Source organism: Callorhinus ursinus, unplaced genomic scaffold (assembly GCF_003265705.2).
Source record: "Callorhinus ursinus isolate GAN/ISIS: 27379988/994484 unplaced genomic scaffold, GSC_fseal_2.0 scaffold8, whole genome shotgun sequence".
NCBI classification, from domain to species: Eukaryota; Metazoa; Chordata; class Mammalia; order Carnivora; family Otariidae; genus Callorhinus; species Callorhinus ursinus.
The window spans coordinates 11747155-11819243 of NW_027397070.1; the positions used below are offsets into that span (position 1 = coordinate 11747155).

Consider the following 72089-nt stretch of genomic DNA (forward strand, 5'->3'; position numbering starts at 1 on the left):
AAGAGAAAATGACATGGAGGGGAACTAGCAGTCTGTACCATGTCAGACAACTATAATAGTGTGGCAGATGGTTCTTGTGAAGGTGGGTATGGTAAGGAGCAGTCCTGGGCAAGTCTGAAGGGATAGGAAGAACATGTCCCAGAGCTTAAGAGTTCTAAGATGGAGCATTGCCACGTGCTGACAAGGTCCAGATGTGGCACAGGGTGAGTGACTAGAGTAGTAAAAGGAATAATTAGACCTGAGACAGTCAAAGATTTTCAGGGTAGGATGTTGAGTGATTGTTGACTTGGGTTTCGAACCTCACTGGAATAATGCTATGCGTTCGGGGGGAAAGAAAGATCGCGTGGAAGGCTGGGGAGTTGACCAGACATCATAGAGGTAAGGAAAGAGTCAAAGACCTTTCTGAATTTTCATTCTTGGGAAAAGGTCAAATGAAAGTCCTACCCACAAAAATAAAATGTTGGGATGAGGTAGGTCCCTTTCTATATATTACATGAGGTTAAAGTGAGACACCTAAGTAAAACTATGCTATTGAGAGATTAAAAAAAAAAAAAAAAAAAAACAGGTTTACCCTGAGTCTAGAAAGCTGAGTTACAAACAATGCCTATCTCTGAAAGTAACAACATCAATCATAAACATTGTGCATAAGAGGGGACAGTGGTAGGTGGTCCAGTTTGAATCTATTTGGGAATTGCCAGAAATGTAGCCGATTTGCCTAAATCACTGAAGTACCTTCTGAGGGGAAAAAATCATGCTGTGTTTTTGCTAAACTTTGCATAAATCCATATATGTCTGATGAGCTGGTGGAAGAACCAAACTGAAATTTATGTGGTAGGAGCCTGAGGATCTTCCTCCATGGAACCTGGCACCATGAGCTAATACAATAAAGAAGTTTTGGTTATTAGAGGCTGGGATGATGCTGAAGACAATAGGGTCAGCAGTTTGGATTTAGTGATTAAGATAGTGGACTGGAGGGATGCTTGGGTGGCTCAGTCAGTTAAATGTCTGCTTTCGGCTCAGGTCATGATCCCAGGGTCCTGGGATGGAGTCCCACATCGGGCTCCTTGCTCAGTGGGGAGCCTGCTTCTCCCTCTGCCTGCAGCTCCCCCTGCTTGTGCTCTCTCTCTTTCTCTCTCTCTCTTTCTGTCAAAATAAATAAATAAAATCTTTAAAAAAAAAAAAAAAGATAGTGGACCGGGGGTCAGACTGGCAGTACTAACTAACTAGGTAAACTTGGGCAAGGAAATTAACTTCTGAAGCCTTGATTTCCTCCTCTGCAAAATGTAAATAATAATAGAATCTAGAATTAAAAGGAATAATTATTAAAGGGCTTATCGCACAGCGAAGCATATATTAAATGCTCAATAACTGTTAACTATAACAACAATTTCGACACTCCCAAGCCCACCCCCCGTGGATGCACACCTGGGTCCCAAGGGATACAAGTAGCATAAAAAGGAAAAAGCTCTGGTGGTATGTTGGGGCTAGTCGTGCTCTGCAACCCCTCTAGCTGAGAGCAACATCAAGCTCCAAGTTCAGAGGGCATCCTCATGGATGCCGCACAGCTCTGGTCTGTGAAAAGCCTAAGGCATCACAGACAGTATATCAGGACTCAGGACTCAGCCGCCGCACTGGGACCCAGCAGGAGACAGCAGGACCCAAAAGGCAGGTACCCTGTGGAGGTGGCGAGGCGGCAGCAACACCAAGCTGGAGAGGGTTCATTTGTGTGCATTTAGGAGAAACCTCCTGGAGACTTCCAAAAATGTTTTACAGGGTGAAGCCCTGCTAGAGTGGGTGGGAGAAGAACCAATGTCATCTGGGTCACTGTGATGGATGTGATCCCATTTATACTAATAGGCAGGTATCTTGGGTCACGTGTGAGATGTTGCCTAAGGACCAATCATAATCATGCTGCAGCAATCAACATTATCTTTGATGATAAGAGGCCTCACATTTAATATGACAGCCAAAACATGCTGCCTCATTTTCATATAAGGAATCTTCATTTTCCTGGGCCCACGAAATGTTTATCACACAGTAGTTTTATTTAGGCAATAAATCTGTGCAAAACACAAAAACAAGTAGGAGTTCAGGTGCGAATTGAACTTCAGATGCACATGAGTTGAAATCAAGTACTACCAAGCAAAAGTCAGTGGAAAAAATATATAAAAAGGTATCATCATGGCAGGGCTGGGTATTGGGATAAAAGATCACTTCCTGCCCCAGCTACTTTCACGTGTTAATATTAAATCTGGTATTATCCATGATTCAGTACTTTGGAGGGCATGTCAGGAAGCTTCCGCTTTGGACAAGCCACAAGCACAAAGAGCTTAGCTCTAAGGGTTCCTCAAACTCCTAAGTGATAACTTCTTTAAATGAGGGCATCCAGACTATTGCATCCTCATTTCTACTGATGACTAAGATATCCTTCGATCCTGGAACCTATAGAAAAGTAAGTGTTGGTTTCTCCTTGCCCAGAGTTTCGGTCAGTTATGCTTGAAGGAGGAAAGAGTCTGAAGTATTCCAGAGGGTCACCAATAACAGTCATTTCTTTTTTCTCTCAAAGTCATTAAAAGGGAAACCAAATGTCTTGGCTAAGGCAAGAGCTGACCCTTTCCTAAATTTATAGAAGAAAACTCCTCTTGGCCAATCCAGAGCTCCTTGAATCAAAGGGAAGTGCAAGGCCACGGCTTTTGTAGATAACAAATTGGTTCAGTCAAGGAAAGACTGTAGATCTGACAAGGAAAAAATGGCATGCTCAAGAGAAGATGAATTTTTACCATATTTCATGATAGAAGGCCACAATGAAAGAAAAATGACTTCATCAATCCCATTCTGGGAGCCCTGGCGAGGCTAAGGATAAAAGGAGAAAGCCTCTGGAACTGGCTTGCTGTCATCGAAGTTCCATTCATCATTTCAGGGCAGCTTCAGAGGGGCAGACACGATCACAGCTGACAGTGGATAAATCACAATTATCAACACCTTATTAGCTATTGCCCTAGAGTTAAAGAGGGTCATTTGCTTCTATCAGATAGCAATCGATTGCTTTGTATGGGCTACAACTTATAAGGCCAAGGTCAAGGTATGGTGATGGAAATTCGGTTAGATATCATAAATCTTCCAGCGCCAATCCTTCCTATCTGAACGAGAGTGCTATAAACTATTAACTCCGAAGACAGGTTGGTGGGAAATATAACAGAATCCAGAATCATAGCAAACTTTCTGATGGATAATATAGTATATCAGAAAAACCTAGATTGAACTTGCTTCACTTGATTAAAAAAGAGGAAGAAGAAAATTGAATTCACCCTGCCTTGATGCACATGGCTAATTCTTCAGACCAGCAAGTACTCAGCAAAAGGGGTGAAAAGACATTTTATGGAGGAAAGATACTCTTATTTCTCCTCTTCTTCTCTTGCTCTGACCCAAGAGAACCCATACCCTGAATGAATGGCAGATACCATGAGGTTGACACTGACCAAAGTGAGCGGATAATTCTGTTATAGTGTCTTTTTGTCTCTATAACTAATCACCAAGAAGCAAAAAAAAAAAAAAAAAAAAAAAATTAAACAGAAACAAAATGCAACTATCAGCTGCCCAAATAAAAAATGTGTTGTAACTTTTTTAGAATTGTCAGGAAATATTACCAATTCATAAACCTAAGGTAAGGGGCATATAGTGTTACTTGTGCCATTCTTTCAACTTTCTTGGCTCAAAATATTCCAATTAAGAAGTTGGAAAAAGATCTTGTCATAGTTGGTACTAAAGTAAAAGTAGCCATGGTTTAACTCATAAAAATAACTTTGGGTACTCATCTTTCTGGTTTTTCTTATAGTTACTTGCATTTTTACTGTCATCATAAATGTATCTATTTTTATGTGTACTAAAGTTTTTATACCTAGCATTGTACCAACTAGAAACAATCTGTAAAGTCAGCATTTTCATACTGATCACAACAAATAATCAATGAACCTACCCACGTCCTTGGTTTGGCAACTTCAAAAAACTCTGAAGAAGACAAAAAGGCAAAAAATAATGTTATCTCTGATAATGGTCTTTAACATAGGTGAATTGAGGAAAAAAATGAATCCATTTTCTAAGCTTTACAAAGCATAAAGTTTTATTAAATCCATGAGAAATGACAAATATTTCTCAAATGAGTCTTATTCACAAATGTCATAAATTAGAGATTGTTCTTAAAAATTAACGGGCAATGAAAATGAATCTGATAAATTCTCCAAGCCTAGAAAGGGACACAAGAAAATGTAAGTCCAAAATGGTCTCTGGATTCCTAGCTAGTTGAACAAACCTTGACAGCAAATCAAGTTTTTCTTAAATCAAAACTGAAATTTTCTATAGATTTCGAAGCATAAAGCTTCAGAAACAGATGTCCATGAAAACTTTCAAAGGTCCAAAATTTATGACTTTGCAGTCTCCCACTGCTTTCTCCCACTCTTGTTGGACACTGTTTTTTCCCCAAATGCTAGCTTTATCATGTTATTACATCTCCAAGTCTCACTAGCCTACATATATTCCTAATTACTCAGTGACAATTTATGTTTGCTCTAGTAATCTTTCAGTTGTAAGTATATATATATATATATATATATTTTTTTTTTTAACCAGGATCTTGTATTAAAAAATACTGTGATCCTCCACACCATGTCAAATTTAAAATAAAACAGGACTCTGGTTGCACTACTAATTGTAATAAGTTCTAGAAGATTTGGGGAAAGTATAAAAGCTTCCTAGATTTAATTATATTTTTACATTATTTATGCTGAGGGTTTAGTGAAAACACATAAATATAAGGGAAATTGTCCTGGAAATGTTTCTTCTGCCAGCTAAACTTTTTTTTTTTAAGATTTTATTTATCTATTTACTTACTTATTTATCAGAGAGAGCACACAAGCAGGGGAAGCTGCAGGCAGAGGGAGAAGCAGGCTCCCCACTGAGCAGGGAGCCTGAGGCGGGACTCGATCCCAGGACCCTGGGATCAAGACCTGAGCCGAAGGCAGACGCTTAATTGACTGAGCCACCCAGGCTTCCCTACCAGCTAAACTTTAATGGTAAATAACACAGTGAGCTTTTACTTTCCAGGCTCCTAACTAAAAGACTGATGTTTCAGGAAAGACTCTTTTAAAAATTAGTATGAGAGACAGACAGCAGGAATGGAGAGCAAAAGGCAAGTCCCCAGCAACCCAAAAAGGTAGGCAGCTGATCTGTAAAGCAAGAGCTATCCAATCACTATTTTGTACACCTGAAACTAATACAATGGTATATGTCAATTATATCTCAATAAAACTGGAGGGGGGAGAAAAGCAAACGTTACAGATACGCAGTATAGAAAGGGAAAATCACCGAGAACCTCACCCTCAGAGACTGACCACTGCCCACCACTTGGCACTTCTTCCTCCTGTTGTTTTCTTCCACATATATACTAACATACATATATAATGAGGTTGCAAAGTTTAATTTGCTACAGTGTATATTTGCAGAGAAAATGCATTTGTGTTACAGTTCTCTTCTTAGGCCTTAACTGCCTACACACTAGTAGATTAAACAAATATTTTACTGAACATCTACTGCAACTTAAACTCAGTCAGATCCAGTATTTTAAGCAGTCTTTTCAGTCTTCTGTCTGGATAAGGATGCTCAGAATCTCAGAAGGCTTCCTCCCTCTGAAATACGCTAATCATCCTCGGGGAGTATTGGAGCAAAGGGAGTCGCGGCCTTGAGCTGATCCTTGGGTTTACAAGCCTCATGTGCCCTGAGCTCCGGGGTGAATCTCTGTGTCTGCTGGATGGCCCAATGTAACTCGTCTGCTGTCCCCCCTGAAGACTCCATCCATGGTCTGTTCTTTTGGCTCACTCAATGTTCTCAAGGATTATTGGCCAACTCCTTGTTGATTCGACCTCCTCTCAGCTTCTGCTGTCTCAGTAGGCCCCTCCAATTTCTCACTGTGACCCCCACGAGGTCCCAGCTTGGAGGGGCCATTCCATAGCCCCCTCCCTAACATACAGACATAACTCCCCCTGCCTTAGGAGGTCCCCTCTGACTCCCCAGTCTGTCTCTCGGCAGTTTCTGGGTCCCATCTAAACCCCAAGAGAACTAGAGCAGCCCAGGGAGACTCAAACTCAAGGCCTCCCTCTGCAGCTCATCACCAAGTATCCTTGGCGGTGACCATGTCCCTAGTTGGCAATGCACAGCCTGAGAGGCGGTCTTCTCCCAGAGCCCCCCGCCTTCAATCTAACATAACTCCAGGTCAAAGCCTCTGAACCACTTCATTCTCTACCCTTCTCTCTCTACGATCCAAGGCTCTCAAGCCCTACCGTTGTGCTGCAGAAACTTCTTTTGCACGTCTAGACTTTTGCTCTAATGTCCAGATGCAGGGTTTTTTTTTTTTAATGGGATGGTTCTATAAATCTATTTTGCAACTTTTTATGTGTTTTTTTTTCTATTTCACAATATATTATGGACATCTTTTCAAGTCCTTTCAGAGAAAGTTAGCTCATTCTTTCCAATAATTGTGTGGCATTTCATTGCATAGATGTACCATAATTTACCTACCAACCCCTACTAATGAACATTTGTGATATTTCCAATTTTTCACGACTAAAAACAATGCTGTAATTCTTATACACTGCTATTAGGAGTATACATTAGCATAGTAGAATGAATAAACAAATTGTGTTTACTCACAAAATGGAATACTACACACAGCAATGAAAATGAATGAATTACATGTAAGAACAGGATTAATTATGCAAACATAGAAGAAGCAATATACAAAAGAATACATAAGCATTTTCCATTTATATAAATTTTAAAAATAGGTGAAATTATATTATTTTATGGATGTGAGCACAGATGGTAAAAATCTAAAGAAAAGGAAGAAAATTATTATCCAAAAGTCAAGATCGTGGTTACTTATAGAGCTATGCTGTCCATTATAAATATAACATGAGCCACAAAAATAAACCATACATGTAATTTTAAATTTTCTAGTAGTCATATGAAATGAAGGGGGGGAAGCAGGTAAAATTAATATATATTTTATTTAACCCGATATATTCAAAATAGTCATTTCAATATGTAATCAATATTGAAAATCATTAATGAAGTGCTTTACATTCTTTTTCTTATACTAACTCTTCATAATCCAGTGTGAATCTTACACTTACAGCACATCTGAATTCCAACTAGCCACATTTCAAGTGCTTATTTGCCCTATGTGGCCAGAGGCTACCACATTGGACAGCCCAATTCTAGCAGACATGAGAGTCAGGAAGGAGGTTAGCTCTACAGGAGAAAAGTAAGGCTGTAACTGGGAAGGACGTGTGGGAAATTTTGGGAAACTGATATTGTTATCTTCCTTGAGAGAAGTGTTGATTATGTATTTGCACTATAATAATTTATTAAATAATATATGTGAATTTTGTGAACTTTTTTGAATGCATTTTGTTTTATCAAAAAAAAAGTTTTAAAAATACTGAATGCATATTCCTGTACATGTATCATTATAAACTTGAGCAAGTCTTTTGGAAGGATAGATTTATAGAAGTGTAATAACTATTGGGGGCGCCTGGGTGGCTCAGTCGGTTAGGCATCCAACTCTTGATTTCGGCTCAGGTCATGATCTCAGGGTCATGAGATCAAGCCCCGAGTCAGCTCTGCACTCAGCATGGAGCCTGTTTAAGATTCTCTCTTTCCCTCTCCCTCTACCCTGCCTTCTCTCTCTCAAAAAAAATTAATAATCAAAAATAAAAATAAAAAAAGTGTAACTACTGGATCAAATGATGCAAACATTAAAATATTTAATACAATTACTTTCCACATGCTTATACTAATTCTCACTCAGACCAGTAACAATGAAAGAAAACTCCCATTTCTCTAATTACTTAGCAACACTTCAATTTTAAGACATTTTTGACAGTTAGGTGTAAGAAGATATTGGAAGAGTTAGAATCACTCAATGACTATTTCAAGAAATTACAAATTATATTCCATTCAGGACAAGCTCTCTTTCAGCATACATAGGCACTAACAATCAGGTTGTTGGTCCTTCCGGTGCTTCTGAAAGGGATGGGGCGCCTGCATCCCAGGGCGGCCGTGGCTCTACACCAGCAATTCACCCTGAGCTACATAAAATCTGAAAGAGCCTTCCCTTGATAGTGCATACACCAACCTTCATTGGGACTGAACATTTTATTTTTTTGTTAAAGATTTTTATTTATTTATTTGAGAGAGAGCACAAGCAGGGGGCAGAGGCAGAGGAAGCAGCAGACTCCCCGCTGAGCCGGGAGCCTGACGTGGGGCTCAATCCCAGGACCCTGTGATCATGATCTGAGCTAAATGCAGACACTTAACTGACTGAGCCACCCAGGCGCCCCCGGACTGAACATTTTAGACTTGGACACTTCATTTCAGGGCTGTTCATGCTGTCAAGTGTTAGCTTGAGTGGTGGCCAAATGCAAAAACCTCAAAGCCAACGATGACCTTGATTCCACAGAATTTTTTTTATAAATGCTGAAAATTTTTAATACTTCTGTCATTTCACAAAACATCTTTTGTTGACATTCTACAAATGATACCATCCAATAATGTTCCAATACTTTCTTCTTGTGAAGATAGTTTATATATCTTTTTGACTTCTGTAATATTTGTTATGTCAGGAAGGTTTTTTTTAGAGAAACTTGATGACCTTCAACCTGAGATATTAGGTCTTCTTGATTTATTTGTTTTTCTCCCTCTTCAGGGAGAATTGAAGTGTCATTTGCTGAGATACCAAATTTTTTCAAAGCTTCTGAAATACTGTTATTTGGGGAAAGGTTGAAAATAATTTCAGTTGATAGAGTTCTTGTCTTCATTTTTCCCAGTTTGTAGAGATGAACTGCTTTGTTTGCTGCCACCAGTATCTGAAATGGATCAACAATCACCTTAGGGTTTATTAATGAACCCTCAATAGCACCTTCCATGGCCTTTTTTCTCAAGTCTCCAGCATTTTTTACATCTTTAAATAACAGAAGGGTCACCCGTTAAGAGTCCATTCACCAGGGCGCCCGGGGTCCAAGTCCCTCTGAGACGCACTCCTCGGACCCCTCACGACGTCAGGCGATTCCACAGAATTTTTAAAAAATCTTTCCATCCTGGCACTAGCCCAACCTTTCTCCTCTAGAGCATCATCACAGTCCCCTTTCCTTTTATGTGACAATCTAAACTGTTTAAAAATATGTTTGGAACTCCCCTAATAAAACTGTCTTCAGAGATGGATTATCAGCCATACAAGAAAAATGAGATTTATTACTCTATAATCACAAAATACTATTTGTCAGATTCCTCTCTCTCTACACCTCCTTCTCTTTCTTCCAACCCTTTGCTCTTCCTTCTCTCTCCCTTTTATTTCCCAATATTGCTCAGCTTAGTTCTGATCTCTCCTTCCTTGCTCTTCAACTTGAGCCCACAACCTAAGGATCCCAAGAGGTCACAGTCCACAGGCAAGATGCCCCAGGATCAAAAGGTGGGCAGCAGAGAAGGAACAAATCCCGGAGATAAAATGAGACCTTAACCACAGAAGGACACACCCAGGAGCTGTAGCAAGCAGATCTAGGGAGGAGGGCTCCCAAGTTCAGTGCTTATTTGCTGGCAGGAATCAATAACAGGATCACAAACAACTTGGCACCGTAAGTGAAATGGTCAGATATTAAGTCAGGCTTGCTTGTACTTTTCTCCTAATTAATAAAAGAAGACTGTCAGGGCGCCTGGGTGGCTCAGTCATTAAGCATCTGCCTTCAGCTCAGGTCATGGTCCTGGGGTCCTGGGATCGAGTCCCACATCGGGCTCCCTGCTCCGCAGGAAGCCTGCTTCTCCCTCTCCCACTCCCCCTGCTGTGTTCCTTCTCTCGCCGTGTCTCTCTCTGTCACATAAATAAATAAAATCTTAAAAAAGAAAAAAGAAAAGAAACAAAGACTGTCTGGTATTATAGAGCTATTAACTACAGAACCGCATAACTGACGAGTAGGGATTTTCAGGCTCCGTGCCAGATCTGAATCAGAACCATCAAGGATGATCATCCTGGTGCGGAACCCCTTGGCGGGGGAGGCACACAGAGTTTCTAGCCTAATAGCCCTAGCAGAAACACACACACACAGACACACACACACCCATCACTTATTAGTGTGTGACCTCGCTTTCCTTATCTGTAAGATAGAGATGATGCCTACCACACAGTATGAGTTTAAGGATTCTGCGTGTAAAGCACTTGCACATAATAGATTCTCAACAATAAGTACTGATGATAATAGCATGATGATTTTAACAAAATGTGATAAGTGCCATCCAATTTTACTGACATTCTGTCCAGCAAATTTCTCTCATTATTATAGTTAGGGGAAAAAATAAAGGTACTTCTATTTTTAATGGGTCTTGCTTTTTCAAAAGCAAGTCTTTAAGTATCCATTATAGAATCTGCTACTAAAATTTTAAAGAGGAGGGGGAATGTGGTTCCACTTCATAGAATAGGAACAAGGGGGAAAAAGAAATTTTCCCATCTTTAAAACGGAAGTTTCTTCATCCCAGTTATATTCACAGATATTGAAATAGAAAAGAACAAGACAGACACAAGACCTACTCTCACACTTTTTATAGACTAGTAGGAAAGAGACAACTTATAACAGAAATCACTGAAGTGTGCTAAGTGACCCTGCGTCCCAGGGGCCCTTCCTGGAGTGTCTGGAGTGTCATAGAGCTTTCCTGAGGAAGAGATGTCTGTACTGGGTAGACAAGAGAAATTCCAGAAGGAGGATGGGGAGGCACCCTCCAGGCAGAGGAAAGAGCCTAGGTAAACACCCTGAGCCCTGAGGTGGAAAGAAGGCTGGGGAAGGGAGGTGGAGTTGGGTGAGAGTCAGAAGAAAAGGCTTATGGGGGCATCTGGCTGGCTCAGTTGGTGGGGCATGTGACTCTTGATCTTAGGATTGTGAGTTCAAGCCCCACGCTGGGTGTGGAGATTACTTGAAAATAAAATCTTTGGGCGCCTGGGTGGCTCAGATGGTTAGGCGTCTGCCTTCGGCTCAGGTCGTGATCCCAGAGTCCTGGGATCGAGTCCCGCATCGGGCTCCCTGCTCCTTGGGAGCCTGCTTCTCCCTCTGCCTCTCTCTTGCTCTGTCTCCCATGAATAAATAAATAAAATCTTTAAAAAAAAAAAGAAAAGAAAATCTTTAATTTAAAAAAGGGGGGGCTCCTGGGGGGCTCAGTCAGTGAAGCATCTACTTTCAGCTCAGGTCATGATCCCTGGGATCGAGCCCCTTGTCCGGCTCCCTGCTGTTCTCCCTCTCCCTTGCCCCTCCCCCTACTTGTGATCTCTCTCTCTCTCTCTCTCTCTCTCTCAAATAAAATCTTTTTTAAAAATGTATTTGATAAGCCAAATACTGCCCTGGGAATATTAAATAATATATACCATTTACCTTCCTAAATACTCCAAAAATGAAATATTTCTATTCCCAGGGGTTTTCGATAAGGGGTTATGGAACTCTATTCCTTATTGATTTCTAAAACATTTTTGTAGATTAGGAAAAATAAACCCTTTTTCATAGATTTTGCCAGTTTTCCCCTTTTTTGTCATGTTCCAGTCTAGCTTATAGTACCATAGGGTGCTCGCTTCGGCAGCACATATACTAAAATTATAGTACCATAGGTTTTTTAATTACTAATTAATTCATGTCCATTGGGGGAAAAAAAAGCAAACACAGATTATGACAATGGGTCTTAATCCTTTCAAGTCAGTAAAGACTTTGAAAATCTGATTAAAGTAATGGGAAAGTTCCTCAGAAAATTTACATATAATTTTGCATATACTTTCAAGAGCTTTAATAGGCTTAGGAACCAGATTATGAACCTCTGCTTTCTCTGCTCTTCTAGGAACTTTCATCCTTTCCAAGGGATGATCCTTTTCAATCATCATCTATCCAAGACAGGCAAATACATACATGATGCACATCCACATCTCTATCTATTTACACATCTATACCTATATATAGCTTCAGCCCAGATCCATTTCCTGATTATCATATCTCCATATTCATCAGACTACTAATATCTCCACTCAAGTACTTCACTAACATCGAACTCAACATATCAAAAACTAAAATCATTTCCTCCTATGCCAAACTCATTCATTTCTTTAATTTTTAATGAATGGGACCACTAACCATTCAACTGAGTCAGCCAAAAATCTGGCCAGCAACCATGACATCCATCTCTGCTCTACCTTTAATTTTCTCTCTTCTCAAATTGGTATCTCTCAATTTTATCCACTTCTATCCATGCATTGCCTACAGCCTCCTAAATAGCCCTCCTGCCAGAGTTTTTATCCCCTCCAATCCGTGTTCAACCTCGCCACTTTTCTAAAATGCAAATCTGGTAACACTCGTTCACTTAAAACTCTTCAGTGACTCTCCACTGCTCTAGGGATAGTGTCCATACTCCTTAATATGGCTTACAAAGCCCTTTACCAACTGCAACCCACTTAATTCTTGCATGATCACCCTGTCTCTGATCCCTTCCCCCAGTCACTGTACTAGTGAATGTCACCATTTACCAAGTGGCTCAAGACAGAAGCCTGGCCTCTCTCCTTCCCTTCACCTTCTATATCTAATTAGTCGCCGTATCCTGCGGTTCCTACCTCCACCCTCAGCCAAGTTATCCTATTTTTCTCGCCGACTACTAATCTAGCCTTCTCTCATTGAGGACAGAAGAAAACAGATGGGTCTTGTGAAGAACCTGGCCAACCAGCCTTCATCATCTTTCTCCTTAATGAAACTGAAGTCAGGGTAGCAGAGAAGGGAGAAGAGCGTCACGGAGAGAGCAAGCAGCTCTAAGCCAATAAGCAAGGCTTTGCGTTCAATTTCAGGGGCACTCGTCCATGGCTCACCGGAATGAACTTCTAATGCTTTCAGGTCTTTACTAAGCAAAATGTCCCTCACTGCTGAGGCCATTTATTTCCGTTTTTGAGATTCTTTTGCTGAGCAACCACAGCTACATTGTCTTTAGAGTTGTCCCATTACTCTAAGATCCCTTCTTCCACCTGCCCGACAACGAAGGCACCTTTTAGGCAGCTTGTTTCAATCCTACTTCTCACTACTCAGCCTCTACTCATTAATTAACAGGTAGGAGAGTGGGGGACCCTGATTCCCATAACCCACCCAATACTTGGGAAACAGCATTTACTACAGGATCACAAGGAGTAGTCTCCACCCTCAGTCTGGCCTGTGGGGCCATTACCCTTCCTCTTCCAGAGACCATGTCTCTGTCAGCATCCCATCCTCATCTCCCAAACTGTCAAGAACTGTGAAGGGTCTGAGACTTCACCCTACTTGCAATCTAACAAGTTAGTCCGGCCAAGTTCTGTGGGTGCTGGCAGAAGACTGGAGATTCTAGGGTTGGACACAAAGGACTTTATTACTCACTGCAACAGCCAAAGTATCACTGTCTTGTTCTGGTTCCCAAGCCCCCATTCCAATAGGACAATCCAAGGAAAGGCCAGCTGATATGTATACATGCAGAGGGTGGCATTTCAGGGAGGAAGCCTGAGCAGAGGGAACCCAAATCTTTTATAATGTCCTTTGCTCCAGAAGGAGACACTCTCTTACTAAATAGCCTTCTATTTAATAGACCTGTTCCTAGTTCTGACTCTCAAGATTCTCTGTACAGCTAAACTTCTCTTCCATCTATCTCACAGGCCAGTCTATCCAACAGCAATTTAATGGATTTCAGAGAAGAGTGGGGATGAATTAAAGATTTCCGAGGAGAGGGCTAGGATAGGGCATCTGTATACCCCTCTAAACTAGTGATTCTCAACTTTTCCTGCCTGCAACTCACCAGAGATTCAGATATTAGACATCCACTTATCGGTGGTTCTCTACGGCGGGGGGGGGGGGGGGGAACGTCCCTGGGGCAAAGCCAAATTTGAACACTAGTTGAACAAATTCAAAGTTAATTCCTCATATTCATTAATTTGCTTGAATACTAAAACTAAATAATTACAAATTATCCTCACCATCCCTATTTAATAGTGATGATATAAATTGACTCTTTGAAAATACCAAACTTTTATATATTACTTCACACCTCTAGACTAGAAAACACTTCAAAAGGCTAGTCCTTAAAAGTTAGGGCCAAAAATACTTACATTTTTTTAAAATAGCAAGACTTATTACAGGAAGCACGTTAAAATAGGTCTAGTTTTTTAAATTAGCAATACTTTTATGTTGAGAGACATGTTAAAATATACTTACTGCTTACTTGTCCATAGCAATCAATTCAGAAACTTAAATACTAGATCAATATTTAGCAATCGAGGAAAAAAAAATACTACTACATCAGCTGATTTTTCTTTGAATTTAATGAGTTTACATCAAAAAATTAGGTAGTCATTTTACATTTAAGGAATAAAAATCTTTAAAAAAAAATACAAAGAGTGAAAGGATTTTAACCAAGTTTACATTTCTTTTTGCTATAGTTTTTAACAATTCATCTCATCTTATTGCAATGTGCAAATGCATGTGCAGCACCCATTACAATCATGAAAATTAAATTTAAGGAAGTACATTGTTACTTAATAAGCCTCAGAGGAAACTGATTTACTTTCTTCTAAAAACTCTATGGTATATAAGCATTACATAATAATGCTATTTAACCACCTTTTGTCATAAGAACCATCACCAAAGTTTTCTGGAAATGAGTCCACATAAGAAATAAATATTTAAAAGGTGAAATGTTCCTTATTTGAACTTTAGCAAGATCTTTCTTTTTCATTGTTAAGAAATACTTAAATAGTTTTAAAGCAAAAGCTGTTAAGAGTAGAGCCTAGAGAGCTAAAACTGTACTCCTGAGTTCAAACTTACAGGTAAGTCTTTTGTAAATAGTTCTCAATAAAATATCCTCCCTCCCCAGCCCCCCTGCCCCAAATCCTGTATTGTTTCTTACAAAACTTTGGTCAAGAGTAGAAATAGATCCAGGCAGATGTATGTGCCATACAATAGCAAGAACTAGCCCAACTAATGACTTTGGGTTTTAGAAATAGAAGGCAATTAAAATGTACTCAAAGTTACATTAAGAAAAGCTTTCACAGGGTAATATTGAAACAGTCACAAAGGTTAAGAAAATACTGATATCAAAGTACAAATGACTACAATGTTAAAATAGACAAAAACTACTATACAAGAGCCTCTTTTAAAATTAAAAATAAAGAACACAACACATGAGTCAGGATTATGTTCCTGTTCTACTCATGAATTTTAGTCTTTATATTCATAGGGTTGGTTATGTTGACATCTAGTAGAGTTTCTTATGACAGCTGATGAGGTTTCATTCCAACTGCAGAGGGTGGTTCTTCCCCAAGGAGCCGCTCAGTTCTGGTCACATCTTGGTCACTGCACAATCTCGAAGTAGTGCAGTATCGCCATGATGTGCTGAGGCATGAAGACATAGCCTGTGTACAGGGCCATCCCCACAACGGAAACCAGCATGGAATCTGAGTTGTAGTTAAGCAAACAATTTACTTTCTCTTGATTCAAAAGTAAATGCCCCAGTTTTTTTCAACTGTTTCATGTTGAAGTACCCGTTCACTTAATGCTTTCTCATGTGTCAAAAACTAATATCATATCCACTAACATTAACTATGCCTGACACCATTCTAAGTTCTGTAGCCACAAAAAATTATGTAAACTCTAAGGGCTTTCTGGCTTTGCCGTCATGTAGCCATGTTCAAAGGAATAACCGCTTCTGGACTGGGACCACATTTTATTAATCCATTCCTTCACATCCTGTCTCTCTCTCTCCCCTGTCCCCGCTCCTATCTTCCAGACCTTTCGACTCTACACACTGGTAGTTCCGCAATGCGTGACATTCTTTCACAAGAAGACAGGGTTTAAATAAACAATGTGCTTACTACCAACTAATATTTGTATAACAGTTCAGTTGACAAACCTCTTTTATATATTATCTCGCTTGACCCTATCAGCTTTCCTGTGAAATGTTTTATCATGACCATTACTCATCAGAGCCTGACCAAACACTAAGTCCGGGGACCTACAGGAAGTTGTCTCTACAGCCAGAGCACAAACTGAAGCCATCTGACTTAAACCCCCAAACATGGATGAAAGTCTCCCATAATCATTTTTTACATTTACTTTTTAGCCTCCCTTAATCCAGGTCTTTCTAAAATTACCACCTTCTATTTACCCCTTAATTTCTTTACACACACACACACACACACTTACTGCTTCCATATCACTGCCCATCACACAACCATCTAAATTCTACCCCTGCGGGCTAGAGACACTGTTCTCGGGTCACCAGTGGCCACCTATCAAATCCAATGGCTATGTGAATTGACAGTTTTAGTCCTTCCTCTTCAAAACCCTTCCCACTCTGAGCTGAGAAGGTACTTTTCTCTAGGACCCTCCTCCCATCTCTCTCACCATTTTCCTGTGTCACTGGCTCTTTTTCCCTATCTGTCCCTCATATGTAAGATAATTAGAGTGAATTTTGTGCTTTTGTCCCAAACACTCACTCCACCCCTCCACCCAGTATGACAGTCACACTCTTTAGATGGGCCTAACCTATCGCATCTCCAGCCCTGACTGATTGTAACCAATCAGAAAACCCTTCTCTTTTTAACAATGCCCCCCCCCAAAACCGATCAACCAGCTCCAAGTTTAGTACTTCTACCAGGAATTAAGGAACACAGATTCTCTCCCTCTCCTTCCGAATATGCAGCTTGATGATGAAATCCTGGAATCACCAGAGTCACTTTGCCTTCATTGAAAAAAACAAAACTTAGAACAAAACTGACACATGAAGGTGGTAGAACAAAAGTAATCACAGAAAAACGGAGCCAGAAACCTCACCCAAACACCTGAAACCCACCTCACCACTGGGTTTTCAGATACAGAAGCCAATAAACCTCCTTTACTCGTAAACCAGTTTTAAATTTTGTTATGCTTGTAGCCGAAAGCATTCTAAATGACAAAATGGAATCCCCAATGTTCTGTCTTGGGCCCTACAAACTCTTGTAGCCTAAACAATGACCTTAACGTCGTTGACCTGGACCCACCTTCTGTACTGCAGACAAGTATTTCCTACAGCTTCCTCAACATTTTCACCTATGACATTCCTGAGGTACTTTAAATTCAAGAGTCAAAACTGAACTCATTAACTTTCTCCAAAACTACCTCTTTCTAGGAGTCTTATTTTTTCAACTATCTGAAATAGTTGATGTAACTACTGATCCACTATTTGCCTTGTCACTCAATCTCGAAACGTCTTTGATTCCTCCTCCATAGATTCAAATTATCTAAGACTTCTCAGTTCTTCCCAACCCTGGCAAATGACTTTCCTATCTCATGTTCCCCTACCCTAATCAATGATAAATGAGTGAGGTAGTTATCGTTCCTTAATTATGTCCAAGCTCCCATCTTAGGCCTCTCGCCACTTTCCATGCCACTCTTTTTTACTAAAGTGATCCTTTTAAAATACATTAGGCTTCCCAATGCAATAGGACAGCGCCTGGAATTCTAAGCCAAACATCCAAGAATTTTCCCAATCTAGTCCAAAGTACCTTAGGTTGGAGACCATAAAAGTAGACAGAAATTGAGAGATCGGGACAGGGATTCTTGTACAAGGGAGTTTTAGCAGAAGAGGAATAAGTAGAGCAGAACAGAGCAGGGAGAAAAAGGTAAGTAGGTTCAGGGGCTCAGCTCCCACAGGATGCTCTGCAGCCTGAATTATACCACATGTTGATTTTGCTTTGAGGCGAGAGGTCTGACTTTCTGTATCCCTTTATCTGTCAATCACTGGCTGAACTGAGTGAGAAAAACTCACCTGGGTAAGACAGCTGCCTTGGGCAAGGCCAGTACTCTGAAGAAGAGGGCAGCTAGGATGAGATGAGCAGACGACAGAGAGCAGGGGAGAGATACATCCGCTAGTAGAGGGGGTTGAGGAAGAGACCACGTGTATCACCTACTATACTACTTTCCCACTGTTAACTTTCAACACTGCAAATAATTCCCCTGACAAACACAACCTACTCAGAGCCATATTATGTGAGTCTCAGAAAACAATGCTTTATATTTTCATACTGCTCTGCTTTTGCTTATGGTTTAATAATAATATGAGTAAGAATAATAGTAGTAACCGTAGCTTTCATTCTGAGAATGTCCAGTGTGTGCCCAGCACTGTGTTAAATCCTTCAGCAAGTTCAAGTAATCCTGAATCTTGAAATCAGAGTAAGCAATAAAGCCAATTCCAAACCAAATCACTCAAACCAAAAATCTGTGTTCTTAACCACTATGCATAATACCTTCCTACATGTGAAAAATCCTATTCCTTTCAATAAAACCCATTCTTAGAGCTTGGTTAGCTATCCTCTCTCATATGAGGCCTTCCCTAGCTTTCATATTTTTCCCATTCCTACCCAGCCTCCTGGCCCTACTGCTCATAAAGCTCTTTATTCATATAATTTGGCCCTTATTACTTGACATTACCTATTTTTTTTTGTATCTCATAATCTCATCCAGATTATCAACTTCTTGAGCATAGGAACAATGTCTTCTCTTTTTTGTATCTCCAACATCTAAAATAACACATGCTTAATAAATATTTAATGAATGATGAAATTCCTCAAGAAACATTTGATTCTAGATTCGTTGTGGCACTTTCTACACATTTCACATTACGGTGATGAAAAACTTTATAGTGACTACAGAAAGAAAAACAAAATCCATTTCTAGGCAATATTGTATTTTCAGAATGTTTTTAAGGTTTTTTACACTTTTATTTAAGTCTTATAAATGTACACACTGGGGCGTCTGGGTGGTTCAGTCAGTTGAGCATCTGACTCTTGATTTTGGCTCAGGTCATGATGTCTGGGTCATGGGATCGAGCCAGAGTCTGCTCTGTGCTCAGCAGGGAGCCTGCTGGAGATTCTCTTTCTCCCTCCCCCTCTGCCCCTCCCCCTCTCTCTACTAAATAAATAAGTAAACACTATAATTCTGCCTTCCATTCAGGTCATGACCTTGGGATCCTTAGGATGGAGCCCTGAATCAGTCTCCCTGCTCAGCAGGGAGGCTGCTTCTCCCTCTCCCTTTGCCCCTCCCCCTGCTCATGCTCGCTCTCTCTCTCTCTCTCTCTCTCTGATAAATAAATAAAATCTTTATAAAAAAATCATAAGGTACTAGAGTTCATGACTTTATATGGCATTATGCTGTGATGCATATATATGTGGAATAAAAGCAGTAGGAAATAAATGATAATAATATATGCTAAATTCAGGATGGTTAGTTGGTGAGGTGAAATGGGGAGAGGAAGAAAGGAGAACTAACTGAGAAGGGGCATAAATGAAACTTCAAATGTATTAGTAATGCTTTTCTTCACCTAGTTGGTAGTATATGCACATTCGCTATATTATTCTTTATGGAGTTTTTGTATGCCTGAATATTCAGTAACTTTTTTTTTTAATAAGAACTGTAAAGGAAAATTAAACCACATACAGTACTAGACTAAAAACTATTTTGTGTGAAGGATTCTCCCCCTTTACAAAATATGAGTTGGACATCATTGGGTCTAATTTGTTACTAAGAAACAAACATAAAGTCTCAGCTCTCAGAAACAGAATAAAGAATTCTTGATTCTGGCCAAGATAAAGAGAAAATTATTGAAAGTCACTTGAACCTAGATGCAAAAATGCCAATTTATAAGCTGCTCAAAAAAAATATTTAATAAAAAAACTTAACCTAACCTTTTACTCATAGCCACTTACTAAATTTAACTTTACCTGTCTCTCCAAAAAAATGTTTCTATATTCTGATCCCATTTCTCCAAATTATTTCCAGAATCACAATAATTAAGTAAGCCTCTAACAGTAAGTTTTCTGTACAATTAAATGGCAAAATTACCTCCAAAAATTATCTTAAAGCTCTGAAACCAACTTAACTATACAGTAGGTGAGTAAGTAGACACTGGGACCATGAGGAACTTCTACTAGCCTTAATAATCACCTTTCCAAAAAATGCAAAAAGAAAGCACCTTTTATAAGTAGCTTTCTACAAATGCAATTTAAGCAATGTAGTTGAAATAGCTCCCATGTAATTCAGTTGAATATTCCCTGAGTTTATGCTTGGCACCACTTAAAATAGTTTTATTGACACTCTTAGGCACTGGTTTTATTGTGACATTTGCAAGGTTTATCTCCTTAGAAGTGTTCTCACAACCAGAGCTAAACATATACCATTTAGAGTATATACTACCTATAATTTTCTCTGGTACTTGAGTGGATTTCTCAATCCACTGCATTCTTGAACACACCTCTCAAAGTTTCACACACTGGGAAGTACAAGAAATGGGTACTGGAAACACCACAGCCCTGGTTTGAGTTGTGACTCTGCCAATCCCTGATTGTGTGAAAACTCTCAGATCACCAGTCTCCTTATCTATAAAATAAGGACACACATCACCTACCCTTCAGGGCTGACGTGAGAATTATGAATCAAATCCATTCAGCAACAAAAGGCAATATAATCCTTATTAAAACTATTGTTTGAGGGCTCAGGCATTTCACATCACAACTTAGACAACTGCCTGGGAATTGCTCAAGGTCACCCTACTATTAATTTGTTATTAATTTATAGTACAATTCTGGGACATCACAACCCCTCTGGAACCAAGTTTCTTCTCCACAAAATGAGGCCACTTCCTGCATTAACATTTTCGGATCCCACCTGCATGGAGAGGGCACTTAGGCACCACCTTGCAGTCACCCTTAATGTAATCTCCTGTTTCACACACACAGAGAAAAAATGTAAACAATCAATGTTTTATAACACACATACGTTGGAAGGTAATACACAAAATAATAATCTTTCTATCTACCAAACTCTTACGGTTGTCTGTAATAATATACATATCAGAAGCTGCACACAAATTAACCAGGATGACATTCTAGAGGGGGCTACATGATTTGAGAAGTATAGAATAAAGTTAGCGAAATCTAGAACAAACAAAAAACCTCAAAAACTAAAAAAAAAAAACATTGTTTTGTGTGTTTATAACTATCTCTACCGCTGAATTTTTTTTTAAAGATTTTATTCATTTTTTTGACAGAGAGAGACACAACATGAGCAGGGGGAGTGAGAGAGGGAGAAGCAGGCTTCCCAGCCGATCAGGGAGCCCGATGCGGGGCTCAATCCCAGGACCCTGGGATCATGACCTGAGCCGAAGGCAGATGCTTAACCGACTGAGCCATCCAGGAGCCCCTCTACCACTGAATTTTAAGTGCTTAAGAGTGAGAGTGCCTTGGCTCAGCTGCTCCTTTGCTTCCAGCTGTGGTGTGTTGCTAGATAAAGCGGGTTACTTCATAAATCATTCAAGAACTGAGCAGATAATGTGCCAGGATATGTGCAGGCACTGAAGATAAATGTTTGTTCAAGGACTGAATGAACAATCAGATGTTATTTATAACCTGGATATAACATAAATATTTTATGGGTTCCCTGGATTTAAAAGCAAATGAATTTAAAAGCAAATGTGAAACCATATATCTGTCGGTTTGCTGTTTCTTTAACAGGGATCTCCAACTAATCATGAGCTGATAAGTTTCCAGCTAGATAGGAAAAAATAAAAAGATTTTTTTTTTGCCCATACAAGGGCCATCCCCAACCCTTTCCCCAGCAACTTAAAAAAAAAAAAAAAAAAAAAAAAAGTCCAGACAACAAAGAGAGGAAATGCTTTAAAGATAAGTACAGTACATCAGAAGCAAGACCACAGTAACTAACACTTTCTGTCCCAACCAGTAACTGCACTATCACCGCCTACCTTAGTAACCTATTCGCAAGACTTTGGAGAAATCAAAAGTAGTTTCTCATTAGAAAAAGGCCAGGGACCTTTGTTCCAGCAGGTACGACTTACACCTCTTCACTAATCTAAATACTTTCAATGCTGGGACACCTGCGTGGCTCAGACGGTTGAGCGTCTGCCTTCAGCTCAGGTCATGATCCCAGGATCCTAGGATGGAGCCCCACTTCGGGCTCTCTGCTCAGCAGGAAGCCTGCTTCTCCCTCTCCCGCTCCCCCTGCTTGTGTTCCCTTTCTTGCTGTATCTCTGTCAAATAAATTTTTAAAAATAAATGAATAAATAAATAAATAATTTCAAGCTTTAAGTCTCTGATTGCACTATTCACTCAAAAAAACAAAGCTAAAACATCACTTAAAATAATCCAATCTTCTATTAGTCAAATTTCTTTTGTAAAGTCAATTCTGAATGTTACCTTTATCCTTAGAAATACTCAAAAGTTCTGATAAATCTAATTTAAGGAACCATCAATAAAAAAAAGGAAAATCATTTGATAAAGTATTATTATAGGTTGTTTTGTGAAAAGCAATCAAAACCCTAAGTGAAAACAATTGTCAACTACTGAATAAAGCTCTAAAAAGGAAATCTTCCTTACTACTGTGATTTTTTTTCCCTTGACCTCAAAAAACTGGGGATCATCTTAGACAATCCAACACCCAAAAAACAAATAATCCAATTAAAAAACGGGCAGAAGACATGAACAAACATTTCTCCAAAGACAAACAGATGGCCAACAGACACATGAAAAGATGCTCAAAATCATTCATGATCGGGGAAACACAAATCAAAACTACAATGAGATATCACTACACACCTGTCAAAATGGCTAAAATCAAAAACACGAGAAACAACAAGTATTGGCGAGGATGTGGAGAAACAGGAATACTTATGCACTGTTGGTGGGAATGCAAACTGGTACAGCCACTGTGGAAAACAGTATGGAGATTCCTCAAAAAGTTAAAAATGGAAGTGCCCTATGATACAGTAATTGCACTACTGGGAATTTACCCAAAAAATATAAAAACACTAATTCACAGGGATATATGCACCCCTACATTTACTGCAGCATTATTTACAATCGCCAAATTCTGGAAGCAGCCCAAGTGTCCATTGACAGATGAACAGATAAAGAAGATGTGGGGTATGTGCGTGTGTGTGTGTGTGTGTACATGTATGTATATATGTATGTATGTATACACACACACACACACACATATATAATGGAATATTATTCAGCCATAAAAAAAATGAAATCTTGCCATTTGCAACATGGGTAGAGCTAGAGAGTATAATGCTAAGTGAAATAAGCCAATCAGAGAAAGACAAATACTGTATGATTTCACTCATTGGTGGAATTTAAGAAACCAAACGAGCAAAGGAGAGTAACAAACCAAGGGGAGAGAGAGACAAACCAAGAAATAGACTCTTTAACTACAGAAAGCAAACTGATGGTTACCAGAGAGGAGGTGGGTGGGGGATGGGTGAAATAGGTGATGGGGATTAATGAGTACATTTATTGGGGCACCTGGGCGGCTCAGTCAGTTGGCCAACTCTTGGTTTCAGCTCAGGTCGTGGTCTCAGGGTCATGGGATCAAGCCCCACGTCGGGCTCCATACTCAGAGCAGAATCTGCTTGGGATTCTCTCTCTCTCCCCCCCACCCCCACTCACACACGCTCTCTCTCACTCTCTCTCAATAAATAAACAGAATCTTAAAATGAGTACATTTATCATGATGAGCACTGAGTACTGTGTGGAATTACTGAATCACTATATTGTAGGCCAGAAACTAATGTAACACTGTATGTTAACTATACTCAAATCAAAATTAAAAACTTAGTAAAAAAAAAAATCATCACCAAGAGAAGTATTAAGAAAGTACATTGTTACCAAACGTATCAACTATCTCTTGATACTTTTCTAATTGCCTTAAAATGAAAGCAAGTAGAAGATATGGATACTGTTACAGTCTGTATTTATTAACTAATTTGGCATTTGTGGGTCATATTAAAGGACATCACCTCAGCATCAGAAGTTAGTGTTTAGCAAGCAAAACACATTCTCCAACCTTTCTGTAGTGTGTTGATTATACCAAAGTATAGAAATTCATTTTAGAAACTACAACGTGATGACAAACTCTTTAAAAACTAAACAAAAAAGCATGCCTGCTGAAACCAGCAATGATCATGTTCAACTCTGAACCAGTCCTGGAAACGGTTTGCAGCTCTGAGCCCAGAGACACCAAGGCTAGGTTTCACTGTGCACCTTTATAATTAAAGTGTCTATTAATTTCATGCAGATTTGAAGTCCCAGGGCCAAGCGGGGGGAGAGAATCCCAGTCTGTTCTGAAATATAATCTGTTCTGCTGTAATACATTTCTGCAACATCAGCTAGCTCACACCTGACTAGTATAGCATAAGAGCTGCATTGTTTCCTATGGGATTTTTCATAAATGAGGGAAACCAGATTAGTGGGAGAATTATAACCTTCTTCAAGAAACATCTTTTAGCTCAGTTGCTGCACAGACAGGAATCCTTTGAGCTCTATCTTAAGAAAATTAAGTCAGCGTCTGCACCCAGACTCCCTCTCCAGAAAGGCACACCTCCCGGCCAGCACAGCCCTCCTGCATCTCCTCAGTGGCAGCCCACACCATCTGCCGTACTGAAGCATTTCCAGTCAATTCTGTCCAGGCATTTTTTAATGTCCCCTGAGGCAGCCTCCAGCCTGCCTGGGCTATCCAAGTTAGCCCCCAAGATGCCAATTACTGTTTTGGTTAGTGCTTGATGACTAAGTTGCACTGATTTGGAGTGGTCTGCTCTAGTGCTCTTTTCCCATAAATCCTATTATTTGGGGATTTTTCAGGAACACATGATGGCCAGAAGTCTTGTTTTAGCAGTAATTCTACTTTTCATAGCTATTGATCATAAATAATATCTGTCATTTCTTAACTATTTTTTAAGCATTTTGATTTATGAAAAGAATATATACTCTATTAAGTAGATCTTCTAGAACATATAGTTTTAATTATTAAATTTGAACACTGGAGTTTTTTTTTTTTTTAAGCAAAAGAATCTATCTTATCTTTGCTCCTAAGGACCATAGATGTTACAACACTCAAAGCCTAGGGGGTGGAGTGGGTCACAAAGTCTTTAAGAATGTGAAGTAGTGGAAGGGGCGCCTGGCTGGCTCCTCCTGTAGAGCATGTGACTTTATCAGAGTCACAAATTCAAGCACCACACTGGGCACAGAGCTTACTTAAAAATAAATTAATTAATTAAATATATATATATATATATAATGAGCCACAGTCACCTCTACTGACAAATCACTGGTACCACATGCTGAAACACTGCAGAATATCTCTGTGTGTTCCGTCCCCACTGCCAACCTTGTGCGACTTCCCCTGCCCATCCTTTTACAGACCACTCAGTTCTTGTGTAGCAGTTTTCTTCATCTTCCACCTTTCCTGAAAGCTACTAAAGAAGAAATTACAATATCCTAAGGAGTATCGGTAAGGGACATTCTAACATTTCCACTTAGCCCACCAAACATCAAGACAGGGTAAAACAGGCTAGAGCAGCTGTCTTTGAACTTAAGTCCATGAGCCTCAGACAGACAAAGAAGACCTTCCAGAAGGTTCGGATGGGGTCAGGGGAAGGGTTTACAGAGCTTCAGCTACCAATGTACCCTCTCCTAAAACTGATCTGACAATTATGGTGATCTGTTAGTTTCCCTTCCCATACCCTGTACAATTTCATTTCTCCCACTTTACTTCCTGAATCTTACAAATATGCATTTCCCCAGGGTATAAAATAACTTCTGGGACAGCAAACAAAGGAGTAATAACTAACTTGAGTTGTACTTTATTGCATTCAGGTAATAAACTCCTGGCACAGCTACAAGCCTCACCTATCTACTCATCTAATAACTTAAATTCAGAAGTGAGACACCTTTCCAGCCTGGGTCTGACCGAATGACTCCTACAAAGAAGGATGGCAAGAAGGGCCTTTTGCCATCAGTGAGGTAGTGACCAGAGAATACACTGTCAACAGTTACAAGTGCACTCATGGAGTGGGCTTCAAGAAGCATGCCGTTCAGGCACTCAAAAAAAAATCTGGAAATTAGCCATGAACAAGATGGGAACTCCAGATGTGCAGATTGAGATCAGGCTCAACAAAGCTGTCTGAGTCAAAGGAGTGAGAAAGGTCCCATAGCATACCCATGTGTGGTTGTCCAGGAAACAATGAGGATGAAGATTCACCAACAAGCTTAATACACTGGTTATCTATGTACCTGTTACCACTTACAAAATCCACTTACAAAATCCACAGTCAAAATGAATGAGAACTAACCAATGATTGTCAAATCAAGCCATAAATTAAAAAAAAAAAAGTGTGGGGGGAGACTGGAGTAAAAGTGTTTATGTAACAATTTTTTTGAGCAGAAAAATGGCACTGAGCTTTTTCTGACAGAAATTAAGGTTGGCTTTGCCTAGTTGGCTTCACGATGAGGACTGGCTTTGCCAATTAGGTTATGTGATGAACATTTTCTATGAATTGTACAAGAAAAAAGTTTTAAGGTTTTAACAAAAATATGCAATAATAAAATACACATAAGCAAGGAATGAAATCCTTTTAACTGTCTAAATTTACTATGAAATATTTCTGATGTTAGCTTAAATGAACAAGATGATAGCCAATATAACATGCTTTTTGTTCTTGTAGGGGCTATACAAACAAAGTCTGAATACCTCTGGGGTGGGGGCTTGCAAGTTTTAATTTCTCAGTTACAATTATTCTTACCTCTGCCTCCCCCCCCCACCTTCACCTTCAGCCCTTCCTTGTAACAGAGACTGCATCATTTCTACAAAAGGAAGTTCAAAAGGAAATGGCATGAAATATAGAAGACTGAAGATTATTGAGAAGAAATTATTTTTTTTTAAGTTTGAAGGCAATGTTCAGGTTATTTCAACATTATTCTGAAATCATTATTTGTTAAGCTGATTTGCTAAGAATATTTTCCTAGAAGTAACTTTCTCTGATGTTAAGAATTTTGCCTAATCATCAAACCACATGCTGATTTTTACTAGAACTCTAAAGTGTCAAAGAATTCTGTATGTACATTTTCTTCAAGAGGCACTCATTAAGAAGAAAGTTCTAGGAGAAGACTGGTGAATTGGGGTTTTTATGGTAATCCTTCTACTGAATAGCTCAGAGGAAGCTCTGCCAAAGATAGAGAAAGTGATCTAAAAGGTCCCCACCGCCCCCCCCACTCCCCCACACCCCCGGGGCCAAAATGTAGGGTTATTAGTCAATTTTGTTTTGTTTGTTGTGTTTATTTACAAAAATATGTTACATAGGAAATACACAGAAAGAGATACTAACTTAATTATTAATACCTCCAGAAGTGGCATAGCAAAATATATTCCTCAAACACCTCTCTATTGCCTTGTAAAAACTCTGGTTTCGCCAAACCAGGCACTACTAAACATGGATTAAGAGCATTTTCCAGGTGTTCACAGATATTTCAGGAGAGAGGCGCAGGAAACTGGTGACACTGGTTGTCCTGGCATGGCTGGGGTGGAAAGAAGACTCTGACCAGCTACCTTTCTGGTGCCTTTTGAGTTTTGAACCCTGAGGATGTATAATCTATTTTTATTTAAGAATTCAATCTTGAATATTTTAGTATATTGAGATGCAAAGAAAAATTCTCAATTCTAGCTGTAAGCACTTGAGGATACAGCAAAAATCTAAGAAAATAAATTAATTTAGCTGCTACTGAAATAGCATACACCATGAATTTTGTAATGCTCTTGTTTTCAATTATCATGCAAAGCCTACCTCAAACCAAAATAACTACCTTTGCTTCTACCCTTGCCTCCGCTCACCACCCTTAAACTATCCCAAATCTGCAGCCAAAGTAAACCTTTTCAAACTTAAAACCAGATCAGATCACTCCTCTCTCAAAAACCTTCTAAGGGTATCCTTTTCAACGAAGATTAAAAGCCAAGGGGCGCCTGGGTGGCTCAGTCATTAAGCGTCTGCCTTCAGCTCAGGTCATTATCTCAGGGTCCTGGGATCGAGCCCCAAATCGGACTCACAGCTCAGCAAAGAGTCTTCTTCCCTCTCCCTCAGCCCCTCGTCCCCATGCGCACGCGCATGCCCTCTCTCCCTCAAATAAAATCTTAAAAAAAAAAAAAATCTTCCAGGATCTCACTGACTCTGACCTCATCACCTACCGCTCCAGTCATACTTGCCTCAGTGGTGGCCTTCACACATGCCAGGCAGGCTCTGGACTCAGGAACTTTGCACTGGCTGTTCCCTCTGCCAGCTGTGCTCTTCCCTCAGATTTCTACCCGGCTAACTCCATCACTTCCTTTATGTTTTACTCAAATATCCCTTCTCAACGAGCCACTCCCAATATCCTCTTTAAAAACAGCATTATGTAAAACAGAAAAGTAGGTTAGTGGGATAAGAAATATGCACTGACCTACTTTTCTGTTTTCCATAATGCTTACCGCCTAGCATACTATATAATTCAATTATAAAAGTTCCACAAGGACAAGGATCTTTGTCTCATTTGCTCAGATGTATTGCAAGCACCGAAGCCAGCATCTGGTACCAGGTATGCACACAGAAGTATCTGGTGAATTAATAAATGGCCCTAACCGGCTTTTTCAACTTTATTTCACACCCAATCTGCCTTGAAGAATCCCTGTTCCAGGCAGTCAGCCTGGCATCCTCATCATCCCAGGACACCTCTGCACCCCAGTCCACACCTTCCTCCCACTGGGGGGAACAAAAACAAAACAAAAAAACCAAAACACTCACATACCCCCCTAAAGTTCTCTGAGCACTCCCAGTCCCCGTGTTCTTCCTGCCCTGTGTCCCAAGGAAGGCACTTTTTGCCCAGCTCACTCTACTGCAATAACCCCAGGGTGGATCCATCTGAGAACATGTATAAATCCCAGTTTTCCCTAAAACCTGACTCTAATTTCCTTGAAGTCCATCTTCTTGAAAACTTGTTCTAGAACTCAGTACGTTAAAAATGAAAAAAAACAAAACACTTCCAGGTTGTAATTTTTTTTTCCCATTCAAAATGAAAAGAACTTCAAGTCTCATGGAGAAATGTATGTTTTTGTGGCTGATTTTCCTAGTTTATTAAATATTAAAATATCAATGAGAAAATTCTTACTGGATTTGAGTGACTCTACTCAAAAGGTATGAGTACCTCCCCTATCTCCTGAACTCTGAATCCAATGCCTAGGAGCTCCTACAGGATCTGACCTTCTCTCCTACTACAGATACCCTCCCCCTCACTCTGCCCCAGCCACACTGGCCTGTGGGCTCTCTGTGAAACAGGACAGACATGCCGGTCAGACATGCTTTCGGGCACTCATACTTACTGTCCCTTCGGCCTACAATGCTCATTCCTCCGGAATTCTCTCCCTGCTGAAATCTTTCTAAATGCCCTTCCTGACCACTCTAGCTAAAATTGAAAAACACTCGTTCTTCCTTACTTCCTATCCTCTTCTGTTTTATTTTTCTCCGTAACAGCTATAACAATCTAATAGTCTATATTTTTTACCTATCTATCTAGAGGCATTCGAATAAATATTTTTATCTGTTTTGTTCAGTCATACCCCTACTACCTAGAATAGTATCTGGCAATTAGGAAGTACCTAATATCTGTGAAATGCAGAATTCAGCAAGCATACATATTTTACAAATGAGTAGACATAAAAATGCCAATTTTGTTAACATCTGTTAAAATAAATCAAAGAAGTTCTTTCAATCTATAGCATTTTCTACTTTTTTTTAAAGATTTATTTATTTAATTGAGAGAGAGAGAATGAGAGAGAGAGAGAGTACATGAGAGGGGGGAGGGTCAGAGGGAGAAGCAGACTCCCTTGCTGAGCAGGGAGCCCGATGTGGGACTTGATCCCAGGACTCCGGGATCATGACCTGAGCCAAAGGCAGTCACTTAACCAACTGAGCCACCCAGGCGCCCGAGCATTTTCTACTACTTAAAATCTGAATTCTCTCTAAGAACTGAATTCTGTTCATCAGAAACGGCCAAGTTCCAAAGCTACCCTAAAAGTGGTTTAAAATCAGGTCTCTTTTACCATTCCCCATTACTTCTGCAGTTCCTTTGAAATGACCAATCAATACACAAACAAATGTTTCTCAAGCACTATCTGTGGTCTTAAAAAAAATTCTTTCCTGGGACACCTGGGTGGCTCAGTTGGTTAAGCATCTGACTTCACCTCAGGTCATGATCCCGGGGTCCTGGGATCGAGCCCTGCATGGGGCTCCACACTGAGCTTGAGATTTTCTCTCTCCCTCTCCCTCAGCCTCTGCCCTACCCCCACCCCCCACTGGTGTGTGTGTGCACACATGCTCTCTCTCTCTCTCAAAAAAATAATTTTTTTTGTTTCCTTGAAGAAACAAATAAACATAGATTATCTTTCAGGGAGAATCTAATTCCTAACAAAAACCAAAAAACTGCCCACATTTTGCTTAAAATAAATAGAAGTATAAAATGCCATGGAAACATAAGAAGCCATAGAAAGATAGCAAATATAGCTCAGTGACTGCAGAATAAATTTAATTTTTAAAGAAGGCTAAATAACTCTTATGCTTCAAATAATCTTTTTTTTTTTTTAAGATTTTATTTATCTATTTGACAGAGAGACACAGCGAGAGAGGGAACACAAGCAGGGGAAGTGGGAGAGGGAGAAGCAGGCTTCCCGCGGAGCAGGGAGCCCGATGCATGGCTCAATCCCAGGACCCTAGGACCATGACCTGAGCCAAAGGCAGACACTTAACGAACTGAGCCACCCAGGTGCCCCTGCTTCAAATAATCTTAACAAGGTATTTTTCATTTTTCCACACCTCTCCTCAATAGCATGGTTACAATGTTATTCAGTGAGGCACTACAGGGAGTGTCTCACTGGTTACAAAACCTGTCTTGGTTACAAAACCTGGTCTTCTCCTTTCCCACTGATGGCTGCCAGTAGGGAAAGGGGGCTTTAGAAACGTGTTACAACTTCTACTCTGGAGCAAGAGCTCAATGGATTTCAGTCTGCACAGGTCCGCCGCAGTACTCATTGTAATACTACTCTGCACGTATTTGATTTCACTTTATTGTTATCTTCTGTTTTAATCAGGTGTTACATCCCCTTTTCCTGCACTATAGAAACCATGTCTTCACATGGAAAAAGTTCAAATACTGGCTGCAAAGCAAAAGCTAATGTATCAGGGCGCCTGGGTGGCTCAGTCATTAAGCGACTGCCTTCAGCTCAGGTCATGATTCCAGGGTCCTGGGATGGAGCCCCGCATTGGGCTCCCTGCTCGGTGGGAAGCCTGCTTGTGTTCCTGCTCTCTCTCTGTGTGTGTCAAATAAATAAATAAATCTTAAAAAAAAAAAAAAGCTAACATATCATTTCAAATGTGGTAACAGAAAGCAGATGATAAGAGAAAAAATTAGGATACGGGCCCTAGCATGGAAGGATTTACAAAACGGATTTTTAAATCTTGCTGTTTCAAGAACCATTTACAGTGTGCCTGACTTGACACAGATGCATCTCCTTAAAAACATACTGAAAATTATTTTTTGTGACTCACAGTTTCCTTACTTATATAATTTCAAAAACCCTCATATTCAACTGGGATTGACCTTTCAATTTACAACAACTGACAATTAACTTCTAGCTATTTGATCTGGAGAAACAAGAGAAGCAAATTCAGATGTTCAAGGATGCCCCTAGAAAATGTGCAGAAGTAGTTAATAGCGAGCTATCAGTGTTCTCTAAAACAGGGACTTCAATTTATTAAAGGAGTTATAGCAGTAATTACCTTCTTCTAGAGTCTTTCTCTTAGGACCTTCTAACTCAGAGACCATTTCTCAGATAGCCAGACAAATTTTTCTTACATGAAATTTAAGGTTGCTAGCAGTGATAACCATATTCAATGTTATTTTTAAGAAAGTATGTCTCTTTCCTAAAACCATGTAACTAGCCACAAAATTGTTCTATGTGAAGCTTACTAATTATTAAATTTATGAAATTCAAACTACTTCTCAGTAATTAAAGCTCCTAATGAGTGGGGGGGGAATTCAGCTTTCTCATTCAGTTCCTTCCTCCAAGCTAGAATACAGATTCATCTCAAATAGATGTTTCAAACTATACAATAATTAAATGCCTGACTTTAACTCTAGAAGTTGAGTTAGAATAATATAACAGCTGATAGTAATTTAAGATTGGCTTATGTCAAAAGGATTACGTTCCTACCTCGGGTTAATTCAGTCATGTGATCTTTGAAAAATTTTTTTTTTAATCTTAGGTTTAAAACCATAGGATTCTACAGGACCCAATGCTAGTTGGCTGCTGTTCTCACTAGTTTTTTAAAAACTGAAATCACGGGGTACCCGGGTGGCTCAGATGGTTAAGCCACTGCCTTCAGCTCAGGTCATGATCCCTGGGTCCTGGGATCGAGCCCCGCATCGGGCTCCCTGCTCGGCCGGAAGCCTGCTTCTCCCTCTCCCAACTCCCCCTACTTGTGTTGTCCCTCACGCGCTCTCTCTCTCTCTGTCAATTAAATAAATAAAATGTTTTAAAAAAAAAACTGAAATCACTGGTCACATAAACCAATGACAAGTCAAAAGCTTCAAAAGGAGGGGTGCCTGGATGGCTCAGTCAGTTGGGTGTCTGCCTTCGGCTCAGGTCGTGATCCCGGGGTCCTGGGATCGAGCCCCATATCGGGCTCCCTGCTGAGCAGGGAGTCTCCTTCTCCCTCTGCCTGCCTCTCTGCCTACTGGTGCTCTCTGTCAAAAAAATAAACAAAATCTTAAAAAAAAAAAGCTTCAAAAGGAAAAATCTATAGAAGCACTACATTTCAGTACATAATTTATTCCTCCATCCCCCCAAAAAAGCCATCATCTAGGTTACTTATAGGACACTGTTACTATTACTATGTAATACAGAAAAACCTTAATACAATCGACACTGTAGCATGTATCCACATGCAAACAAAAGCTTTTCAGTGTAGAAGATTTAATAGACTGTCAGTGGGCTCTACATTCAACTTCTGACATAAAGAGTGTCAATTTAGTGCAACATTGTTTAAATTCACTTTTAAGATGATTTTAACTTAGGGACACCTGGCTGGCTCAGGTGGAAGAGGAGGTAGCTCTTGATTTCAGGGTTGTTTGAGCCCCACGTTGGGTGTAGAGATTACTTAAGTAAATAAATACACAAATGTTTTTAAAAAGAAAAAACGGGACACCTGAGTGGCTCAGTTGGTTAAGCATCTGCCTTCAGCTCGGGTCACAATCCCAGGGTTCTAGGATAGAGTCCCACATCAGGGAGCCTGCTTCTCCCTCCATCTGCCATTCCCCCTGCTTATGCTCAAGCTCTCGCTCTCTCTCTGACAAATAAAATCTTTGGGACGCCTGGGTGGCTCAGTCGGTTGTGCATCTGCCTTCAGCTCAGGTCATGATCCCGGGGTCCTGGGATCGAGCCCCACATCGGGCTCCCTGCTCAGCGGGGAGTCTGCTTCTCCCTCTGCCTGCCGCTCACCCTACCTGTGTGCGTGCTCTCTCTCTCTCAAATAAATAAATAAATTTTTTTTTAAAAAAAAATCTTTAAAAATAAATAAATAAATAAAGATGGGGCACCTGGGTTGCTCAGTCAGTTAAGCATCCAACTTCTGATTTCAGCTCAGGTCATGATCTCACGTTTCTGAGACTGAGCCCTGACTTGGGCTCCATGACCAGCGCAGAGCCCCCTTAAGACTCTCTCTCGCAGGGGTGCCTGGGTGGCTCAGTCATTAAGCGTCTGCCTTCGGCTCAGGTCATGATCCCAGGGTCCTGGGATGGAGCCCCACATCTGGCTCCCTGCTCGGCGGGAAGCCTGCTTCTCCCTCTCCCACTCCCCCTGCTTGTGTTCCCTCTCTCGCCGTGTCTCTCTCTGTCAAATAAATAAATAAAATCTTAAAAAAAAAAAAAAAAAGACTCTCTCAGGCGCCTGGGTGGCTCTAACGCTTAAAGCGTCTGCCTTCAGCTCAGGTCGTGATCTCAGGGTCCTGGGGTCAAGTACCACATCAAGCTCTCTGCTCAAAGGGGAGTCTGCTTCTCCCTCTCACTCTCCCTTTGTGTGCTCACTCTCTCTCTCAAATAAATAAGTAAAATCTTTAAAAAAGAAAAAATTCTCCCTCTCCCTCTGCCCCTCCCCCCTTTAAAAAAAGATGATTTTAACTGAGCACTATGTGCTTCTGTATTTTAGTATATTTTAGAAAGATAACTTCATGAGCTCTAACCTATAGAACTGCAACTACAAATAAATGGTGCAGGAATTCAGAACATACTTTACATTCAGACTTTAAATCCAAAATACGAATTATGGTTCTTAAGTTCTGGAAAGCTTTGGAAACAAACAATAAAAATAAATAAATTTCCTTGTAAGCAGCTTAAGATTCCTCCAAAATGTTGAAACAAAAAACAGCTTTGAGTACAATCTTATGCTAGTTCAATACAAATAAACACACTTATTAATGCTTGGAATGAAATCATCTCAGTCACTCCACCTGAATGCAACAATGCATTTGCAAAGCTGTTCTGAAGCTACTCCAAACTAAACCACATTGAAAAGGAGGCCGTGTAACATTCCCTGTTGTCAAATCACTGTTGTATACCTAAAACTAAAGTAACATTGGGGAGCCTGGGTGGCTCAGTCGTTAAGTGTCTGCCTTCGGCTCAGGGTCGTCAGATCGAGGCCCGCATCGAGCCCCCGGGCATCGAGCCCCCCCCCCCCCCCCCCCCCCCCCCCCCCGCATTGGGCTCCCTGCTCCGTGGGAAGCCTGCTTCTCTCTCTCTCTCACTCCCCCCCCTTGTGCTCCCTCTCTCGCTGTCTCTCTCTCTGTCAAATAAATAAATAAAATCTTAAAAAAAAAAAAAAGCTAAAGCGACATTGTGTTAACTACACTTCAATTTAAAGAAAAGGGGGGAGCCTGTATGAAGTAAGCATGTTATGTGAAATGTTCCATACTGGCCCCCAAATAAAAAAAAAAAAAGAAGAAAGTTACAGCTCATTATTAGTATGTATTCTGCAAGAATAATATCAAGGGATGTCAACACAGACAAATGACACAAACATCACAGACTTCAGAAAGCCTATTTTCACAACCTTGCATATTAAGTGAGGTTGTTATGAAGTTAGATGAGTTGAGGTACAGGCAAAACGCTAGCACAGTTGCTTGGCCCACAGTGAACCTTCAGTATCATTAACAAGTATCTATCAGCTATCTATGAAAACACAGTTTCAAACCCTGTCTATAATGAACCACAAATTCCTTTCTGGGCTCGACTTCTATGGATTGTGAAAACAGCAACTTAATGAATAAAACACAGTCTTTAAACTCCCCATCCCGAAAACCAAAAAGGTACAACAAACTGTTTTCAAAAACTATACTGGGGTGTCACAAACACAAGTTCATATGATTAAAAGTCTGGTAAACTGGCTAGCATTCTCATTAGGACCAAAGTCAGCTAACTCAGGGACAGTTAAAGGTCAAAGGCGTCCCAGCCGGGAACGATCTGCTCCACTTAACACGGTCCCTGCCTCCCAAAGACCAGGGGACTGAACCAAAGGCAGGCGCGGCCGAAGTGCAAGTGAGGACAAACCTGGTTAGACATCGCCCTAGGGGATTTCCTCCAATACTAAAGCCGCTTCCACCTCCGCTCCAGCGACTCACAGGCCCCCTCGGATCTCAAGAGTTCTAGACCCCCATTCTCCCCAACCGCGGGAGCGCCGCCCTCGGCCCGAGACCTCCGCCCCGCGTGCCCGCAGCGAAGAGGAGAGTCAGCGCGCGCGCGCGCGCCGTCCCTGCAGGGCCGCCCTCCGCCCCCCAGCCTCCACCCCTCCACCCCCTGGCGCCTGGGCCCGGGAAGATGCGGCCCGGGCTCCCGCTCCCCAACCCCGGGCCCCGCGGCCTGGGCAGGATACTGAACACAGTCCGCTCCCAGGGCTCCAGCATGTAGAGCGCCGTGACCAGCAGATACTGGTAGTAGAACCAGGACATTTGTTTCCAGGCCCGCGCCAGCGCCATCCCCGCCGCGCGCCTCCGTCGTTGAGGCCGAGCGTCAGTCTGTCCGGCCGGCCTCCGGTTAGCGTCCTCCAGCCCCCGGCCGCGAGGCCCGCCCGCCCGCCACCGTGCGCCTATTGGCGAGTCCAGCCCGGCGCGTCACCCGTGGGCACGCCCAGCCCCGCGCGCTCCCGGGCAGCCGGCTGCGAGCCCCGCCCGGCCGGCGCTCATTGGCCCATCCGCGGCCACGCGTCGCACCCGCCCGCTCCCCGGTTTCCCCCTCTCGGGGCCGCGCCCACGGGAGCGGGAGAACCGTCCGCGCGAGAGCGCCCCGCCGCGCCCTGCCCGCCGCGCCTTGCCCGCCCCGCCTCGCCTCGCCCGCCCCACCTCGCCTCGCCAGGCCGTTGGTGGGCGGGGATTTAATCCCCGGTGGGGTCGCGGGGCGGGAGCCGGCCGAGGCCGTCCCGGGGGGATAGGTACCTGCAGTCGGGCCCAGAAACGCTCGTCGAAGACATATTTGTGGAGTATCTGGCATCCTGCTGGGCAGGGGGATTGCAGGGGTGAACAGGAACGTAGGAGGTTCCTTACCTAGCGCAGTGTATGATCTAGCGGGGGAGACGGGCACTAACCACACGAATGCAAGTCAAGCTGTGATCGGTGCAGAGACGGAGAATAAGGTGCTCTGAGGGTGGCGAGGCGAACGTCAGCTAGTCAGGGAGGTCAGGGAAGTCGTCTCTGAAGAAGTGATGCACACATTGCCTCCTTCCTCCCTGCCCCATCCACAGGCGCGCGCGCGCGCACACACACACACACACGCACACACACACACACCCACATGAACACACCCACATCGACCGACATACCCACCCCCATGCACTCCTTAACCTAAAGACAAGGAGAGATTACCTTAAGTATGTCTATCCGCATACCTCTTTCAGTGGCCATAGGCACCCTGTAGCTGAAGGCCAGGAAAAGGCCGCGGATCTGGTGGGTTCTGTAGATGACAGCTTGCTTGAGATCCGTCTCTAGGCCGATGATACCTCCTGGAGAAGCACTTTTAAATGTCCAGATCTTCCCACAGACAAATGGGCCAGCACTATTGCACTCACCTTCAGGAACAAGATAAACAACGTGTGAAATGACAGTTAAATGGCCTGCTGTTTAAATGTTAAAAAGTTTCTTTTAAACATCCTACAGCTTACACTTCAAAACTTTCATGGTTGATAACTTTTTATTTATTCATTTAGAAGTATCAGCTGCTGTTTATGAGCTAAATATTGGGGATAGCCGGCTAGACTGAGATCTGCCTTCATAAAGTACCCAGTCTACTAAGGATGAGAAGCAAGTTAACTGATGACAGTGAGATGTAGTAAAGGGTATTTTTATGTTATGTGTAGGCTGCCATGAAAGCCCAGAGAAAATCAGATTGGGGGTGTAAAAGGCTTCTGGGAAATGGTACTTGAGCTTAGTATTGAAGGAAAAGCAGAAATGGCAGAATGAATGAGTTTGGAGAGGAGAGGGTGAGACGGATATCCCAAACACAGGCACATGGAACCACTATAGGAAGGTGTGATGCTTTTAAAGAGCTGGAAGAACCTTCATGTGGTTGAGGCAAAAAGAATTTGCAGTCAGTAGCAGGAGATGGAGCTGGATAGTAAACAGGGACCATATCCTGAAGGACCTTGTGTAAGAAGCAAAGGAATTTTTGCCTGGATATACAAAAGTTAAAAGAGCCAATGGCTTAATAAGATTAAACAAGACCTGGGGGTGGGCAGAAGCCTAGAAGATACTAAGAAAAAGAGGATCGGGTTGGAGACATTACAGAGGCAGAACCTGTAAATGGAGCAACTGTAACCCATACTCACTCCGGGTCTCCTTACCCTTGAGAGATCTACGTACATTGGGCCTTCCCATTTCCGAATCTTACTGTGCTGGGCTTCTCTCTGTCCCCATTCCTCTCTGAAGTATTTCTTTTCAGATCTGTTTGGGTATATGCAAGCTTTGGTCCTTTTTCTTCAAGAACTCCAAATACCTCAGCATTTAGTGATGCTCAATTAAGTTCACCCAGGATTGGAAGCATCATCCATAGCTACCCTTCCCTCACTGGGCCAGCTCCCTAATTGCCATTCCTACCACATGGTTCTCCCCAGGGTATGTAGCTCCTCAATCCATGGCATCTCTTTGGGAGTACAACCCTACCAAGCCAATCTGCATCCCTCAACTTCCCTGGGAATCTAGGGCACAAAAATTCCTTCATCTTACTATTACTGACAGCTGACTAGAAATGGGGAAAAGAGACTAGGATCCCGGATGCTGACAGTATTCACAAAGAATCCAGGGGAAGAAGCTTGGCTGAAAAGACATGAATTCTGTTAGGATGACGCTGAGTCTGAGGGACCTGAGGGACATTTAAGTGGAGGTGTCCAGTGGGCAGTTAGGCATATGCCCCTAGAACTCAGAAGAGAAGCCCAAACAGGAGCTAGAGTCTTGTGAGTTTTCAACAAGTCCCTAGTAATTGCAGCTGTGATTGCAGATAAGTGCACCCAGGGAAAGCACACAGCATGAGAAGAACAGAGTACAGAATAAACCCAGCCACTCAGGCTTTTAGGGGATGAGAGTCCAAAGAGAGCCAATAAATGGCACTCAAGAGGAGTTGAGATTTGGTAGCAAAGAGGAGGGACCTATAGGAGAAGCCAAGAAAAGAAGGGACAGCCAGGAGATCAAGTGGCTCAGGGAGGGCAAGAGAAAGGGGGAAGGGAAGGACCAATTTGTTTTGTCCACTTGGGGCTCAACTGATGACTCATTCATTGTGGAACGATAAGGGCAAAAACCGGATTAGAGAGCGAGCGGGGGAAGTCAGAAGAGAAGTGAGCTAATCAGATTTATCTTTGCAGGAAGCTTGCCTGTGAAGAGAAAAAGATAGGATGGTAGCCAGGGTTTTTGTTTGGTTTGATTTTCAGATGGGAGAGGTGTGAGCAAGTTTATGGGCTTAAAGATACAGGTGAAGATGGTGAGCTGGGGGATCAGATCTAAAGCTTTAAGAAACTGGAGCCAATGGCTCTTTTCCTGAGAGGGGAAGGAGGGAAAGCTGAGAGTCAGAGGGACATAAACACAAAAGAGTACGTTAAGGAACTCCCTACTTTGCAGCCTCGGTTTTCTTAGAGAAAAAGAAAGGCCTTTTCTAAAGTAAGGTCCTCTGTTGAGAGTGAGCAAGATCCTGAGGTGGAGGGTTTGAAAAAGAAAAAGGGGAGTGGGAGACGCTCTCTAAAGCTTCTTAGGGATTGGCAAGCAAAAAAAAATCGTATAATTTTCCCCAGCGATCCACAAGGACCCCGATAAAGAACTGGAGAGGATGAATTAGGAGACTTGCTCCAAGGTGGAGTCTTGCTGGCTGAGTACAAGAGAGAAACAAAGAAGCAAGACGGTTGGTGGGGAGGGAATAATCCTAATAGAGGCTGTGAGAATTGGGTCAGAGTTCCTTTTGGCTTCAATCGCTTCTCGGCCTTTTGGCTAAGATCAAGTGTAACAGAGTCATACCTAATCTGTAAAGCTACTCTGTCCACTTAGACTTTGAATGTCACTCTGTCACAGCTCCTCAAGAGTCTCCTCTCCCCCCACACCCCCATCTTCCCTGCACCCTCCATTACATGCTCAGGCAATCATTCTTCCCCTATTTTTCCCCTCAAATCCTTTTCAGAATAATAGTATAAAAAACTCTATCAAGCTATCTTCCCTTTGCTCTTAAGTTGTGGTGATACCCTGGGCCATCACTTCCTCTCTTCCAGTATGTCAACACCTATTCTCACCCACCCCTCCAAAGTATAGAGTCTGGGCTCTACCTCCACCCCCTGCCCTCCCCTAAGACGGGTTACTCAAGTTTACCAAATCCAATGCAAATTAATCATTCCTCTTCTTACTCAGCCTCTCTCTGTGTAGCATTTGACACTGCTGAACGTTTCCAGCTTCAGAAACTCCTCCACAGTCTTGGTTTCTACCACCCTGCCTTATCCAACCTTCTCTGGGGGAGTTCTCACAGAGTACTCTTTGATAAACCCTGTTTTCTCTCCCATCCCTAAAGACTTGCTGACCCCTCTAGCTCTCTCCATTGATGCCTGCTTCCCCAGTTGTCTCATCCCACTTAGATCCCAAATGTCACTTCAAGTCTTTACTCTAACTGCTGGCAGAATATATCTAAATATAATTAAAATAATAATAAAGGTTATCATTAACATAATTGTCTAGTCCTTCCCTTTTCAAATTTCAAAGTGCTTTCACATCATCTCATTTCCTCAGAAAGAGCAAGCACAACCCCTATTTAATAATTATAGACGCTGGAGTTCAGAGACCAATTCAAGTCCAAACTAATCTGCACCTTCTTTCTTACCTCACTTTCTTAATCTCTGTTAATGGCAAAAAGTATCTCAATCTCCAGGGCAGAAACCTTGTACCAGTTTTAATTCCCCTCTCTTCTCCCCACCCCTGATTTCTGTCCCTTAAGTAATATGGAGTCATTCTCCCAAGTATCTCAGGTTTGCCTTCTTTGGTCAGATCTGCCATTTTAGAGATCCACACACAACTTCACTCTAACAAGATAACAAACCGACTACTGTCATCCCAACTTGGCTTACCAGCTACCACTGGCAATTCCTGCTTGCTAACCACGTACTTGATTTCCAAGAAAACTTTCATCCTGAAAATCCTTTTTAATTTATGAGAAAAGAATGACAGTTTTTTTTTTTTAAGATTTTATTTATTTATTTGACATAGCAAGAGAGAGCACAAGCAGGAAAAGCAGCAGAGGGAGAAGCAGGCTCCTCGCCGAGCAAGGACCCCGATGCGGGACTCAGTCCCAGGACCCTGGGATCATGACCTGAGCTGAAGGCAGACGCTTAACCGACTGAGCCACCCAGGCATCCCAAGAATGACAGGTTTTCAAGAAACTATCCCATGTTTTTTACCTCCCGAACGTTTTCACTTAAATCATCCCTTCAGTTAAAATGAGCCAGTCCTGGGGTGCCTGGGTGGCTCAGTCGTTAAGTGTCTGCCTTCGGCTTGGGTCATGGTCCCAGGGTCCCGGGATCGAGCCTCCCTGCTCGGTGGGAAGCCTGCTTCTCCCTCTCCCACTCCCCCTGCTTGTGTTCCCTTTCTCTCTGCATCTCTCTCTGACAAATAAATAAATAAAAAGCTTTAAAAAGATAAAAAAATTTTTTAATGAGCCAGTCATTTACCAACCCATTCACTCACCTCCCACTGCTATATGCCCACAATGTGCGGGGTCACAGAATGACGAACATGACACAGCCTCTGCCCTCAGAGTTTATTGTCTAATAAGAAACCTGTCCACATATCCTTCAGAAAGAATGTTAATAATTAAGCCTAACCGTAGTGAGTACCTCCCTTTGCCAGGGGCCACGGGAGTGGCAGGGCAGGTCACACAGAGCCAGCATTTAAGGAGTTCATGGCCCAGCCAAAGAGACAGGAAGACACATAATGGTAGTGAAACATGGGATCCGTCCTGCCCACTAGGTTTTCATGATATTCCAGGACCAGCAGCCACAGTAACCTCGGGGTTCTTGGCCCAAGTCTCTCCTGCAGGGGCCGGGCAGAGCCTCTGCAGGCTGAGCTACTCCAGGAACAATGAGGGAAACATTTGTGGGTAAAGGAGAAAGAAAAGAAGGTGAAAAGCAGATGGGCTCTGGAGACAGCAGGGGTGAGAGCTGGTCCCCAGGTTAGAGAAAGTACTGGTATGGTGGGCTGGTATGGGAGGAAAGGGTCCAACTAAGGCTAGTCAATTTGAGTACATAAACGAAGGAAAACCCTCCAAACATGTCGCTCAGTGTCTCAAAACACAGTAAATGCCCGGTAAAACCTTTGTGCATTTTTTATTATAGAAAATACAGAAAGGCACAAAGAAAGTAAACATTTATTTATGATAGAATGACTATCAACATTTCCGCCATACATAATTTATTCAAATGGATGGTTTCTGTGGAATAAGAGAGTTCAGCAAATGGATGTGCTTCCAAATGGGGTAGAATGAATGTTGGAGTTTCCTTCAGCAATGTTATGTGTAAAAGTTGCCAACCTTAGAAGCAAATTTTATCAGCAAAATGGGTTTATTTGGGAATAACAGGAATTACAATTCAGGACAAGCAAGATATAGCAAAGGCCACAGGCAAGTTCGGAGAACAAAGGACAGTAATGCTCTTTTATATAGGGAAGGGGGGAGTTGGGAAGGGCTGTTATAAACAAAAAGTCCACTAACGTAAACTTCGAGTTGGAAGTGTAGTGGCTTTTCATTGGCCCAGCTGTGACAGTCTTGCGTTGTGGGGGCCATTGCTGGACAAGGAGACAACCTTTCTTTCCCTTGCTAGGGTAGTAAAGTAGGCTTCCTCCTGTTGAGAACACAAGGTACATCTCTTCCTGATGGGTCTACAAAAGGCTGCTATCAGTGGTAGGACCCGAGGGCTCCCCTTCTGGCCTCCCAACTCCATTTTAAATGAGGTTTCTTTTATTCAGTTTCCCAAGGTAAATAAGCCTTATCAATTGATTAAAATATGGCTAATTATGGCAAGTGATTTGATTGAACATAAAGGAGCTACAGGAAAGTTGATCTAACCACTATATCCAGACGTGTATTTAACAAATCCTTACTGAATGGTTACTAAGTGCTAGGCACCAAGGCCTGGTTTGTAATACTCCCACTGTTTGGCACCAGTTGACTGACTACTGGAAACTTCTGGGAAATGCCAAGGAGCAAATGAGGTGGCACTGGTAGATCAGGAACCCTGTTATTGGCTGACATGTAGTCCAGATGCCAATGATCTAGGTGGTTTCCTGGGAGATCTACTGGGAAAACTACTCACCCATCAAAAAATGAAATCTAGCCATTTGCAACAATATGGATGGAACTAGAAGGTATTATGCTAAGCGAAATAAGTCAATCAGAGAAACACAATTATCATATGATCTCACTGATATGTGGAATTTAAGAAACAAGGCAGAAGATCATAGGGCGCCTGGGTGGCTCAGTTGGTTAAGCGACTGCCTTCGGCTCAGGTCATGATCCTGGAGTCCCGGGATGGAGTCCCACATCGGGCTCCCTGCTCGGCAGGGAGTCTGCTTCTCCCTCTGACCCTCCCCCCTCTCATGTGCTCTCTCTCTCTTATTCTCACTCTCGCAAATAAATAAATAAAATCTTTAAGAAAAAAAAAGAAACAAGGCAGAAGATCATAAAGGAAGAGAGGAAAAAAATGAAACAAAACGAAACCAGAGAGGGAGACAAACCATAAGGGACTCTTAATCATAGGAAACAAACTGAGGGTTACTAGAGGGGAGGGGGGTGGAGGGATGGGGTAACTGGGTGATGGACATTGGGGAGGGTATGTGTTGTGGTGAGCGCTATGTGTTGTGTAAGGCTGATTAATCACAGACCTACACCCCTGAAACAAATAATACATTATATGTTAATAATAAAAAATAAATAAAAATTTAAAAAAGTAAAAAGCATCTTGAAATTTAAAAATAAATAAATAAACAAACAAATAAATAGCAGGCCATTCCTATTGTGGCATTCTTGTAGCCTTTAAAATAACCTCTGATGGAGCAAATATAGAATATAAAATAATTTACCTTACAATTTTGCTGTTCAGTGAATCATTTTGATAGGTGATCAACAGTTTTAGGATGCTTTATTTTTTTTAAAAAAATATTATTTATTTGTTTGAGAGAGAGAGGGGGAGAGAGGGAGAGAGCAGGGGGGAGACGGGCAGAGGGAGAGGGCAAAGCCAACTCCCCGCTGAGCAGGGAGCCCAACACGGGGCTTGATCCCAGTGATGTGGTTTTGGAACATAGGTGAGGTTCGGTGGGGTGGAATCTGGAGCCGATGATCAAGAAAGAATTCTTGAGATGTCTTTGGTGCAAAATGGTGGTTTATTAAAGCAGGGGGACGGGACCCGTGGGCAGGAGAAGCTGCTGCCCCAGGGTTGTGAGGGGTGGCTGATTCTATACTATGGGGTTGGGGGAGGTAAGGAAAAAGGGAGGTTTTGAAAGAACTTTCATGTATTAAAGAAGACACAGGATACCGGAGGCTTTGCTGTTTGTCCAGTTAAGGTTGTTTTTCCTGGGGCACCTGAGTGGCTCAGTCGTTAAGCGTCTGCCTTCGGCTCAGGTCATGATCCCAGAGTCCTGGGATTGAGTCCCGCACCGGGCTCCCTGCTCAATGGGGAGCCTGCTTCTCCCTCCTGCACTCCCCCAGCTTTGCTCTCTCTCAAATAAATATTTTTTAAAAAAATAAATATTTTTTAAAAAAATAAAGCTGGTGCCCAGCTGGCTCAGTTGATAAGCATCTGCCTTCGGCTCAGGTCATGATCCCAGGGTCCTGGGATCGAGCCCCACATCAGGCTCCCTGCTAACAGGAAGGCTGCTTCTCCATCTCCCACTCCCCCTGTTTGTGTTCCCTCTCTCCCTGTCTCTCTCTGTCAAATAAATAAATAAAATCTTCAAAAAAAAAAAAAAGGTTCCTTCTAGTAAGGCATTAACAGTAAGATAGCTGGGAGCTTCCTGGAGGAATGTTACATTCCTCCTATAACACATCCTTATCAATGGGCTATAGGTTTAAAAGAAATTCAATTTTATTTGCATTTCCTTCTGCCTCAGCCTCCCTCAATTTTATGGAGGGGAGGGTGATGTTAGGGCTTCGGGAAACTGAGTTATAAGAAAGCTTCTTCCTTGTAAATCACTAAGACATATGTAAAGTGAGGGAGACTCAGGTCTTGCAGGATTGTGATCTCTACAAGTTAACTACTTGTTTTCCCTTTAGGGGAGCCAGGAGTGCCTGAGGAATGTCACAAATATCCCATGGAGGGGGAGGGTTGTGGGGTGTCAGCTTCTGCTTTGTCCTCAGCTTGCCTTCTGCTCCCTCATCACCAGGACCCTTAGATCATGACCTGAGCCAAAGGCAGACGCTTAACCGACTGAGCCACCCAGGTGCCCCTACGATGCTGTACTTTTAAAGTCTAAAACTCATATGCAGGGGATTTGACTACTCAGGAAGATACTTGAACTGATTAGTAGTTCACCTATAAGACAGGATTCTACAAAATAATCATTTGATAAAGTAAAATAACTTCCCCTTTATGACTCTGGAAATTATATCAAATAGGCTTTGGACTGTGCTATTTAATCCAGACATAATTAACTTAAGGTCCTGGAAGAGCTTGTCCAAAACTTAAGGTGGAGGTGGTTTCCAACCATTTGCTAAAAATGCACATCTGCTCATAAAAGCTAATTGGTGTTTTCTGTCATTTATGCTAGAATGCTGAGCTTCCTACTGCTGAACTTCAGTCCCATTTGGAGGATATATTACGCAGGCCAGGGATTTAGGAGCAGCTCCTTGAATTATTATGTCATTTCATTATAATTTTATAAATTATTTGTACAATAAAAGCTGGATTATCTGACATTGCCCTAAGAAGTTCTAGGAATTTTCGGTGTCTCTGATGTGCTACCAAAATAAATCCTTACGCTAGTTGACTATTAATACTGAAATTCAACCAGTATCAACACATTCTGAAGACATGTCAGAGTCATCTCAAAGTCTTTGGATAAGCAGAGGAAGGAAAAATAAATCTTTCTCCCAAAATTCAAAAATAAAAGAAGCTTAACAGATTCATAAGATATTCCTTTTTTAAAGAAATAAAATGTGATTTAGGATACAGGGCTGTTGGATTTTATGCAGGGGATGTGTTCCCAAAGACTTCATATAATTTAAAACATTAATTCCAGACAGAGCCTGACAAAGGGTGGCCTGTATTTTTACTTATCTTCTAAAGAAGAAATGTCATGTAGCAATACGTAAATGGCATTTACTAAGCCAGCTTCTTTTAGAATATATGATTCTTGATTATTTTTTAATTTTGAGGGAATTTCATTGTTTCAAACTTGGCATATTAAGTATGACTTAATATCTTCTAATGCTCTATTTCAAATACAATGAAAAATACATTAAACACGATTACACTACAGAAGAAACAGGAGAAAGTTATAGAAAAGGAAAAGAAACTGAAGGATAGTCATTAAAATAATCTGGTTTAGTTACCAATTATAATTTTTCCTTCATAATATTTGCCGTATATATGACAAAGAACCAATTTGCCTAATAATACACAAAGAATTCTTACAAGTCAACAATAAAAAAGATAAACTAGAGGCGCCTGGGTGGCTCAGTTGGTTAAGCGACTGCCTTCGGCTCAGGTCATGATCCTGGAGTCCCGGGATCGAGTCCCGCATCGGGCTCCCTGCTCAGCACGGAGTCTGCTTCTCCCTCTGACCCTCTTCCCTCTTGTGCTCTCTATCTCTCATTCTCTCTCTGTCAAATAAATAAAAAAAATCTTTAAAAAAAAAAAAGATAAACTAGTGATATAAATCCTTCTCTCTACAGAATCTTCAGTAAAATCCACTTTACATCCTTAAAAAAAAGAAAAAAGATAAACCATATTTTTAAAGGGAGAAAAGAAATGAAAAAGTGTTCCACAAAAGAAATACAACCTATAAACACTGATAGCCAGTGTTATCATAGGTGGGGGCTGGGGGTGGGAGAAGACTTTAATCCCTCTCAAGGAGGGTGTAAATTGTTACAACCTCCAAAAGAGGGTGATTTTGGCCATCTATGTGAGAACCAGAAATTTCACTTGTGGGAATTTGCCCTAAGGAAATAAAGCCACAAGCAGGAGCAAATGTCCACGAGCATTGTTTACAGGACCCAGGATATGGCTGCCATGAAGACTGACTCAAGTTTCCTAGGTGCCAACTAGCACACATTACCTGCCCCCTCAGCAGCTCCCACCAGGAATCCAGGCACAAAGAGAACACAGGGATTTCTGCAGCTGCTCTGGGCTGGGTAAGAACATAGGTGAGGTGTCACATCTCCCAGTGGCATTTCACTGAAAAATCCTCCAAAGATCTGCCTCTTCACTTGGGCCTCTAGCCAACCCTGTGGCTCCTCCCAAGTCACTATTATTCAGGAAATCTGGCGGCCCTTCTTAAAAAGCCAGGCCCAGGGGCTGGCACTCCCCCTACAGTCACAGCTTACCAGACCACCTCTACCTAGGAGGCAGGATTGCTTGCAATAGCTACTAAGAACCTGAACATGTCCCCGGTTTTACGTTTGTAACAGTGAAAACCTAGGCCACAAGTATAAATGTGTTCATATAGGGGATTAGACAAATTATGATACAGTCATCCAATGGACTAGCTTTTGAAAGGAATGAGTAGGATCCATTTCAGACTAAAATAGAATGATGTCTAAGAGATACAACTAAAGACAAAAGACTTGTAGAACAGGATACCTGCCTGCTTGTACACGGAGGTACCCCAATGCCTGAAACAATGTCTTGAACAAAGGAGGTGCTCGATTATCTGCTGAATGGATGCATGTTTGTAAAGAGAAAAATCTAGAAGGTCTACAATCTTGTCTACCATGTTCCCTTGTAGTCTCCTAGAAGCTGGAAAATTACCTGGTAGCCCGGTAATCCCATAGTATGTCTTTAAAAAACACACAACAGTTACAGCAGCTAACCCTGAGAAGAGGAAGACTGCAGGAAGAAGGAAAAGAGGCCACTTTTTACTTTACATGTTCCTATGTTCTTTAGCTTTTCTGACAAGCACATAACACAATGGTGATCATTTATATAGTAGAGGGAGAGGACAGAAAGCTTGAAGTTTTTAGAAAAATATGGGTAAACAATAGCCAAACTGTGGAAAGAGCCCAGATGTCCAACGACAGATGAATGGATAAAGAAGATGTGGTATATATACACAATGGAATATTATGCAGCCATCAAAAGGAATGAGATCTTGCCATTTGCAATGACGTGGATGGAACTGGAGGGTGTTATGCTGAGTGAAATAAGTCAATCAGAGAAAGACAAGTATCATATGATCTCACTCATATCTGGAATTTAAGAAACAAAACAGAGGATCATAGGGGTAGGGAGGGAAAAATAAAACAAGATGAAATCAGAGAGGGAGACAAACCATAGAGACTCTTAATCACAGGAAACAAACTGAGGGTTGCGGGGGCGGGGAGGAGGGATCGGGTATCTGGGTGATGAGCATTAAGGAGGGCGGGTGATGTAATGAGCACTGGGTATGATACAAGACTGTTGAATCACTGACCTCTCTACCTCTGAAACTAATAATACACTACATGTTGATTAACTGAATTTAAATTAAAAAAAAAGAAAAACATGGGTAAAATAAGTGTATGTCCTACAATCTGTTATCCTTCAAATTATTCTCATTTTAATTACTTCACTCTAGCCATTTTGTTCTGTCTCCAAGTGATCCAGGACAAACTTAGAGTTAGTGACTGTATGACTCCTTGACTATGCCTGTTTACATGAACAATCCTTTCCACATCTATTTCTAGGTCCACAAGTGTAAGTCTTGAGTAACAGGAATTTTGGATACCTAAAAACTCCCATTCCTCCAACACATAAAGTAGCTAAAGCTTTTAATGTGGCATAAATTAATATCCAGGGATGGTATGAAAACGACACTCATGGGTGAGGTGGAAAGTGGAGAGTGTCCTTTTTTTACTTTCAGTGGAGTGCTGCTGACCCAATGACAGCGGGAGAAAAGTTGACACGAAAGAGAGAGGGATTCCTGGCCCCGCTTGCCCCAGTCGGGGGGAGCCATGGACCTTAGGGCATCCCCATCACAAGTCTGTGAGTTTCCTCAACTCTCCCAGCACCCCACGGAGATTATCTCACCTGCCCTCTCCACGCAGTACCACTGAGGTGCCGCGGAGGTGGGGGGAGGCAAGTTCATCCCTGAGGCGAGAGAGGGGCCAGCCAGAACACATTGGCACAACATTTATTTGAAACCCCATTCTAAATTTGCATTCTCCTCAAAATCGTCTATCTGCATTTGTTTCTTTTCTTTTCTTTTAGATTTTATTTACTTATTTGAGAGAAAGTACAAGGGAGAGGGGCAGAGGCAGAGGGAGAAGCAGACTCCCCGCTGAGCAGGGAACCTGATATGGGGCTCAATCCCAGGACCCCGAGATCACGACCTGAGCCAAGGCAGCAGGTAGACACTTGACTGAGCCACCCAGGCACCCCTGCATTTGCTTCAATATAAAAGTATACAAGTATTTTCCCCCAAAATCTCCCAAATAAATCCTCCGTTCTGGGAAGATGGAACCTGCGTAGATGGTGGTTTCAAGTATCCCCAGCACACACACACCAACTGAGATTTGAGTTGAAAACCTAACGGCAGCCTGTCCTAACCTCACCTTCAGCTCAGACTTGATTATCAAAGTCTCCAGGCCATTCCAGCACTCCAGAATTCCCAGGCTTCAGTCAACCACGCACACCATCCCCCCAACACATGGCTGTCCTTATCACTCTTCTTTCTACTCAGAAATCATAGGGGTCCTCTTATTTCCTTCTCCATTTGGCACAAACTCCTTTGTCATGTTTTCCTGAATCTCCATAGTTGGACTGCACCCTCCTGGTTCCTGTAGTGCCCACACCTGCTGTTGGTCCCATATTCACAAATGGCCTCTCCCTGTATAAACACTACCTGCTTGCTCCCACCTTTACGCCTGGAATTTCTTTCCCACTCACCTCTAAACGTCCAACTCATGTTCTTCCAGACCCAGCTTAAGTTTCCCTTCTCAAATGTAATGATTCCCTGCTCTTCAAGAATGAGGTGACAGCTGCAGTCTATGCTAACTAACAATTTGGCTGGTCACTTGATTTTCTTCTTGATTTTGGGTCATGCCTTAGCTCTGGTCCCTAAGCCCCCTCTGAAACCATCCCAGTGTTGCGTTTCCTTCTCCCACACCCCCAACGCCCTGCCAAGTGCCTGTCTTGGTCCCTGTCTACCTTGTCCCTCTAGGCCTCCCAATGATCCTGGCCCTGAACCCCAGCCCCATCCTGCTTTCATGTCGGTCCTCCCTGATGCCTACCTATTGCTGCTGCCCGGGGCCAGGGGGTCCTGCCCCCTGGTGGGGCACCCTCACGTAGCCTCTTTGTGGTCGGCTCTGGGTTCCAACCTTCCCAGGCAGATAGAACACTGGTTACTACATTTCTGATTCCTGGACACCTCAACCAAATGAACTAAACTTATGCTGTTTCCAGATACGTGAATTACGGCAACTCAAAGATGGGCCTGTGGAGCCTCTGTTAAAAGAGCACACAGTGTACTGGAGAAAACAGTCCAGAAGAGGCAGTGATTTTTCCTGCCTGCCATGTGAGAGTGTCAGTAAAGCAGAAGGGGCAATACTTGACCTGGGCCTCAAAGGGTGCGTTATGATTCCCCAGCCTGAAGTTGGAAAATGGGGGGCTGGAGGGAACATGTGGGGACAGTCCAGATAGAAGAACCTGCCTGAGCCAGAGGCATTGAAAACATAAAGGCCCAAGCCTCTTCGAAATACCAAACATACTAGCTCAGTTCAAGACTGAGTTTTCACTAAATCTTTCCAGTTATGATATGTTTTCCCAGTTCCAGATAAAAGAAAACATTTTAAAGAATAGGGCAGAGCTTGGGCATGTTCTCTTGCAAATCCTTACGGGGGGGGGGGTAAACCTTATCCTTTGAAAGCAGACCGTTTGTTCTAAATATCCCAAAGTCAATTAAAAGATAACCTAATGATTCGTGTGGGTTACCAAACTGGTTCATGCACTATGGAATGAGTAAAAAGGTAGACTAAATGAGTCATCTTTATGCTCTATAGACTGCGTAAAAAAGGAAGGACACTGATCTTGGCCCATGAAAGGTCTCAGAAGGCAATTCTTTTAAAGATTTGTTTTAGAGAGAGAGCGCGTGTGCACATGAGAGGAAGGGGTGGGGAGAGAGGGAGAGGGAGAATCTCAAGCAGACTCTCCACTGAGCGCAGAGCCAATGACGCAGGGCTCCAAAGACCCCGAGATCATGACACTCAGTCTACTGTGCCACGCAGGCACCCCTCAGAAGGCAATTTTTAAAAGTTAGTGACAAAGCAAGAAATACAGGAATTTTCCTAGGTATTCCCTCTGCTTCTACCTTCACCTTAAATTACTGACCAAGCCGAAATCTGTAATCTTTTCCCTGACCACTGAAAGATTCCGTTGTCCTGGCTACCTCATTCCTTTCCTTCGAGTCCCTAACTTAGGCTAGCCATTGATTCTCTCCTGGATAAACCAAAGGTGCAACATGACTAACATGTTTTCTGGTTGGGTAGAAGGTGGGGGAAGTCAGGTCATCATTTTCTATATTGAAAAATGTTGGGGCACCTGGCTGGGTCAGTCAGTGGAGCATGAGACTCTTTTTTTTTTTTTTAAGATTTTATTTATTTTTGCGAGAGAGAGAGAGAGAACACGTGTGAGCACGAGCAGGGGGAAGGGCAGAGGGAGAAGCAGACTCCCTGCTGAGCGAGGAACCCGATGTGGGACTCGATCCCAGGACGCTGGGATCATGACCTGAGCCAAAGGCACTTAACCAACTGAGCCACCCAGGCACCCAGAGTATGAGACTCTTGATCTCAGGGTTGTGAGTTCAAGCCCCATGCTGGGTTTAGAGATTACTTTTCAAAAAATTTTTTTAATTTTTTTTTAATGTGTAGGGGTGCTGGGTGGTGCAGACGTTTAAGTGACTGACTTGATTTTGGCTCAGGTGGTAATCTCAGGGTTGTGAGATCGAGCTCCGCATCGAGCTCAGCATGGGTCTGCTTGAGATTCTCTCTCCTTCTCCCTCTGTTCCTCCCACTTGTACTTTCTGTCCCTCTCTCTCTCAAATAAATAAATCTTAAAAAATAATGTTTAGGGGCGCCTGGGTGGCTCAGTCATTAAGCGTCTGCCTTCGGCTCAGGTCATGGTCCCAGGGTCCTAGGATGGAGCCCCGCCTCAGGCTCCCTGCTCAGCGGGAAGCCTGCTTCTCCCTCTCCCACTCCCTCTGCTTGTGTTCCCTCTCTCGCTGTCTCTCTCTCTCTCTCTGTCAAATAAATAAATAAAATCTTAAAAATAAATAAATAATATTTAATTGTTACGTTCTTGCAGGACACATGGAACCGCAGGCTACATTTTACCATGCACATAAACAGTTCACATACTGGAGAGTTCTAACATGCCTGTCAGAGTCACAAAAGTATTTCACCTCCCCCTAGGAATCTGGGGAGGCAGTGCATAGCATATTCCCTCAGGCACCTCCCACAGTGTCACCCAACTTCGTGCAGATGAGCAGCAGTAGCCTCCATACCTCATCTCCCTATCTTGTCCCCGAACCCAGTCCTTCCTCCTCACTACTGCAGGAGTAAGCTTTCTAAGAATCTTTCCATGATTCTTCATTATCTCAGCGTGACGGGCAAGGTTCTGCTCTGCCCTGTCTCTCCCCCACATACTGAAGGATTACAGCTCTTTGTGGAACACACCCTCTCATTCCCTTGTGCCTACATAAAAGCACTGTTACTCCTTCTGCCAGGAAGCATGTGAGTCCCCACTCCCTTGCATCCTGCTGAACTCCAGTTCACCTTTCAAGGGTCAGCTCCACAGCCTCCTCCTTCATGTTGCCTCTCTATCTCCTTCAGACCCCAAGCAGCCCTCCCCCCTCACACCCACCACAATGACACAGCACCTAGCTCACCCCTCCCCTGGAGCACCTATCTACATTGTCACTGTCGCTGCACTGTCATGGTCGCCCCACCATTCGGTGAGCTCCTGAAGGATCAGCCCTAGACCTTTTCATCTTTTTTTTTTTTTTTAAGATTTTATTTACCTATTTGAGAGAGCGAGAGGGCACTGGTTGGGGGAAAGGGGCAGGCAAAGAGGGAGAGGTAGGCTTCCCGGATGCGGGGCTTGATCCCAAGACCCTGAGATCATGACCTGAGCCAAAGGCAGATGCTTAACCCACTGAGCCACCCAGGCGCTCCCCCATAGGCTTTTTCATCTTTATGTCCCCTGCAATGCCTGGGACAAAACACATTCTCATCAAATGTTTGTTGAAGGAATAAACAAAAGAATGAAGAGCCCTTAAAATATTTTACCAACAATAGCATCAGGAAAATAAGCACACAGTTTCACAAAGCCATTGCAATTAAGAATAAAATTAGGGGCGCCTGGGTGGCTCAGTCGTTAAGCGTCTGCCTTCGGCTCAGGTCATGATCCCAGGGTCCTGGGATCGAGCCCTGCATGGGGCTCCCTGCTCTGCGGGAAGCCTGCTTCTCCCTCTCCCACTCCCCCTGCTTGTGTTCCCTCTCTCGCTGTCTCTCTCTCTGTCAAATAAATAAAATAAAATCTTAAAAAAAATTTTTTTAAAGAATAAAATTAATTTTTAAAAATAGTGGCATATTGGGACGCCTGGGTGGCTCAGTCACCTAAGCGTCTGCCTTCAGCTCAGGTCGTGATCCCAGGGTCCTGGGATCGAGCCCCGCATCAGGGTCCATGCTCAGTGGGGAGCCTGCTTCTCCCTCTGCCTGCCACTCCCCCTACTCATGTGCTCTCTCTCTCTCTCTCTGACAAATAAATAAATAAATAAATCCTTTAAAAAAAAGTAAAAATAAAAATAGTGGCATATTTTACTTACACTGGATCTTGCAAGGGAAAAGTCATTTTTTTTTAATACAAAGGTTGTGTGATACCATCCCCTGACTCAAAAAATATTAAAAATGTGTCATACTTAAACACCTAATAGTCATGACTAATTAAGCCAGAAATTATCACCTTCTTCTTTCTGTTCCAGCCTGGGATAAAGATAGAGATCAGAAGTTATGAAAATCTGATGACTAGCAAGAAGCTGTTTGGAAGAAAAAAAAGTAAGTGTTTGATTTACTGATATCATTCTAAGTGCTTAATTGGCTATGCACCAAACCAACAAACTGGAAGATTTTCGCCTTCTCTGTCAGCTTTTTCCTTCCTCCTGCGCAGGTCAGCCCAGCCAAGAGCTCATTTAATGAACTTCATCAACGTGTTGGGCAGGCACTGTGCTTGTAAGACTTGCAGTCCGGTCTGAGAGATGCTTCCCAGTTATAACTGCTCTGATGATGCAGGGTTACTTGGGAGCCACCAGGGCCCAGATGGGAGTCACCCAGTCCAGCAAGGAGCACCACCCATTCCCCAAGGAGCTCATTTTGTCACTTTATTAAATCATCAGTAGGCTGCCCTAGACTTCATACTTACTGCTTCCACGGAACTTGCACTTTTTTCAAGATGACCGCAAACAACCCTTTATGAACAGAATTCAGCTCTTTTCCCCAGCCTGACCAACATTCTATCCTAGCACTTCCCATTCTAACCAAGAGAATCTTGCCATTCCCTAAGCACAATTTGCTCATTCCCAAATTAGTGCCTCTATAAATGCCATCCTCTAGAAAGCGTCTCCCTCAGGCAATCCAATGTATTCTCCTCCTGTAAGTCAGTGGTTCTCATCCAGGGGTGATTTTGCCGCCCAGGGAATATTTGATAATATCTCAAGACATTTTTGGTTGTCAGAACTAAGGGCTGCTACTGACATCTCGTTGCTACTTGATAGAGGCCAGGGACACTACAAAATATCCTACAGTGCACAGGACAGCCCCCACACACAAAGAATCATCTGGCCCCAAAGTACCAGTGGTACCCAGATTGAGAAATCCTGCTTTAAGTTAGTCTATTTCAATTCGGAAATATTCCCAAATTAACCATAGCCAACTCCGATTATGCCTTTGCTCTCCACTACCTCAGAATGCATAGAGTGCTCTGTATTAGCTCGGATATGATGATAAGAATCATAGAGTCTCGGGGCACCTGGGTGGCTCAGTTGTTGGGCGTCTGCCTTTGGCTCAGGTCATGATCCCAGGGTCCTGGGATCGAGCCCCGCATCAGGCTCCCTACTCTGTGAGAAGCCTGCTTCTCCCTCTCCCACTCCCCCTGCTTGTGTTCCCTCTTTCACTGTGTCTCTCTGTCAAATAAATAAATAAAATCTTAAAAAAATAGAGTAGAGTCTCTAGATCAGATAGGACTTTAAAAGTCACATAGTCTAACCACTTCCTTACCAACTTTGCCTCATGAGCCTCTGTTGCATGTGAAAACCTTGTCTTTCTTCAATTAGATTATAAGCAGTTCCATTAAATCCTTCTATGTTCATGCACTCTGCAAACATTTACTGAGCACCTGCTCTGTACCAAGCAGTATCCTATCACTGGGGAATTCAGTGATAAATAGACATTATTTCTACCCTTGTAGATCTTAAATTTAGTGGGATAGACATATTTTTTTAAACCATGTAACTTCCACTGTAGTAAGTACTCTAATAGGAAGAACATGGTTTACCTGATAACAGAGGCACCTAAACTGATCCAGGGCATCAGACAAAGCTTCTCTGAGGATGGGACTTTTAAACACACATTAGGCACCCCACCAAAAAGGAGAATTACAGACCAATATCCCTGATGAACATGGATGCCAAAATTCCACCAAGATACTAGCCAATAGGATCCAACAGTACATTAAAAGGATTATTCACCACGACCAAGTGGGATTTATTCCTGGGCTGCAAGGGTGGTTCAACATCCACAAATCAATCAATGTGATACACCACATTAATAAAAGAAAGGACAAGAACCATATGATCCTCTTAATAGATGCCCAAAAAGCATTTGACAAAGTACCGCATCCTTTCTTGATTAAAACTCTTCACAGTGTAGGGATAGAGGGAACATACCTCAATATTATAAAAGTCCTATCATTCTCAATGGGGAAAAACTGAGAGCCTTTTCCCCTAAGGTCAGGAACACGGCCAGGATGTTCACTCTCAGCACTGTTTTTGTTTTGTTTTGTTTTGTTTTTAAAGATTTTATTTACTTGAGAGAGAGAGAGAGAGAGCAGAGAGGGAGAGGGAGAAGCAGACCCCCGCTGAGCTAAAATTAAACACTCAGGAAACAACAGATGTTGGCAGGGATGCAGAGAAAGGGGAACCCTCCTACACTGTTGGTGGGAATGCAAGCTGGTGCAGCCACTCTGGAAAACAGTATGGAGGTTCCTCAAAAAGTTGAAAATAGAGCTACCCTACGACCCAGCAATTCCACTACTGGGTATTTACCCCAAAGATACAAATGTAGTGATCTGAAGGGGCACCTGCACCCCAATGTTTATAGCAGCAACGTCCACAATAGCCAAACTATGGAAAGAGCCCAGATGTCCATTGACAGATGAATGGATAAAGAAGATGTGGTATATATATACAATGGAATACTACTCAGCCATCAAAAAAAATGAAATCTTGCCATTTGCAATGATGTGGATGGAATTAGAGGGTATTACGCTAAGCGAAATAAGTCAACCAGAGAAAGACAATTATCATATATAAGTCTCATAGTGGAATTAAAGAAACAAGGCAGAGGATCATAGGGAAGAGAGGAAAAAATAAAAGATGAAATCAGAGAGGGAGACAAACCATAAGAGACTGTTAATCATAGGGAACAAACTGACGGTTGCTTGGAGGGGAGGTGGGAGGATGGGGTAACTGGGTGATGGACATTAAGGAGGGTGCGTGATGTAATGAGCACTGGATATGATATAAGATTGATGAATCACTGACCTCTACCTCTGAAACTGATAATACATTATATGTTTTTTAAAAACCCACATATTAGGCATTCAGTATTTATTAGATAAATAAAGGGGGAAGCCTGAAGGATAAATAGAAGTTATCCAGCTAAAGTGTGCAGAGGCAGGGGGGAGACATCAGGGGAGCTGAGTGGCCATGCTGAGTGAGACCTTAAGGTGGAGAAACCACATGGGCCATTAGCAGTTTATGTCTGGAGCCCAGACAAGGAGGCTAGGACCACACCCAGGAAACTCTGACTCCAACATGCTAAGTCAAAAGGGATGGAAGAACCAATAAGAAACTGAGAAGGGGAGGCCAGAGACACAGGCAGAAAACCAAGACAGCTTTTCAAGAAGAGGACAGCCAACTTGCAAGACTGACCAGGAGGGCCCATCCTCTTGCTGCCCACATCTCCTCAGCACTAGGAAGAGAAGAGCCTAAACTAATTATACAGACATCCTATAGGATGAACAAAGTACTGTTTTTATATTTTGAATTAGTGTAAAATCTTTTCCTGATGAATTTTTTACTTCAAAATTAACCACATTGATGTGAGTATCAGTCAGAATTAGATTTTGTGGGTGTTTTCATTTATGACACTCAAATTTATCAGGCTCATTTAAAAAAATAGAGTCTACCTAATTTTAGATTCTTTTTAGGCCTTAGTGTCACAGTGTTCTACCAGGTTAGGGCATTATTGAGAAAGAGTTTGAGGCTAGCATCTTAGGAGCTTAATAAATAAAGATGCATCTGGCAACATACAATTAGACCTTGATAATTTGTGCTAGTGAGGGGTAGGAATTCATGAATAAAATTAATGGAATCTAAAACCCCAAGTTCAACCTTTTTTCCAATTAAATACTTACATTTTTAAAAATTGCTAAATAGCAGCAAAACTGACAGTAATCTCATTCTCACTTCCCTTTCACCCTGATCTGGAAGGGATGAAGCTGCTAAAAAACATTGAGATAGGGAAAAATTAATAAGGTACCCAGATAACCTAGAAATTGAGAAATCAACTCCTCAATAATGTTAAGTATAGCAACCTTCTTTGTATAACATTAGATCCCCAAAGAGTACTTTCATTTCTAATTTTTTTATTTTTTTAAGATTTTATTTGAGAGAGGGAGCGAGAGAGAGAGTGAGCACGAGTCAGGGGAGGGGCAGGGGAAGAGGGACAAGCAGACCCCGCTGAGCAGGGAGCCCAATGTGGGGTTTGATCCCAGGACCCTGAGATCATGACCTGAGGCAAAGTCAGACACTTAACTGACTGAGCCACCACGTGCCCCTCCATTTCTAATTCTTTTAGAATGAGTTTTCATTGGGCGCCTGGGTGGCTCAGTTGCTTAGGCGACTGCCTTCGGCGCCGGTCATGATCCTGAAGTCTCAGGATCGAGTCCCGCATCGGGCTCCCTGCTTAGCTGGGAGTCTGCTTCTCCCTCTGAGCTTCTTCCCTCTCATGCTCTCTCTCTACCATTCTCTCTCTCTCTCTCTCAATAAATAAATAAAAATCTTTAAAAAAAAAAAAAAGAATGAGTTTTCATTGAGTACCCAATACAAGACATGCTAGAATTATGAGACGGGAAAAACAGTATCTTGCCCTGTTACTCCACTAGAGAGACAACAAGCTGAAAGGCTAAATGCAATAGGTCTAACAGAATCATGAACAAAATGGTAGAAGCACAGAGAAGGGAGTAAGTCATTCCAACATGTGTAGCAAATGGGAAAGTAGATCACAGAGGGCTTCATGGAAGACGGTGGGAGGTAAGGGAAGAGCACTCTGGGTAAAGGAAGAACAGGAGCAAGACCTTTCAGTTACTCTGTGAGCCCAAGGTAAAACTCCTGATTAATTTGGCTGAAACATGCAGATGCATAAGGTAAATGGTGGAAGAATGAGTAGGAAAACCTGTCAGAGTCAAAACATAGAAAGTCTTGAAGATCTTGAGTATGGACTGTATTTTTCATGAAAATGGGGAAGCTTTCTGAGAACTGACGTGAAAGATTGGTTTTGAGTTAGAAATAAAATTGTGGCAACAATATAAATCGTGGATTTAGGATAAGAGAGATGGAGGCAGGAAAAACCCCATTAGGAAGTTATTGAAATGACCAGGTTCAGGACTGCCCAATATGTTCCAAGGAATATTGGTATTCTCCAAAGACAGGGGTAGGGGGATCCTTCTTGGACAGTTATAATGCACATTAGCATATTAGCTGCTCTTAGAAGTCCTTTGTTCAACCCAGAGTGTCCCAAACGTAGTTGACCAAAGCATCTCTGCTGTTATGGTGATGGTTGTTAATGAACACCTATTAACACCAGGCAAGGCACTAAGGTATGAAACAGAAAACAATACGGGTGTACTAGAAGATTAAGTTGAGGAAATCTCCCAGAAAGAACAAAATGACAAAGAGATAGACAATAGATGTACTATATGGTGGCTAACTGAACATAATAAAAAATTTTTTAAAAAAGAGATGAACAATACTTATCCTGGCTGGAATAAAGACAAACAGATGAACAAATTTTTATCCATTCATTTTCTAAATAAAACCTCAGAGAATAAGAAAAAATCCAGAAGGTCCTGCATCTGACAAAAGATCCTAAAAGAGACGAGAGCCTAGTGGGAGGGAAATTATAAAGAAATAAAACACTTCTACAACTGAAGATCCAGATTGAATGGGCCATCTGAGTGACCCACTCTACTCTAGATTAAAAACAACAACAGCAACTAAACTAAAGACACATCACTGTGAAATTTCAGAATATCATGGGAAAAAGAAGAGGAGTAGAATACGGGCTGTTGTAGGTTAGGTAACCCCAGAAGCACACCTTGAACCTGAGTACAAGTAGTTTATTTGGGAGATGATCCCAAAAAAAGCCTTAGTAGGGAAGTAGTGAGACAGAGAGAGAAAGAAGCTTTAATGTGGACAACTCCATCCCACAAGGGATCTTTTGGAGATAGGGTAGAACACACTTCAGAGCTGTCCCACCCAAGGGGTACTAACCACCCACTCCTGTAATCATTGGTTGTAGGCTACTCTGAAGCCATTAAATCTGCCTGGCACTTCATCATGCAGTAGGCATGGGCCTTGCGGGCTCTAAGCACTAGAGAAAGCCCTGAGGCAGAGCTTCCCAGGCATGTACAGGGAGAAGCATTTAGAATGCGGGGAAAGGACATAGTGGAGGGGTTACAAATGGGCACTAACAGGGGCGCCTGGGTGGCTCAGTCGGTTGAGCGACTGCCTTCGGCTCAGGTCATGATCCTGGAGTCCCGGGATCGAGTCCCGCATCGGGCTCCCTGCTCGGCGGGGAGTCTGCTTCTCCCTCTGACCCTCCCCCCCTCATGCTCTCTCTCTCAAAAATAAATAAAATTTAAAAAAAAAAACAAAAACAAATGGGCACTAACAGTATCTGCATAGTCATGTACAAAGAAATCAAAATGGCATCTGATAGCAACCCCAGATACTAGAGTACAGACAACAATGCCCTTAAAATTCTTAGTGACAATTATTTCTCATCAAAATTATTTTAAAATATTTTATTTAGGGGCGCCTGGGTGGCTCAGTCGTTAAGTGACTGCCTTCGGCTCAGGTCACGATCCCGGGGTCCTGGAATCGAGCCCCGCATCGGGCTCCCTGCTCAGCGGGAAGCCTGCTTCTCCCTCTCCCGCTCCCCTTGCTTGTGTTCCCTTTCTCGCTGTGTCTCTCTCTGTCAAATAAATAAACAAGATCTTTAAAATAAAATAAAATATTTTATTTATTCATTTGTGAGAGAGTGAATGAGAGAGAGGGAGAGAGAGCACGAGCCGGGGAGGGGGCAGGGGAGGGGGGACAGGAGGAGAGGGAGAAGCAGACTCCCTGCTGAGCAGGGAGCCCGACAGCCCGACGACATGGGGCTCCATCCCAGGACCCTGAGATCATGACCTGAGCTGAAGGCAGATACTTAACCGACTGAGCCACTCAGGTGCCCCTCTCATCAAAATTCTTAACTGGCCAAACTTTCTTACATATTAGGTCCCATATACCCTTTCTCAGAAAGATATGCTCTAACAAAAAAATGAGGGATTAAACCAAAAATGATTAAGACATAGAATCCCAGAAGCAAGATCCAACAAAGGAGAGAAATAAAGAGAATTCCCTACATTATGGCAAAAGGGAAGTCCCAGAATGGCAAGTGTATGACGGAGCTAGAGAGAGATAGAGTGACATCAAGGATTCCAGGAGCATGGTTCCTAGGAAAACCTGGAAGGGATAGATTAGATTATCTGACAGGTTTGACCACATGGAATGATTCACTGAAAAGCACTTAAAGATGTGGGAAGACTTGCTTAGATGTTCAAGAAAATTAAGCAAATGAATAAAGGTAATTTTTATTTATTTTTTAAGATTTTATCTTTAGGGGCACCTGGATGACTCAGTGGGTTAAGCTAACTCTTGTTTTTGGCTGAGGTCATGATCTCAAGCCCTGCATTAGGACTCCGCACTGGGTGTGGAGGCTGCTTAGGATTCTCTCTCCTTTTGGCTTTCCGCTCAGGGAGGCAAAGGTGCAACTTTCTTCGGTCGTCCCGAATCTGGGTTCATCCGACACCAGCCACCTCCGCCATGCCACCTAAGTTCAACCCCAACGAGATCAAAGTCGTGTACCTGAGGTGCACCGGTGGCAAAGTCGGTGCCACGTCTGCCCTGGCCCTGAAGATCGGCCGGCTGGGTCCGTCTCCAAAAAAGGTTGGTGATGACATCGCCAAGGCAACCAGTGATTGGAAGGGTCTAAGGATTACGGTGAAACTGACCATTCAGAACAGACAGGCCCAGATTGAAGTGGTACCTTCTGCCTCTGCCCTGATTATCAAAGCCCTCAAGGAACCACCAAGAGACAGAAAAAAGCAGAAAAACATTAAGCACAGTGGAAATACCACTTTTGATGAGATTGTCAATACTGCCCAACAGATGCGACACCAATCTTTAGCCAGAGAACTCTCTGGAACCATTAAAGAAATCCTGGGGACTGCCCAGTCTGTGGGCTGCAGTGTAGATGGCTGCCACCCTCATGACATCATGGATGACATCAACAGTGGTGCGGTGGAATGCCCAGCGAGCTAACTACAAAGGAAAATGTTTCAGTAAAGGATCATTTGACAACCAAAAAAAAAAAAAAAATTCTCTCTCTCTCTCTCTCTCTCCCTCTGCCCCTCCCCCCTCAAAAAATACATTATAAGATTTTATTATTTATTTATTTTAGAGAAAGCACGTGTGCAGGCACACACGAACGGGGCCGGGCGGGAAGGGGGGGCGGAGTTCTTTGTTGCTCTAGGTCTTTGTTGACCAGATAGAAAATAAACACTATTAACTAAAGTTGATGAATCAAGAATCCATGGTATAAACATATCATATAGATAGGAGAAGTAAATACCAGGAAAAAACAACTAAATTGGAAGGAGATGCCTCTAGGTAGCAACATCATAGCTAGAGGAGGGAAACACTGTTTTTGTGTATGTTAGTATTATTCTTAAAACAGTTTATATATTAACTAGATAAAAACTAAAATTTAAAAATTCCCAAATTATTTTTAAATTCCAACATTTGCAATGATAAAGGGCAAAATTTTAGGCATTTAAGACGGAGATCATTCTTTTATTCAAGACACATTGGCAAAAGACACTTTTCATGCAAGTCTAGATCATCTGTATAATAAATCTCTCCAGATCTCCAGGTAAAAGCTAACAAAGGCACAAAGTATTTGACAGACTATGATCCTCCCTATGAATTATTTATCATGTTATTATATAGCAGAAACCTGCCTTGGCAACGGGTGTATTATGGTCATGTTATGGAAGCACATGGTTAATAAGCAGGGACCACGATATTTGATTTGATAACATCATTCTGAACCAAAAGCTGAAACTTGAAAGCTGAAGTTACTTCATAAAGCACCTTACTACAGTAAAAAGAGATCCCTCTGGTCCTAGTACCTAGAGCCCCACGAAAGCTGGCATTTCTGCATATGCATAGGAGCCCTGGGTTAAGCACACCCCATCTGGCAATTTAAAAACCTAAGAATGGGGCACCTACCTGGGTGGCTCAGGCAGTTAAGTGTCTGCTTTCAGCTTGGGTCACGATCCCAGGGTCCTGAGATCAAGCCCTACATCAGGCTCCCTGCTCAACAGGGAGTCTGCTTCTCCCTCTCCCTCTGCCTGCCACTACCCCTGCCTGCGCTCTCTCAATCTCTGTCAAATAAATAAATCTTTAAAAATAAAAAAATAGGGGCGCTGGGTGTCTCAGTCGTTAAGCATCTGCCTTCGGCTCAGGTCATGATCCCAGGCTCCTGGGATCGAGCCCCACATCGGGCTCCCTGCTCGGCGGGGAGTCTGCTTCTCCCCCTCTCACTCTCCCTGCTTGTGCTCCCTCTCTTGCTGTCTCTCTGTCAAATAAATAAATAAATAAATTCTTTAAAAAAAATAAAAATAGGGCGCCTGGGTGGCTCAGTCGTTAAGCGTCTGCCTTCGGCTCAGGTCATAATCCCAGGTTCCTGGGATCGAGTCCCACATCAGGCTCCCCACTCCGCAGGAAGCCTGCTTCTCTCTCTCCCACTCCCCCTGCTTGTGTTCCTGCTCTTACTCTCTCTCTCTGTCAAATAAATAAAAAAAAAAATCTTAAAAAAAATAATAAAAACCCAAGAAGTGATTCGGTTTGAAGGTCTGTAAAGTGACTCATGTTAGGGATGCCTGGCTAGCTCAGTGGGAAGAGCATGTGAGTTTGAGCCCCACACTGTGTGTATAGAGATTACTGAAAAAAAAAATTTTTTTAAAGTGACACGCCGACTGCTCCTACAACAATACAGACAGATTACACACCCAGTGAAGGTGGTTTAAGAAGCTAAGAGTTCATCTAAATATGATACTACTTCTTTTAAACTCAGTGGGTTGACAAATCCATGACTGTTGCTTACCTATTTGCATTTTATTTAAGGATGTTCCAGGAGAGAGCACGGTCACACTTCCCCAGGGCAGCTCAAGCCGGGAGCCAGCGCTAGTGCCCCGCCTCCACAGCTAAAGGACAGGGGGTGTTTTTAAAGGCCATGGCCAGAGATTCTGCAAGAAGCTCAGAATATGACTTACAGCTCTGCATGAAGACTCTGGGTTAGCTGCTTTTTGACACATATGCAAATGACTCACCTATCTTCCTCCTTCACTGATTAAGCAACAGGGGGAGTCAAAAGCACTTTACAGTCCTTGGGATTCTGGGGACACACTGCTCAGAAGAGAGGTAGCACTTGCTACCTCCACCTTGGATATGTTGAAAGAGTGACAGACAGATTGGTGAAAACTTGGAGGTGAGCAATCTGATGACTCATGTGTGAATTCACTCAACATCATGTCCCAGGAACCAGCCGTACGAAGGGAATCGTTGAAAGGCTCATTTCTCAAGAAGCTCACAGCCCAAACACAGAACAGGTGAGGACACACACCTCCTTACAACTGCAGAGGTAAGCAGCTGATGCCAGTAGTAGCCCCCAAGCACAGGCCTCACTGAGGAGAACCTGCCTTCATCAGACCCCTCTGCCTTTTGTCTACAGATCCTGTTTTATTGTAATGTGAGCATTAAAAAAGCCCAAGTTTGGCAGGACTGTGAAAATTAAAAATCTGCCTTGCCATTGCGCAGGCTAGGGTAACAGTTACAGATGAAGGCAGCCAGAAAATAAAGAGAAAAGTATCTCTCCCAAGGACACATTATAGCTCTAAAGTATCAAAACCCCCTTCTTTGGGTGACTACTGCTTTCTACCTCACTGAAAGTTTTTGTTCTCTTTAGAGATTAGATAGATTATCAGAGTCATAGATTATCAGAAATTTTGCTATTTGGGGCACCTGGGTGGCTCAGTCAGTTAGGCATCTACCTTCGGCTCAGGTCATGATCCTGGAGTCCAGGGATCGAACCCCACGTTGGGCTCCCTGCTCAGCAGGGAGTCTGCTTCTCCCTCTGCCCCTCTCCCCACTTGAGTTCTCTCTTGCGCTCATTCACACTCTCTAATAAATACATAAATAAAATCTTTAAAAAAAAAGAAAAAGAAATTTTGCTATTTAAAATGTTATCAGTAAAAAGGAAACATCCATTCCCGGACACAGAGAAGCAGTCTTGATTTACAACCTAGGTGCAAAGCTTCAGGAAAGGGGTTGGGGATGCAGCATTCCACATCTAAACTCTATGGTTTCCAAGAAAACAACACAGCAGTTTAAAACTAACATTGATCCCTTTACATGAGTCTGTTTTGCTTCTAGCCTATCAAAATACTGCTTTATTTAAATTTTATTTCCTCCCTTCCCCCAAATCTTATATTAACTCTTATCTTTTGTTTGGTCCTCTGGTGTGTAGCCTCCCCCATTGCAATGGGTTAATAAACCTGACTTGGTCAGATTATAGGTCTGTAGATGGGCTAGGACAGCATCAAATCTGTGAGAACCTCGCTGATCTCCAAAATGCCACTAAAACACTCTAGATAGCATAGTATTTGGGGTAATTAGCAAATTCATACCTGACGTTTAGTTTCTTAGTCAATACAGTCATTTGGTAGCTTGAAATTTGGTCCTGTACTTGGATTACGATGATTGAAACCTGAAAAAGAACCTTAAAGTCTACTGTAAAAAAAAAAAAGAAAGAAAGAAAAAGAAAAAGATATACGGAAAATTTGCATTCAGACAAAAAAATTTCCCAAAGAAGAGTTTGGTCAAACAAAGAGTTAACCTCGAAGGGCTGCATTCCTGGCCAGTTGAAACTAATGCCCTAGGATTCAGCTCCAGTCCAGAGCAGCCCTAGTCCTTCCTCTTCTATACTCTGGTGGCACCTGCTGTTACACTGATGCCATGGCACCTATCACACAATACCGTGATTGCTGGTTACCTGCTTTCCCGACTCATCTCATCTCACTCACCTCGTTGACAGCAGGCCCGTCACTGACCTGCAAATTCCTGGCACCCAGCACGGTCCCTGCACATGGAAGGAGCTCAGTTACCGGTGAGTAGACAAACCAGTGCAAGAAAGGGAGATTGGAAGAAAGAAAACCAGGTGGCAGGCAGTTGTAATGGTCCACAAAGGATGAAAATGACCTGCACTCAGTGTGACTACAAGGAAAAGATAGATGAATATGGGCCATTTGAGAGTGAGACGAAAAAAAGACTTGGGGCGCCTGGGTGGCTCAGTAGGTTAAGCACCTGCCTTCGGCTCAGGTCATGATCTCGGGGTCCTGGGATCGAGCCCCCAGTGGGCTTCCCGCTCAGCGGGGAGTCTGCTTCTCCCTCTCCTTCTGCCCCTCCCTCTTCGTGTGCTCTTGCACAATCTCTCTCTCTTTCTCTTTCTCTTTCTCTCTCATTCTCGCTCTCAAATAAGTAAAATAAAATTTAGAAAGATCCGTTAACTAAGGGGAAGTGTGAAACAAAGAAAAAGGAATCACCATGAAAATGTTTAACTTTTAAACCTACACAGCTAGGAGGCGGATACCGCAACTGGCATAAAGGAATCCTAGGGCAGCCGGTTTGTGCAGCTTTAGAGAAGCAGGTTTTGTGAGGTCCTCAAAAAATCCAATATGCTGTTGCACATTCAGAATGAGAGTCAAGGCTCAAAACAGACTGGGGAGCCACTGGCATTGAGGCTGAAACTATTTAAAATGTGGATGAATTGGATGAATTCTCCAAGGAAGAGATTATGCTTTGAATAGTTGAAGGACTGAAACCTGGAGAACGCAAAGGCCTCGAGGAACAGAAGAAGAAAAAAGGTAGCAAAGAAGAATGTGTTCGTGGAGGAGCGGGGCTGTGCAATATCCCAGACACCGGTGGAGGAGGACTGCCTGCAGACAAGAGGCAAAAAACCCAAGAGAATCACCTGAGAAACTATTAGGACTCAAAGCTCAGCAAGGTGGTAGGTTACGGAATCCAGCAAAGCAATTGCCTACAACAATCAATGGCTTTTCCTCCAACTACAACCTGTTAGAAAATGTAATGGACAAAAGATCCCATTTGCAATAGCAAACAAAACAAAACAAAATATCTATAGATAAACTTTGGAAAATGTGTGGGAGTTTTATGAATTTACAAAAACTGAAAGAGGATCTTAATAATGAGAAGGCTTGGTAAATTGGAAACATGAAATGTCAGTGACCTGGGGTGCCTGGGTGGCTCAGTCGTTAAGCGTCTGCCTTCAGCTCCAGTCATGATCCCAGGGTCCTGGGATCAAGCCCCGCATCAGGCTCCCTGCTCCGCGGGAAGCCTGCTTCTCCCTCTCCCACTCCCCCTGCTTGTGTTCCCTCTCTCGCTGTGTCTCTGTCAAATAAATAAATAAATAATCTTAAAAAAAAAAAGTCAGTGACCTGACACTGTATATGTTTAATGTATATACTTAATATATTTAATGTATACATGTATTATTTTATAGGTATACATTTAATACAATTTCAAGCCAAAATAAATTCCAGGTGGACCAATGAAATATATGAAAAACAGATAAAACAAGTATAAAAGAGGGAAAAAAGGGTAGAAAGTTTCTCCAGTCATAAGCCCAAAGGCTGTACTATAGAGAAAATGCTTGCTTGCTAGATAGGATTCTGAACAAACCATGATTCCTAGAGCCCAAGCAGCCCAGCCTTGAAACTCCTCCTCAGTCCTTGGATCTGTGGTAAGGCCATTGCAATTTTTCTTCCCCTTAGCTCAAAACATTTCCATCCCCTGTGCAGATGAATCATCTGTAAGTATCCATCAATGCTCTCCACAATCTTGCTGTAAGCAAATCCACACTGCACATCCTCACATTTCACAACCCCTCTCAAAGCCCTGTAATACAGCAAACCCTTAGCCCTGGCTAAGAAATGGGATCGAGCGGAAAAAAAACGACTAGGCCATATTTGGCACCGATAAGCCAGATTTCCACACCTGGAGTGTGTTTGGGGCTAGCATTGTTCTAGCTCTAGAAGTAGAAGAAACACACCCCACCTGACCAAAGCAGAGGAAAGATAGTAGCAGGTGTCTCTATTAGGATGAATGTTTGAATGTTCTTGAGCTTCCTTTTTCCTTGACATGTTTTTTTTTTTATCATGATAAGTATACTCTTTAATCCATCCCCATCCCCTATTTCTATCAGCCCCCATCTACCTCCCTCTGGTAACCATCAATTTGTTCTCTATAGTTAAGAGTCTGTTTCTCAGTTTGTCTCTCCTTTTTATCCTTTGCTCATCTGTTTTGCTTCTTAAATTCCACATGAGTGAGATCATATGGTATTTGTCTTTCTCTGACTTATTTCACTTAGCATTATGCTCTCTAGCTCTATCCATGTTGTTGCAATTGGCAAGATTTCACTCTTTTTTATGGCTGAATAATATTCCATTATCTATATATACCACCTCTTCTTCACCTATTCATCTACTGATGGACACTTGGCCTGCTTCCATAGTTTGATAACTGTAAATAATGTGGCCATAAACATAGGGGTGCATGTATTAAATTAGTGTTTTTGTATTTTGGTGGTAAATACCCAGCAGTGTGCTTGCTGGATCACTGGGTAGTTCCATTTTTAACTTTCTGAGGTAACTCCATACTGTTTTCCACAGTGGCTGCACCAGTTTGCATTCCCACCAACTGTGCATGAGGGTTCCTGTTTTTCCACACCCTCACCAATACCTGTTGTTTCTTGTGTTGTTGATTTTAGCCATTCTGACAGGTATGAGGTGATACCTCATTGTAGTTTTTATTTGTGTTTCCCTGATGATGAATGATGTACATCTTTTCATGTGTCTGTTGACAATGTGTATGTCTTCTTTAGAAAAATGTCTGTTCATGTCTTCTGCCCATTTTTAATTGGATTATTTATTTCTGGGGTATTGAGTTGTATCAGTTCTTTATATATTTTGGATACTAACCCTTTATCAGAGATGTCATTTGCAAATATCTCCTCCCATTCAGTAAACTGCCTTTAGTTTTCTTGATTGTTTTCTCTTGCTGTGCAGAAACTTTTTATTTCAATGTAGTCCCAATAGTTTATTTTTGCTTTTATTTCCTTTGCCTCAGAAGACACATCCAGAAAAATGTTGCTGCTGCAGCCAATGTCAGAGAAATTACTGCCTGTGCCCTCTTCAAGGATTTTTATGGTTTCAGATCTCACATTTAGTTGAATTTTTGTGTAGGGTGAAAGAAAGTCATCCAGTTTCATTCTTCTGCATGTTGCTGTCCAGTTTTCCTGACACCATGTGTTGAAAAGACAGTCTTTTTCCATTACATGTTCATTCCTCCTTAGCCAAAGATTAATTGACCATATAACTGTGATTTATTTCTGGACTTTCTATTCTGTTCTATTGATCTATGTGTCTACTTTTATGCCAGCGCCATACTGTTTTAATTACTACTGCTTTGTAATATAACTTGAAATCTAGAATTGTGATGATTCCAGTTTTTTTTTTTCAGGATTGCTTTGGCTATTCAAGATCTTTTGTGGTTCCATACAAAATTTTGTTTGTTCTGTGAAAAACGCTGTTGGTATTTTGATAGGGATTGCATTAAATGTATACATTCTTTTGGGCAGCAAAGACATTTTAATAATATCTGTTCTTCTAACTCATGAACATGGAATGTTTTTCCATTTCTTTGCATCATCTTGAATTTCTTTCATCAGTGTTTTATAGTTTTCAGAATACAGCTCTTTCACCTCTTTGGTTAATTTTATTCCTTGATATTTTCTGGCGCAATCATAATGGGATTGTTTTCTTCATTTCACTTTCTGCTGCTTCATTACTAACGTATAGGAACACAACAGATTTCTTTACATTGATTTTGTATCCTGCAATTTTACTGAATTCATTTGTCAGTTCTAGTAGTTCTTTGGTGGAGTCTTTAGGGTTTTCTATATATAGTATCATGTCATCTGCATACAGTAAGAGTTTTACTTCTTCATTACCAATTTGGATGCCTTTTATTTCTTTATGCTGTCTGGTTGCTGTGGCTAAGACTTCTAGGACAATGTTGAATACAAGTGGTGAGAGTGGGCATCCTTGTCTTGTTCCTGACCTTAGGGGAGAAGTTCTCAGTTTTTCACCATTGAGTATGACATTGACTGTGGATTTTTCATATAAGACTTTTATTATGTGATATTATGAGATTGGGTGTGGAACTGAGAGGAAGACAAAAAGGAAGCTCTGGCCTTCGTTTCCTTTTAACAAAGAAGTCCATGGAGGGAAGCAGGTGGAGGCCTAGACTACATAAATATCCTACCTTAGACCTGAGTAAAGTTACTAAATTCATAAAATGCTTAGTTTGAGTAAAGGGTGTGTGTGTGTGTGTGTGTGTGTGTGTGTAAAACTGCATAGGGTAAAATCAACAAGACAAACCAAGAAGTAGAAACAAACTAGGGACAGTATTGCCAAGGATTCACTGAGCAGGTGAAAGATTTCCAACTGCCTAAAGCAGAGTCCAGGATAAATTTATTAGAATCTCCAAGGTCAGGCACTCCTTATCTCAGGGTCATGAGTTCAAGCCCAACATTGGGTGGAGATTACTTAAAAATAAAATCAATATGAACAAACCGTTCACCAAAGATGGCAAATAAGCATAAGAAAAGATGACCGATATCAATTAGTTATTAGGGAAATGCAAATTGAAACCATAATGAGAAATCTCTATATATCCAATAGAATGGCTACAATTAGGGGCACCAGGAGAGCATGCAACTCTTGATCTCAGGGTTGTGAGTTTGAGCCCTACATTGGATGTAGAGATTACTTAAACATAAAATCTTAAATAAAAAAAGAAGAATGGCTACAATTAAAAAGACTGACTACATCAAATGTTGAAGATGTGCAGCAGTTGAAACTCTAGTACATAGCTGGTAGGAATGCCAAGTGTTGCAATCACTTTTGAAAATAGTTTGGCAGATTCTTAAAAAATTAAATATATACCAACCATACACCTAGCTGGCCATCCTACTTCTAGATTTACCAAAGAGAGATGAAGGCATGTGCCCACTCAAAGATTTGTATATGAATATGTATAGCAGTTTTATTTGTAATAGCCAATAATTGGAAATAATCCAAGTGTCTGTCAACAGGTGATGGATAAACAAATTGTAATATAATTCATAAGAAGTTCAGGGGCGCCTGAGTGGCTCAGTCAGTTAAGCGTCTGCCTTCAGCTCAGGTCATGATCCCAGGGTCCTGGGATTGAGTCCCACATCGGGCTCCCTGCTCAGCGGGGAGTCTGCTTCTCCCTCCCCCTCTGCCTGCCACTCCCCCTACTTGTACTTTCTCTCTCTCTGTCAAATAATCTTTAAAAATAATAATAATAATTCATAAGAAATTCAAACAATAGAATACTACTTGGCAATAAAAAGGAACATTTATACATGCAACAACATGGATAAATGTCAAAATAAGTAGGCTAAGTGAAAGAAGTCAGACAAAGAGGTCTATTCATGTAGAATTCTGGAAAATGCAAAAATGCAAACTATAGTGACAGATCAGTGGTTGCCTGGGGTGGGGGGCTGTTGGGGAAAAGAAATGGATAACCAAGAGGCATAAGGTAACTATTTGGGATGATAGGTACCTTTAATACCTTGACTGTGGTGATAGTTTCATGGATATATACATACGTCAAAATTAATAAAATTGAACGCTTTAGTATGCAATTTATTGTACATCATTTATACCTCAATAAAGCTATAAAAACATTAAAAATATGCAAACCAAGGCATGCCTGACTGGCTTAGTCAGTAGAAAAATATGACTCTTGATGTTGCAGTTGTAGGTTCAAGCCCCATGTTGGGTGTAAAAAAAAAAATCTTTTAAAAATTTTAAAATAAAAATAAAATTTAAATATGCAAAGCAAATCCAGAAATATGTAAAAACTATGATATGAACCTAAAACTATTCTAAAAAATTATCTATTAAAAAAAACTAGGGGTGCCTGGGTGGCTCAGTCAGTTCAGGGTCCTACTCTTGATCTCAGCTCATGTCTTGATCTCAGGGTTGTGAGTTCAAGCTCTGCTGGGTGTGGAGCCTATTTAAAAATTAAAAAATAATAATAATAAATAATAAAAATTGTAATTGTGCCAGGGGCGGGTTCCCAAGATCACACCCAGGTTCACTGGTTCATATAGTCACACTCGTGGCTATGATTTACTACCGTGAAAGGGTACAAAGCAAAATAGGCAAAGGAGAAAGTCACATGAGCAAAGTCCAAAGGAAACAAGGCACAAGTTTCTAAGAGACACTGAGTGGAATCATCAGGACACACTTAATTCCCCTAACAACAAGTTATGACATGTGTGAAATGTTCTCTACCAAGGAAGCTCATTAGAGACGTGGTTCCCAAGGTTTTTATTTGGGATTGGTCACATAGGTACCCTCTGCCTAGCAGTACCAAAATTCCAGACCCTCTGAAGGAAAGCAAGTGTTCAGCATAAATCACATTGTTTATACAAACAGTTTAGGCAGAGTGAGCCATTCTTATCAGTTAGGGTGTTAGAACCTTCCCAAAATTCCTGGTTCTCTCTCAGATGCTAGCCAAGAACTAACCTGGTA

General features: G+C 42.0%; 2 protein-coding genes and 1 pseudogene across 4 annotated transcripts; all 3 read right to left on the reverse strand.

The window, feature by feature from the left end:
- Positions 1 to 8521: 8521 nt before the first annotated feature.
- On the reverse strand, positions 8522 to 9038 carry LOC112821929 (EKC/KEOPS complex subunit TPRKB pseudogene; annotated as a pseudogene).
- A 5342-nt stretch (positions 9039 to 14380) lies between these two features.
- On the reverse strand, positions 14381 to 36122 carry SPTSSA (serine palmitoyltransferase small subunit A). Of its 3 annotated transcripts, none has more exons than XR_012378963.1 (2): positions 35582 to 35730; positions 14381 to 15529 (listed from the first exon to the last, which is right to left on the reverse strand). XR_012378963.1 is itself a non-coding variant. In XM_073895098.1 (2 exons), the coding sequence occupies exons 1-2, from the start codon at positions 36004 to 36006 to the stop codon at positions 15426 to 15428; spliced, it is 207 nt and encodes a 68-aa protein (XP_073751199.1). In that variant the 5' UTR covers positions 36007 to 36122; the 3' UTR covers positions 14381 to 15425. The 3 variants fall into 3 exon arrangements, 1 of the variants encoding a protein (XP_073751199.1); XM_073895098.1 differs by lacking the exon at positions 35582 to 35730 and adding an exon at positions 35904 to 36122; XR_012378964.1 differs by lacking the exon at positions 14381 to 15529 and adding an exon at positions 15536 to 18631.
- A 19-nt stretch (positions 36123 to 36141) lies between these two features.
- Positions 36142 to 48813, reverse strand: LOC112821928 (uncharacterized). Its single transcript, XM_073894905.1, has 5 exons — positions 48756 to 48813; positions 41227 to 41286; positions 36912 to 37091; positions 36612 to 36689; positions 36142 to 36521 (listed from the first exon to the last, which is right to left on the reverse strand). The coding sequence occupies exons 1-5, from the start codon at positions 48811 to 48813 to the stop codon at positions 36142 to 36144; spliced, it is 756 nt and encodes a 251-aa protein (XP_073751006.1).
- Positions 48814 to 72089: the final 23276 nt, after the last annotated feature.

Bases quoted from the DNA above. Each gene is read 5' to 3' on its own strand.
- SPTSSA (XM_073895098.1), bottom strand. From the start codon at position 36,006: ATGGCGCTGGCGCGGGCCTGGAAACAAATGTCCTGGTTCTACTACCAG. The intron at 15,530-35,903 runs GTATCCTGCCCA...ACTACAACTCAG, and splicing joins CTGGGAGCGGACTGTGTTCA to ATTCCATGCTGGTTTCCGTT.
- LOC112821928 (XM_073894905.1), bottom strand. From the start codon at position 48,813: ATGAACTTGCCTCCCCCCACCTCCGCGGCACCTCAGTGGTACTGCGTG. The intron at 41,287-48,755 runs GTGAGATAATCT...CTCTGAGGGCAG, and splicing joins GTACTGCGTGGAGAGGGCAG to AGGCTGTGTCATGTTCGTCA. The intron at 37,092-41,226 runs GTGAGTGAATGG...TTGTTCCTGAAG, and splicing joins TGGGCATATAGCAGTGGGAG to GTGAGTGCAATAGTGCTGGC.